Source organism: Haemaphysalis longicornis, unplaced genomic scaffold (genome assembly GCF_048455015.1).
Source record: "Haemaphysalis longicornis isolate Haplotype H1 unplaced genomic scaffold, Haemaphysalis longicornis Haplotype H1 scaffold_10, whole genome shotgun sequence".
NCBI classification, from domain to species: Eukaryota; Metazoa; Arthropoda; class Arachnida; order Ixodida; family Ixodidae; genus Haemaphysalis; species Haemaphysalis longicornis.
The window spans coordinates 15093917-15166005 of NW_027526204.1; the positions used below are offsets into that span (position 1 = coordinate 15093917).

General features: G+C 47.8%; 1 protein-coding gene across 1 annotated transcript; it reads right to left on the minus strand.

Annotated features, from left to right (window-relative positions):
• Positions 1-28265: 28265 nt before the first annotated feature.
• LOC144157620 (regucalcin-like) lies at positions 28266-56267 on the minus strand. Its single transcript, XM_077688447.1, has 5 exons — positions 56102-56267; positions 49208-49396; positions 35589-35801; positions 33067-33210; positions 28266-28602 (listed from the first exon to the last, which is right to left on the minus strand). Exons 1-5 carry the CDS (start codon positions 56265-56267, stop codon positions 28394-28396), a joined length of 921 nt encoding a protein of 306 aa, XP_077544573.1. The 3' UTR covers positions 28266-28393.
• Between the last annotated feature and the right edge of the window lie 15822 nt (positions 56268-72089).

A 72089-nucleotide genomic window follows, 5' to 3' on the forward strand; every position in this document is an offset into this window, starting at 1 on the left:
ACCAAGATCCATATCACATGAGCTATCGTCGGAGGAAAGTGGAACCTGAGGCGCGTACGCGGTGCCAGGAGGCGGGGCGGGGCGATTACTCTCGGTCTACAGAGGCACGGCAGCGTTCAAGGAAGGGCTTGCTTCTGAAGATTCATTTCCTGACGGACGTGAACTTAACGGGAAGTGGCTGTAGGGAGGGGAGTAACTGAATTCACCTACGGGATATCTGAGTTGGGAGAAGCAGGGAGGGGAGAGAAAGCCTGTATAATATCCGAAAGTTTAGCGGTCAATAACTGTATTTTGGTCAAACTCTGAGACAAAGTTAGAACCACCGGTTCCACATGCTTCGCTACTGCCTTCTCCGCAGCCGCGTTCATCATGCCAGTCAGAGTTGTCTCCGCGAGAGGGGTCTGTTTAGAGGCTACGTATGCGTAGCTAGCTGGGCGTTCTTTGACAATCATTGTTGTCATTGTTGCTCATAAACTGATGGCACATACCCATGTGGGCGATAGGCCAAGAAGCGGGGTAGCTTTAGGGCTCCCCTCGTGGAACTGTAAAATCAGCCTGTAGATTAAAAGTGGGGAAACGGACACGGAATGAAATTGCGGAATTGGAGAAGAATTATAGATTGATATTATCGTTTGGAGAAGAGGGGAAAGAGGAAATTTTTCAAAGGATTAAAAGGTAATGCGACTGTTCTCTAAAATATGCACTTTTCGTCAAACGCTTCCAGGCCATGATGAAAGTACACAGGCCGCAAAAATTCAATGTACCAGCTTACGTCTCCAGCAACGCTGAAAGGTCTTTTGCCGGAAAGCTAGAGAAAAACAATTGTTTCTCAATGTCATAAAATAATTTTGTCGCCGCAAAAGGTTAAGGTTGTTTTTTGAATTTTTAGGGGTCCAGATGGCCCAGGTCAGACTTAGAAATCTTTGACAAAGACTGTACGGGCACGCAGTGCGCTGCAGTTTGCACCGACAGTTAAAGTTTCCCCCAATCACTGGAACGACTTCAGGCGAACAGTGGCGAACATTTGAAGTCTCTGGGAAATCCCTATCACCAGCCTTGCGTCACAAAGGGGCTTACAAGATCGGAGGCAACATTGCTGTACCGCCCGAACGGGCTCAGCAAAGACCACAGCATGGCTATTCAAGGTGGGCCTCGTGCGATCGCCTCTGGGTTCGCCATGTGCAGTGAGAGGGGATGTACACCACTGCGTAATCTGTTGCCCAGAGCATGATGTCGAGCGGACTGCAATGCTCTCAGCGTTTGGAAAGCTGGCAGTCCCACACGGCACTCTGGACAACATCGTCTTTCCAAGGGGACAATGGATGCTGCGAAGAGACGTGTCACCGCTCCTCCTAAGCTTCCTTGAGGAGACGGAGCTGGCAAACTTGTGGTAAAAGGACACTACCTTTGGCTAATTAGGAGAGAGCTTGGGCGGAGGAATTGCTGGCATATCGAGCCAGGCTAACGCCGCCTGATCCCACAACAACCACCACCACCACCCCATGTCAATAATTCAATCGCCCCACCCTGACAGAACCCCGTAGATGGGGCTCCGAACGAAAGGAGGACAGACATCGAGTAAACAAGGCCAAGGCGTTGAATTGGCGAGGGTAGTTACCGTTTCCTAAATAAAAGAGAAATCGCTGCAATACAATTCAAATAATCAGTTGTTTCATTTTCACGACAAGCAGCGCAAAGACCGGAGGGGGTGAGACCGGCGCGATGCAAATGAAAGGTAAGGTGGGGTATTCTACATCTGATGCTGGTTAATGCAACCTCACACGGGTGGGATTTACAAAATCGCCAAATCCAAATGTGAGCCACAGGGGATGGTCAGCCAAGGAAGTCAGAGAACATTCTTTCGTTCTGGACGGACATTGGTTTCTCCGGAAGATTTCGCGCACCAAAAGAAATTGAGTAGTGCAGAGATTCGCCGGAGGGCCATCTCAAGATGATCAGGCTAAATAATCGGCACTTTGATTACGCCATAGACCCCAGTGACCTGGTACCCAAATGAGACGAATGTCGTATAAAAAGGGGGCACAGAGAATTGAAGGAACGAATGACTAATGATTTCTTTGCTGATGTTAAACCAAAACAAACCCACAGGGAGTCTCAATAACAGCAAAAAATATTGGGGAGGTAACATCCTTAACCCAGGAACTAATAAAAAAATTGAGCTTCAAATTTAGGTGTAAACTCAGAAAAATGATAAGAAAATGAACAACTAAGTTTCGGGCGGAAAATATTTACGCCCGGCCCTTCTGCACTTTGCGACGCATCCATTGCCACTACCAAATGAGAGTGCAAGTTTCCCATATTATCTTTCAGAAAACCCGTTAGCATCACCGGGGAAAGCAGCCGCCATGTCGGAACACGATGATGACGATGGCAGTGTTCCTTGCTGAAGGACAGGTAGCAGCCAGGGAAATGGCGATTCCTCACCGTCTAAAGAGATGCTTTAAACCAGCTACTGGACTTTGCATGTAATAATTGAAATACGGTGGAAATTTATCCGTCCTAATTCAAAATTTTTCCCTATCAATAGCATCTAATTACGAAACTTTCCACATTACTTTCCGTATTTCGCCCGCCTAGGTCACTGCCAACGACTCTGCCAAAAGTTTATGAGGCCAAGTGGCCACGTGCCGACCGACGATGACAAGAGCTGCTGACTCAGAAAGTTGGCAGATATTCAGCTCTCTAAAAACTGCGTTAAAACGGAGGAACAGGCAGAGGAAGAAAAGGCACAAGAGAGCGCGGACCGTACCCCAAGAACGCACCATGACGGTCACAGGAAATGCCGTTAGAAAAGCGATATTCTCGCAGTACAGCGAGACAGCGGTGGTTGTGAAGTCAGCAAAAGGGGCGTTCGCTTGCAGTTGAAAAAGAGACTTCTGACGATGATGATGAATAACTGAAAGACGTTGTCGCTTCAAGCAAACTTCCAAACAAAAAAGCACAGTGACTGCGCACAAACTCAAAGAGGAAAGTAAATTACCTGGGCTCACTGACTTGAGCTATGTGCGTTAATCTCCTCCTGGTCTTTAAGGAGTACTGACACGAAATTTTCGTGTTATGTTTGTTTCGCTGCTATGGGTACATCCCAGCCAAGTAAATACAGGCTGGCACAACAGATGATCGATCACTGCGTAAATTATTATTTACAGCCCCCTTTATTCCTGTACATATTTGTTTATGACCGAACGATCACCTAGGCGCCTGCAATGACCGGATAGCGCTGATGACATCACTGATCTCGTCGCATCACGGCTGGCCTGGACGCGCGCGCGCATGCGCCCTGACTGGTTGTGGCCGCACGCGACCGGGAAGCATAACTTCAGTCCAAAAATTTGCAGCAGGCGATCCAGCGTGCGCTAACAGCAGCCAGCCCGTTTGCTCGTCATGGTAGCCCTGACATCTGCAATGTGGGGGCGAGGGGCCCATCGCATAATGCTGATGTCGATGCCAAAAGGGTAGCCGTTCTGAGCTTTGCGCTGCGTGTAAAGGTGAAAAAAGTTTAAACTTTGTTCTACTAAACACTCGCGGTTGAAAGTTCCTGATGAATATCTCCACATACAAAGGAAGATTTCAGCAGTTACCGCATGCTTGAAAATTTATGTCAGCACTCCTGCAAGTACTCAGAACCTCTATTATGTGGTAACTCTTGTACTACACTTTCATAGAGGCGCTCATTTAACGGTCAACCAAATTCGCTGTTATACTGCAAAAAGCAATCTCAATAAAAAAGGCTGCAAGCCTTCTAGATCAAAGTTAATGATTGTATTGTTCTGGCATGATAAAGTTAACAGCTCTTGCAGAAGACACATTCACATCATATTAGATAGGATGACCCGTACAAATACACAATATGTCCCAGGCAGAATAAAAAGTGTGCCCGAAAACCGGCCCGCTTATAACCGCTTTGCGGCATGTCCTGCCAGCGTCGATGTTCAGGCAGCCACTAATCACACGTTGAGCAGCCAACATTCGGCCACCAGCACTTCGGTATTTATCCGGTTACCTATGTTCAGACACACAACGGAAGGTATCCAATTGCCAGATATTCAGTTTAGTTTCGGCGACCTATGTTCAGAAAAAGAACGGGCGACGTACGGCCCCAGGGCAACCATTTTTCAGTAGGAAAGCGGTGTTCAGCCGAAGCACACCAAGTGACCGGACACATAATATTCTTTTTCTTGTGGCAGTTGGTGTTCGGAAAGATACCGGCCGAAGTGCGGCGGCCCCCATACATTCGCGTTTCCTACAGTAAGCGGTGTTCAGCGAGAGAATGGCAAGCGCCCGGTCGCAGAATATTCGTGTTCTTTGGGCAACAGGTTTTGTAACGCATAACCACCGGCTTACGGCCCTGGAGCGTAAGTGTTTCATTCGGTGAGCGGTCGTCAGCCGAGTGACGGCAAGCGACCGGGTGCAGAGTTTTTGGCAACGGGTGTTCACAAAGAGATGAGCCTACGTGAGGTCCCAGGTTATCCATTTTTCCATCGGTGAGCAGTGTTCAGGAGAAGATCGGAAGAACCGCGAAGAAGAAGAACGGCGTAGAATAGTAGCTTGTGTTCCTCAGGGTAGCGTGTTAGGTCCCCTTCTCTTTTGCATATATGTGAACGACCTTGTTAATATTGACTGAAATACCAAGTCCACTATTTACGCTGATAATACCACCCTACTTTTTTTATCTGAACACGCTGACAAATCAGTGTCGCTTGCTAATATTGCACTTGCAAAATTGCAGAAGTGGTCCGAGGCAAACGGTCTAAACATTAACGCCAAAAACAAAGGCTATATATATACTGTTTCATCCCATAAACAAGAAATGTCTTTGCAAAGTGATATTAAAATTGGTTGCCAAACAATGAAACTCTTAGATTCAATGAAAACGCTAGGCATATTCTTTGATAAACATGTCCTGGTCTAACCATGTTGCGTTCCTTGTAAGTAAACTTTCGAGAATCATTGATATTATTTATGCTCTGTCTCATATACAGTATCGTATTAAGCTGCTCATTTACAATGCTCTGTTCCCTAGCCTACTGTACCCTGGTGTGGGGTACTACTATGGTCACCCATATCAACCGAATCTATATCCTGCACAAATAGTTCATTCGCGCTCATTTTAGGCTACCCTTCAATGCTCATACTTAACCATTTTTCCTAATTAGTAAGCCTTCAAGATTCATAACCTGCTAAATTGCTGGCTGAAAACTAGTAATAGGAAAGAACAAAGATTTGGGAGTCATTTTGCTAGTTTGTTGGCGAACTTCAAGCCAAAAAGTGTGCATTAGTGCACTAGTATACCTCAGTACTGGAATGTACCGCAGCCTAGAATCAACTATGTCCTGCGGCTGTTACCTTTCTGCTTACCGCGGCTACTTAACAGTCTTGTTTCTGAAAACGTTAATATCAGCCTATTTTCCTCAACAGAATTGTATAGAAACTATTCCTAATTGTGAAAAATAACATTGTGTCATGTTGTTGTGTGTCTTTTTGTTGATATTATGCCTTGTAATCCACTGTATTTATACTTGGGACATATTGCGATTGTAAGTTGTAGTTGTTTGGTCTTTGTAAGTTGTACTTCGTTTTCTTCTGTCTTATTGCTTTTTTTTCTCTCTCCTCTTTCTTTTTGTCTTTTGTTATTCGTGCTTTTGCTCTGCTGCTGCCTGTAAAAATGGATTTTAGGGCTAGTCAAGTTGCCTACCCGCCCCTTTTTTTTCCTAAATATCCTCCGTAAATTGCACGTTTACCGAAATAAAATCATTTCAAGCGTCTGAGCGCCAAAAAACCATGCACTTCTGGCAAATGGTGCTTGGAAGTTTACCTTTGGTTTACTTTTTGTTTATCTTTTGGGCCATCGGAAGGCCGTTTATAACCACAAAAAAACTGCACGCCGAAGGGTGAGCTAAGCTTCGCCATTATATCGCCAGTCCGCGTCACCCACCGGCCTCGTCGATGCACCAGCTCAAGGCTATTCGCACCCTGAAGACATCGATAGCATTCTAGAATAAGAGAACATCCACTCGACAGAGATATCCGACCCTAGACAGGGCGTGGTTCGCCGAAAACAAGTAGCCAATCAGTGAGTCGAGCAAGCAGCCACCATGCAGGAAGTCAACCGATGCAACGTCAAGGACTACTCACCAAAGAAAGGCCAGGTCGCGCGAAAGCTTAGTCTCTGGTATTTATTCTAGCCATTACACTTCGAGAATCATTGCTGCATTTTTTTTCATACTAAACGTAGGCTAAAATCGTGTATTTGCAGACGCAACTTTGTGCCCTGCACTGCGTTTATTCTGCTTTTATGTTTGCGTGTTTATAAACGAGTCCAAATTTTAAACATAAATATTCCAAGTTTGCGATAACAACAGACACTTGTCAATGACAAAGCCATGATGTTAGTTTATTTGTGGTGTTCGAAGGTGAGCTCAGCAACACTTGTGGCCAAGACCTGGTGAAAGTGCCACCTTTAAAGCATACTTCTAGCACATGATAATAGCCGGATGTAAAAAAATTGTTTTCCTCGCGTGTAAATTGCGATTGCAATAAAAGGAGTAACACACATTCGTTTCCGCTGTTGAAAGTGAGAAAATTACGTGCGAGAAATGTCATGTAATCCAAAGCTGGAGGAACATGTGTACATAAGGGCCGAGCCTCCAGATCGCACGGCAAGCGTTGAGATGCCTATGCATTCGAACTCGACAAGTGAAATAATCACTATTTTTATTCGTTGGAGAATGCAACGTTTGCGGTGTGCGTACTACCGTTGCTAGGATTTTGGTTTGAAACAAAATTATTAAGTACTAAGCTTACGCCTTTCCTTGCGTGAACACAAAGTTTGATAGCACTGCAGCCAACAGAAGCAGGATGTCATTGGCAACACGTGTAACATTTGTAACGAAGTACGACATTAGGGGAAAACAAAGTTATTTTTTGGTATTAACTGGTGTTCAGGGAACTTATGAAAAGGACTCACGCATCAATTGAACCTGACCACACTGTTTCGATCTCCCCTAGAATCGGCCCTGTGATAGCTCCACAGAAAAGGTGATCGAGTATAAAGCTTATCTTTCTAGAAACACGGTAACAAAACTGGGCATACTTTTTGGGTGAAGTAAATCATACAGAATGTGTCTGAGTGTTGCGTGGAGTGCCAAAACGCTTGCATAAAAACATGTCTGCCGTTATTATACGCAACGAAACTGGCCATGCAACTTTTTAAATATACTTCGTTTCGTCCGAGCATGCAAGTGCAGGAAGACTGTTCTAAAAGAAATTAGTTAAAAGCTGCATTAGAATCTGTGTGAAATTCAACGCACAAATTTTACCGCCATCCCTTCCCCCTGTTTTTTACAGCTGGGCCGCACATAATATATCGGGACCTGGAAAATACATTATTCCAGCTATAGCGAAGAAATGCACATGCTCTGAACCGATAACACAGCATGCACAGCCTCCACAGGGACTACAAATTGCAAGAAGTATTTTATTAATTAGTTTTTCTATACCCTGAGGCTAATCAATAAGCAGGGTTGCAGCGAAGACTGAACGGCTGGTGGTGTCGTGCGGGCCCACTTCGGTGTGGGTTCCGTGGACCCAAAAGCGGTGGGCTTCGTTCGGCTGCACAGTGCGGCTGAGTCACCTAGTTGCGCTCTAGGGGCCGTCCACTGCCCTCACTACAGTGACTGCCGTATGGCTGAAGATCAGTGCCCGTAGCATTGCCGAACTCCGGTGGCTTTTGTCAGCCACGTTCCCGTAGCTGTAGTCCGGCGGGATACCGAACACCGTATCTCGGCTGAACTCCGTGGCCGTGGGTCAGCCCCACACGGGTGGCTATAGAATGGCCAGCACCATACGGCTGGAGCTGGCTGTATGAATATAAGCCGAAATAATGGCCGACAGAGACTAGCCGTTCAATAGCCACTGGAGTATGGCTGCACACAGCTAAAAGGCCCACGTTTTGACACGGACCTGACCCTTTTGCCGGAAGAACGGAAAGTTGGGCTAGTTGGTAGGTGTTCATCTTGGTGGAAATAGAAGCGCTCAAAAAGCAGGGACGAAGGTAGACGTAGACCGCACGGCATAACAGGAAGGCGTAGACAGCAAAGCGCCGTGCTGTCTACGTCTCCCTTCGTCCCTGTTTTTTGAGCGACTCTGTTTCCACCAAGATGAACACCTTTTGCCGGAAAAAGTCCTGATAGAAAATCACTAGCCAAAATACTTCGGATTCAGTAAGGCTTGAGAGTCTTTCGCTGCCTGAAAAAAAAGACAGTCGATCATAATACAAACATTGAATATACTATGAACTTTTATCAGTCTCTTATAGTCCTTGTAACCCGACCAAGAAGCAGAGCAGTCTTTTGGACACAGGTATCAAAATAGAGTTTATATCTCGCTCTTCTTATTTCTCCATGCTATCTACTTCACCTGGAAACGATTCCGTCAATCTCAATAAATGGCCCACGTAGTATTTCACACTTGGGAACAAAATGCCGTAGAAAGCACACAGTAGGCTTGGACCGATAAAACTGAGGGCTCATCCGTGGTTCTATAGCAAAATATACGCAGGAAGAACGGCATACTCATTGCTCGAGGCGTCTTAAGCGCGTGTTTAAAGGCAGTCTTGGTAAAAAAAAAAACACCGTTGATAAACATAATCCTGACTTGTGGCAACAAAGGTAACTTTTGGTAACTATGGGCCGTATTCTGAGTATCTCCTCCACTCCACTTGTTCTCTCCACTCGTCTGAGGGAAGGATTCTGCAATGCTTATGCATGGGGAAATCTATTTCAAGGATCTCCTCCACTAGAAGCTCGAGTGGAGGGAGGATTCAGAATACCAGGCTATATCTTATGAGGGCTTGGTTGTATACTGCTGCACAGTGGGACACCTTGAGTATCCACTTATAAACACTGTGTCATTGGGGTCAGTAACACAGTTTTAGTAGCTGTCTTAGTGCCGCTAAAAAATTACACATATTCCACCCTGTGCAAAATCTGCTGAAACAGCGGGGCTGTGGTTCTTGGATCGGCTCGAACGTTAGCGGGCGCTCGCCCGTGAAGGGGTGCGTCTTTGCCGCGCAAGTTCTACGCTTCGTACAAAGGAATCGGCAGCAAAATGTCAGCGGCGCAAGCCTCCCTTCCCTTCGTCTCTCCTTTTAGAAAAGAGAGACAGCAGCCCTTCTAGGACGCTGGGTCCTCTATCACTGAGGACGGCAACGTGGTTCCGCGTGGCCACCCGTGGGTCTGGGAACCTGTCTTACACCTGCGTGACGCACGTCATTCAGCAGACTGACGAAAACGCTCGAAAAAGCCCAGCTGTTAATAAATGCAGTGGTAGGTCGTTGGATATCAAAATTTATTATTGCGAACTGCCTGAGCTACTTTAAGTATTATGTGCCTCCCTCTAGGAAGCACATGAAGCAATTGAAGTACACACAAAACACAAGTTAGCCTGAATGGGAGTTTCTTGGCTGGGATACGTCTTTTAAACTCCTCACGACAGGCGGCCTGCTCCCACGTGTGGTAGTATGATGGTGGAAAAACTGCCAGTTTACACCGGGGGCCACAAGCCGTCGTAAATAAGCGCATTTACCACGGTTGTACCTCTTCACAAAACGCAGTATCTGGCTGTGATTACTGCGTTTGTCCTAATGGGAGTATTAAAAACTCCCACGCCACCTCCATTTCCTTCTCCTCCTCCTTCACCCCATCATCCTCTACGCGTCCTTACAAAATGACTGCCAGTTGGTGTCGTGTGTCGTGTGAGCTCCAGCGTCCCCGAACATTTATTGCCACTGTGAACTTGCGGCCGGACGAACGGATGTGAAGTGCTTCCCAACAACCGAAGCTCGTTGCGAACATTGTGGAACCAGCCTGGACTGACGTGCGACGGACTGCAACGTCGCCTCCGAGTCACCGACCTTCGAGCCGACGGAATACGCCAGCGAGCCGACGCGAGGCCTAAATTCAGTGATCGCTGAGAGTGGCTCGTTAAAAACAACGCGGTTGTGCCTCTGCGAGGTGGTTGAAGGTAAGATTTTCACGTTTTTATTGTACGCAACATTTTGGGAGACTTGTGCCCCTTCTAGCGTCAAATAAACTCAACGTGTTTCCCGCGCCACTGCACGGGCGATTCTCCGCCACTGGAGGTGAGCGTTGTGCTTGAAAGACGGCACCATGCCCGGAACGTCATTGGGGAGACAGAACGGTGTGAAAGCAATGCGTATTTGCGCGGGTCTCGAGCAGAACACTCACTCATTCACACTCGCAAGCAGAATGGAAACTGTCCGAACTCTGGACGGCTGTTAGGTGTTTTTGTTAGGCTGTGTCTGTGGCTTACTGGCAAGCGAGGGTGAAGTTGGCCGGTCAAACGTCGCAGGGCGGCCGCTTTTCCTGAGAAGTAGGTGTGGTGCCAGCCGCGCCTGCTACGAGGAGGGTGACTGCCGCGTGCCGCCGGCGATTAATTGCATTCACTGGAAAGGGAGAAGGTCGGGGCCCCGTGGGAGCTCTCCGTACGCTAGGCGCGTGTAACTATAACCAGCAAACGCCATTCGAGGGAGCATTCTGTAGAGTCGACAGACGACTGCTTATTTTATTTATTTATTTATTTATTTTTCAAGGGGGGCACGCGCAGGTGTCACACCGACCGAAATTTTTCCTTAACTTTCGGTGAGGGGAGAGAGGGGCAGTGCGGGGGGTAAAACCTGAAGCTCGTTCCCAGAACACTACACGCAAGGAAAAGAGGGAAAGGAAGCATTTTGAGAAGTTGGTCGCCACAAGGGTCGCGCACCTTTTTGAACAGCAGAACACTTCGTTTTGACGAACTAGTGAGCGCGCAGGTGTCTCGGACAGAAGTGCAATTTTGCGTAGCTTTAAACAAACATTCAGACATACGGAAAGTTGGACACAAGAGTGACAAGTGCAGCGTCTTTACAGTGCCGTTTCTTTTTTTTTTTTTTTTTTCAGGTCAGATGCCCAATATGCCTCTGTATTTGTTACCGCAGATTTAAAGCGTTTTGCTATCCCTCTAATGAATGTGCTGCTGTGGCTTCCAGGGGAATGTGCCAGGGGGTGTGGCAACGTCAGCGTTTGGGAGGCAGGTGCAAGCAAACAGCGCACCGACGACATGCTGACCTCATTGTTTGCAAATGGCTTAAATTTGTTTCGTTGAGGAGTGTTGTAGTAGATAAAGTTCTTTCCAAGATACCTTGTGTTCTCGATGTAGGTGTTTTGTTGATTCTGTGTTTTTATTGTTTTATTAACGTGTTTGCACGTATATCGTATTCATGTAATTTTTATGCAATAAATTGACTGTGCAGAAAACAAACTTTTCACGTTTCTCCATTCAACGTTTGAAGCGGAAAAAGACTAGAAATTACGTGATCCCCAACGAAAAATAAAAATGCGGCCTGTGCCTTTATTAAGAACTCCCAAATGCAGTAATAAATTCCACTGCAGCGCATATATATGAAGCGCACAAAAACACACACAAAAAAACCTCGAATGCAGGTCAACACTGCTCCCAATGCGCCCCCTGAAAACTCCCAGTTGGAGGAAACAATACACTCCCAATGGTACCCCTGGAAACTCCCATTGTAGTGGCAGTAAAACGAAACTCCCATATGCTACTGAAAAAACTGCCGAAATAATGGGAGTAAGGCGAAACTCCCATTGGAAGGAGTTTTGAAAACTCCGAATTGGTACTGAGTTATGACACAAGCCATTTACTCCCATTCCGGTTTATTTGTGTTCTGTGTGTAGGGGCTTGCCTTGTTCAGTATGTTTAGTGCAGTAACTATTCGAAGCACAAATTTTTTCGGAGAGAGACCACCGGTTGTAGAAAAGTTTTATAAATACGGCACCAAGGCACTGAACAGTTATTACGACTCTGAACAAGCGCGAACTAAAGAATTCTTAAAAGTTGCAGGTCAAAATACTTGCGGTAATAATTGTAACAGTACCCGGCGTGATTGCACAGGAACGGTACCGCACATGTACCGCACATTGCAACCATAGGCTAATTGCACGAATTCTTTGACCGCGTACGTGTACAGGCTACTTGGTACAACATGTAAACCACCATTAAGGGCAGCAAAAAACGACATTTTAGGGCGCTTTTTGTCCCGTCCTTTGTCTTTTTTGCTGTTTTTAACGGTGGTACATCATGAAAACTTATGTCTGTATTTTAATCCGTCCAATTTATTCCTGACTGATAGAGAACGTTTCAATATTTGCAGCGGCACACATTTTACATCGGACATTTTTTAAAAATATAGATTGGCATTCGCAGTTTGTTTCCTTCTCTGTGAAATACTGTACTAGAAAAGTGGTATTGGTAAGGTTGAGTGAGCGTGTTTTTCGATATATATCGTGACATGACCAAGTTGTTAACTTATTTCGCCCTCCACTCCATCAATAGTTTTTATAACAAAATGTTAGGGAGAGAGAGAGGAAAAACTTAAACTAAGCTTGTCTTTACCGTGAGGACTTGGTGGTCGTTGATTTCAGCCCAACGACGACCGAGGCGGCCCTTGCGATCAGGGAGTCCTGTACCTCCCTGTCGTGGGATTCCAGTGCTTCTCTCCACTACTCAGCTGTGGTTTTCGGGGATAAGGATTTTTGGGGCAGGCGCACAGAATGTGGAGTAGAGTGGCTGGGGCTGTGCAGAAGGTGGAGTTCGGGGATGGGACTTGTGCTGGGTGGATCAGGTGCGTGTGGTTTGGGTGTGGGTATGTGATTGTTTGTATGAGTCTCTGGTCTTGCTCTTGGGCTGTTGTGAGTCCCTAGTGCGGGTGTGCTAGGTTTAGGCGGCAGAAGCGGTAATGCTCCGTAATATCGGTATAGGTAAGGAGACTGTCTCTGGCTGACCTTGCCCCGTGGTAGGTCGGGCGCCACTCCAGCTCGAAGGGTAAGATTTTGAGCCTGAGAGTGTGCGGTTTCGTTCCCTTCCTGTGCCGCGTGGGCCATTGTCCAAAGTACGTCTACTGTGGTAAGGGGGGATTTTTCTGAAGAATTTCGAGTGCCAGGGATAAAATGGCAAAATTTTGAATAGCGGTTCTTGAATCAGAGATAATTTTGGGGGGCATGGGGCGCTGCGTCAGTGCTACAGCTATTGCTGCCTCTTCCACCTCTGCTGGGTTTTTCGTTCGGATGGTTAGTTCATGCACTGATGGTTCGCCTGTGCCTTTCGTTATAACAATGGCGAATGCTGTTTCATGTCGGTATTCGGCGGAAGCTTACACTCACGCAGAAGACTTGAATGAAGAAGCTGTTGCAGGTAAGCATTGCCGGACGCACAGTTAAGGTTCAGTATCGTTGTTTATTTGCACAGTCGCGGTGGTAGTAACGGTCATCATATGCATCAAAGAGGCCGTCTTCTTCTGTGTAGCAAGTGGTGGCTGTACACTTCCACCAGCTTTTCGGCATCGACTTGAAGCAGCGGTAGCGGGATCTGCGAGTGGCCTCGGGAAGGGCTTGTAGACTCGTAGGCATGTCTCCAACTATTCAAAATGGCTTCTGAAGGATGCGGCGGCCGCGGCGACCACTCGTAAGCAGGGTGTCTTTTCAGTTTTAGCATGAGGGCTGGAGTTTCTTCTTGCATGCGATGCGGCGCTTGATACCGCGCTGGAGTTTTTCTTTTCGATAAAGCCACTGCGTGAGCCGGTGACTCGGCGGTCACCGCGAGGCACGTGCTCACCTCACGAGAGAGAGAGAGAGAGAGAGAGAGAGAGAGAGAGAGAGAGAGAGAGAGAGAGAGAGAGAGAGAGATCAAACTTTACTTAAAGCGGCCCATGTCGGGGCGGCCGCAATTAAGGGTAAGGGTCTGATGGGCCTGCAATACGTACACGCAGGTATTCCACTGGTGTCAGGACTCCGCACGTGGGCAAGGTGCCGGGCGAGGCGACGGCAAAAGGGGGGGGGGGGCGAAGATCAGGCGGAACAGCGGCCTAGCTTTTCTATAAGTATGGAATGTGGGATGGTAAAAGGTGTGGATGACGGAAGTGGGGTGATTGCCTTGAGCGAGGACAGGTCCAGTGAATAGGCTTAAAGCAAGGATAGGCACCATACACCCGAGAGTCGGGCGTGCCGAATCGGGTCATGATATAGTGGAGAATTCGGTAAAAAGGCAGGGAGAGAGCCTTTGCATGGAGAATGTAGGTGCCTTCGCGGCGTGTGAGATCAGAAGTGGGAGGAGGAAGATTGCGGCGGGAATAGCGGAGGTCCTTTCGCTGTTGCCTCCGAGCCCTGTGATGCGCCGTGGCATGCGCTCAGGAGTGCGGGGCATTTTCTTTGTATTTTTTCCTGCAATGACGAACTCACAGCTTGTATAAACCGCGCCGCTTCTTCAAAATAAAGCGTAATGGACTCCATGTGCTGCGGATTGATTGCATGCTGTTCCAATGATGTTCATTTGCCTGCTAAGATTGGAGATGTCACTCACGAGTGGATATCGTGAAAAAAGTAGAAAGAGCTGGAAGAAATTGTGCATTCTTTTTATTATTCCTGTTCATGGCGTATTACTAATTACGTTGCTTCTTTGCGCCTCCATACATTTTAGGGCATAATCTCAATAGGAGAAATAGCCCAGGCCTTGGGTTTATTTTGCATCGCGCCGTGGGCCCGGTGGGGCATTTGCTTCATCGAAATGTTGTGACCACCAACTCTGGAGACCACCTACCCTTTGTGACTCCTACTCGCTTCGTTTTGCTTTGCCACTACAAATGCTCGTACGGCATTCTTTCATCGGTGCCTTTATAATTTGGTGGTGGGTTTTGTTATAGTATTTACTAGTTATTTTCTGAGTCAAACTTTACTCCACGTCAGTGACTCGTGCGACAATTGCGGTTTCATTTTAGTAGGCATGAGCGACCTCTCAGGCACAGAAGAAGAAGTGCTATGACTGCTGCAAACACTAAGGCTACTGATGTAACAGTGCTTGCAAGTGGCAATTAGAGTGCAGCAATGGCGCCAATTAGGCAAAGCTTTACCAAACCACGAAAACTGGAAGCGAACTTTCTACTTCTCAACAGTATTCAAGAAAAAAGAACAGATTAGGCCTATTTGAGGGCAAAAAGTATCACCTAAGCGCTATTTCAGGTGTTGTTTTAAATAAAAGTAAATGAGTGCTCGATTTTTTTCGATAGCAAAAAATACGCGTCTAGCTAAAACATTGTTACGAGCCAGAAATACGAGAAGCCGTCAGGCCCTATCTTACACCTCGAGGCGGAATGTCAAGAAGTTCAACGGTAAGGAAAAGTTCCAGTAGACGGCGCGCGTGCAGTGTGTGGGCACGTGACACACTACGCATCCTGTGTTCCGCGCGTGCGGGTGACTGCATGGTGAACGTGCTGCGGACGCAGGGGGGCGAAGTGTGCGTCAACACATGCGCCGGCACATGCGTGAATGGAGCTGGTGGAGCGAAACATTGGCTCTGGTATGAGCGGACAGGGAAGCGCGCACCGGGGAGCACGCGAGAGCAGCTGCGGCGACGAGAAACCAGCGTCTGCGGCGGACACTCTTCAGCCGACGTCGGCACAAGTGACTGAAGACGTCGTAGTGAGTGCACATCACCATACCAGAACTTTCTGGACAAGCAGTGCTTCAACTCCCGTAATGTTTTCTTTACGCGCTTTATGCGCACGCTTGCTGTACCCTCATAATAGTGTCTCCCTATTTGCCTTCTTTGTTGTTTCCGTCTTGGTTTTCCCGGAAAAAATCGGTGATTGGTTTTCATCAGGATCGGCGTTACTTCGTCGGGCGGGTTCGGGTTCGCGAACCCTTTACGCTCGAAGGGGGTTCCTTCAAGTGGAACAGCGTAAACGTAAATTTACCTGAGAAAGCCTACACTGTATGTATCGTGGGAATATAGCGAGACAAAAAGGGAAGGGCTTGAGGGGTGGATGGGAAGGAGGAGAGGGACATTTACGAGGCAGGAGAGGCGGGAGACCGTCGTGTTTCCACGATTTTAGCAGAGACGCTGTCAACTTTTTTAAAAAATTTTCTTCCTGGCTTAGACACCCCTATACACTGGTGCGAACGAACACGATGTGAAAGTACCCATGCTGTCAGCGCTCAAAGTGTTTTGATGGAGTTTTTTATGCTTGACGTGAATACGCGGCTAAATTGTTGATGCCCACTGGAGGAGAACCCTTACACGCCTCGTATATCCAGTCCCACCCAAAGACCAGACACTACGCGTCCCCCTCAACATACGCCAACCAATTTTTGTAGCTCCTATACCGCCAAATATGCACCCCATTCGAACAAAGTACGGCACAAAGCAGGCAGCGAAACTTATAACGACGCGCTACAGAGACGCCTCACTCTATCGCCGCAAACCGTTACATGCCGTCACGCTGATGGACCACCACGGCACTAAATTCACAGCCGCCACAATATGCAGCATATTTAGAACGCCGCTGAGGAAATTGCCATCACCCTAGAAGCCGCAACAGACCGCGAATACGTCTCAGTCATCACGCACTCCCAACTCGCATGGCGAAACTGCCAGCTCGACCACATCTCCTCGTTGGCCCTCAAGGTCCCTAGAAACATCCCGCAGCTTCCCGAAATCTACATAGTTGGGACTTCTGCACACGATATCCTCGACGAAAATTAGCCGACACACGCCCCTCCCCAAGCCCACACCCTTTGCGCCATTTCTGAAGAAAGCCAGGAACCGTACACGAATATAACACAATCAATGGCAACGCGGACTTCCTCTCGCACTTCAGATCCGAGCGTAAATGGTTCCCTCCACCCCACGCTCATCTTTCCAAAATTCTATCACCATTCTACCCTCCTCCACCATATCCACCACAAACAATGTTACAGCAACCTGCAACTTTTGCCCCCTACCCGGCACCATGTATCGTCGGGTATGCCAGTAACTCCCATCCATGACACCCAATCCCAGCCCAAGTAGGTGGACGGCCTGTCCAGGTCGGACCTCTCGGCGCAGCACATGCTGATAGAGACGGCACGAGCACCCACGAAAGACCAGGAAATTCCCGAATAGACTACGCTGCCCACAGGGCTGGTACTTGCACCATAATGTGGCAATGAGATCGCAATTAACGATGTTTTTTGTCCCCCCCTCGAAAAAAATGGTTTGGGGGTTAGGTAAGGCGAAATTGGTTTTTTCAACGAAGCAGCGGCCAATCTCTTTTACAGAAAACACCGCCTCTCAGTTACCCACAACTATAAACCATACAGTTTCTTAGTAAGTATACTACTACAGAGCAAACTCTGCCTGGTAATTCATTTCGTTGTGGCGGTTTATGGGAAGACCCCCCCCCCCCCCCCCCTTTTGGATTGGACTTGGCATGACAACCGGTTTTTTAGGCGGTTTTGGGGATTTGCTTTCTTCACTATGAAATAATACGTCTACGAGCAAGCGGAAATCCTTACTGTTCTGTGGTCGCCGTTTTCGGCGAAACAGCAGGCAGTGCGTGATCGCACCTGACGATGATTATCCAGCAGTCGAAGGACGTATGACTGAGCGGCTAATATGCCGCCGCGAAATTTGTAGCTGACGAAAAAAAGAAACAAAACGAACTTCAACAAAGACAAGAAACAAGATACGGGCGCATGAATCCGTCCTGTCTGGTCATCGTCACGTCTGTTTAACGCCACGTTTTCTTTTTTCTGGTTAAACTGTAGCTGACAGACGGTGCACCGGTTCACCACGAAGGCGACGTTTTCATAGGCACGCTCAAAAGCTTTCCGAGCTTTTCAAGCGACTTATTATTTGAAATAATGGTAAAAGTAATAAAATAAGAATCTCTAATGAATTTCCCTTCAAGATTAACGTGATTCTCAACTTCCACATAGGCCAGCAAACTAGCAGCCACAAATGTTCCGGCAAAAATTCGCTTTACTTCCTTTTCCCTTAGTTTTTAAAACAAACTGTTTTATTTTCCACTTACATAATTGCACACTATCCTTCGAGGTTTTGTGACAGTTTGTTTAAAGTTGCGGTAAGTAAAACGTTTCAGTCCAAGGCAATGATGAAACTAAGGCGAGCGCATGATGTAGTATCAGCGCATGACGACACAGACGGCGTTGATTTCAGCCGCATAGAAGCTAGCGGCAGGTTCCTCTCAACTGTATATTGTAAGAAACTCTATGCTCTAAACGAGGTTTCCGCGGAAGGAAAGTGTCCCCAATAACACCACAATAAAAATAGACGGGGTAAAATTACCTGTATTGGAGCGATAGAAGAACTGATATTGCTACGGGGCACTGCAGTGTCGCGACGAGGACGGCCGTGAATGGCTCAGCAGAAAGATGTGCGCTCACGTGGAAGGGTAAAATTCAAACAGGGTTTTTGCTGATTGATAGTGGTATCCCCTTTGTAGTGGCGTGATGACGCGGCATCGTACAAAAAAACTACAAAAAAGCTAATATACCTATGTTTTGCACTATTTGTAAATACTAGCGCTGCTCTGAGGGCAGGTACCAAAAGCGCGAAAAACGATAAGGAAGGGTCGTTTGTGGTGATGTCCACGGGAATATTCCAGGAGAAGGCCTTCGCTTCCGTTCTAAAAAACAAACCTTCTAGAGCAAACAAGCAGGTACTGGAGCTTCTCAACCAGGTGAATTTAGGCAAGTTGTGCAGTGCAGTAAAACAGTTAAAAGGCCTAACGCTAGAAGCCTTTTTCACAGTAAAAACGCACAAGCCAGAGGCTCCTTTTTGCACTGTAATCTCAGGAAAAGCTTCATGGTACCTGGCCGTGTCCACTTACGTGCAGGAGAATATGAGCACCCCAACCATGGAAGACCCTTTTGTTCTTCCCAGCTCGTTCACTATTGTGTGTAGTAACTAAGGGGGTGTAGTAAGCTCTTCCGGTTTTAGCATCGACATCAAGGGTCTGTATTACTCGTTGCCGCATTCTGAGGTGATGACTTTCGTGAAAGAGTGTATTTGTGGCAATGATGAGAACAAGTTTGTTGCCAAATGAGGGATTCCAGTAGAGAGTTTTCTGGTGGTTCTTTGGTTTTTCCTGAAAAACACATACGTAGGCTGGGAGGGCAAGACGTACGTTCAAAAATCAGAGGTCTGCATTGGCGCCAAGGTGGCACCCGTGTTAAGTAGCATTTTCCTGGCAAAGGTGGACAGGACGCTAAATGTTGAATTCAACGGTGTCGTGCACAAAGTGTACAGGTATGTTGACGACTATTTGATTTTGGTTTTGTCCACCACACTTGATCAGACGCTTAAAGGTGTGCTCGAGGAGTGTTTTAAAAACGGGCTCCGGCTGTTCTTCACGTGTCAAGTGCCACAAGAAAGCCAGCTGCAGTTTCCCGATTTGCGGTTATATTTCAAACAAAGCACGTATGTTGGATGTACTCTCAAAGAACAACTAAGCCGCTCCTGGATTATCGCTAAGGGCACTCCCGGCTGGTAAAGAATGGTATAGCTTGGGCTTGTTTGCGTGCAGCACTTGAAGGGTCATCCGTTCACTGCATGGGGGGCAGTTTTGATTGGCAGGTTAAGAGGCTAAACAAGGCGGGGTTTCCTAGCAGTGCTATTTCCGCAACCTGCGAAAAAATCAGACGGATCGTTAAACTAGCGGATCAGAATGTTCCGTCTAGGTCAGAGGAAAGGCGGAAAGTAGCAAAAATTCCTAATCGGCATTTGCTGTCGCATTTCATTAAAAGAGTCTGTTCCCGATACGGCATGCACATCGTGTTTTCCACCGAAAGAAAGATTGGCCAGATTTGCTCCACGGCTGAAAATAAGATTAAGAAACCGGAGCAGGACAATGACACAGGCTGCAAGATGAAACATGGGATGCAGTATCTGCCTTGCCCACACTCGGTTGTCTGTCGTCTTCCGCTGGCTTGCGGGAAGGCCTACATCGGGCAGACCGGTCGGTGCCTCATCATCCGATTGCATGAGCAAACAGCTCTTTGAAGGCCAGACATTACACGCACTTTTGAGTGCATTGTAAGGATTGCGAAAAAGATGGGTGCAGGCCTGTCTTTGATAAGACGACGGTCATGTACAAACACAAGGGAAGAACCGAACGAGATATAATCGAAGCGTACCACATCAGCCGGGAGGCCTCCGTGCGCGTTAGCCAGCCTTCACTGAGACTGCAGAATGCAGAATTAGAATGTTTTGAACCGAACGTGAAGTGAACATGTTGCATACCGCGTTGTGTTTATTTTTACAATGTTTTACTGTTTTTCTTTGAATTTCTTTGTTTCTCTGTACTCGTGAGAGAACATTGATGAGTTAGTGTTTTTTCACATTATAAATGTGTTCTTTTGAAATAAAAATCAGTTGCTAATAGCGCGCCGTCCTGTGTTATTTTCTGCGTGTAGTCGTTTTTAGTGCTTTTTTCATAAATATATCACCAACTCGCACAACCTACAATTGTATTATGCGTAAAAAACGTATTAGACACAAAATACTTCTTTTTCTGTTACAGGTGGTAGCTGTACTGGGCAATATTCCGCTCTCTGCCTTTCGTCAACCAGCATTTCAGTCTCCTTGTCGTCGCCTCGAGGGCATGGAAGTCAGCTCTCTCTATCCTAACCCTAAATCCTGGGGCTTCTGGAACCCGAATAGTGCCGTCAAGATTTGAATGGATACCCTCGCTTTATAACACACATGTTCCGCATAGTTTCTGTTCCGTTTCCGCAGATCACCCATACCCCATCATTTCGTGTATACTTCCCCACAAAGCTCTCAGTTCGCAAGCAACCAGCTCTAGCCTAAAAAAATTGCCCCCACCTCCCCGAAGGGAATCGTGAGGAAGTGCGAATGCATTTCTTGCGCCGAGAGTAAACGGCGTAGTAATTGTGCCATCGCCTTGAGAGGCGCAGTACCGGCGAGGGGGAGCTGTCAGGCGAGGGGAGAGGCGCAGCGATTGCTCCTCCGGTGACTGCGCTGCCGATGTCTCCCTGAGTGGCTACGATCGCGTGACCCGGGCCCTCGCCGAGAGAAGGGCTGGTGGAGTGGACGTCTTCCTAAAGCGCTACCGCCCCTTCAGTGAAGAGCTCAGGCGACAGCAGGACCGGACCCAACTCCTGGTCTTACAGCGCGCCGACCTCGCTCCTGATGCATCGCCTCGAACGTGTCCCACTGACGACCCGTGCTCCTTCGCTCGGAGTGGAAGCCGGGGCGAGTACTGCGGCGTGTGCTTGGTTGGACACGTCTACGCCAACGTCCTCTCGCATGCCGTGTGTACTTCGCCGCTCAGAGACGACTCGCCGTACGCCTCCGTCTCCTCTCGGAGACGGAGCGACTCCGTCTATTATACATCGATCTCCGCTCCTCTCCGCTCCTCGCGCCGTTGCTAGGGGAGAGGAGGAGGAGCAATGCGGACGGCGGAAGGTTCGGGGTCGCTTATAAAGTGCATTCGCACTTGCCCCCACCTCCCCGGCGGACGATTCAGGCTCGCTTAAGAAGTGCATTCGCACTTATTCCTGGCCAATCTCCCACGTGGGTATGTGCCATGTCAGCGGCCAGGCAGCGCGCGCCCATCTCCCCCCGTTGCTAAGGAAGACGAAAAGCGCGCGCACCCGCAGCTGTTGCTATGCGGACGGCGGAAGGTTCGGGGTCGCTTATAAAGTGCATTCGCACTTAAAAGCGAAGCACTACCCTTGGAATTTTCGCAGAGATTTTCCTTTCTCATGTCCCATTTCTCAGCCCTCTGCATCTCTAGCGGCGTTATAGCATCCATTTTTGTCCATTAATTTGTTTTTATCTGCCTTGCCCCTTTTTTGGCTACCTTCGCTGTCCTGGATGTTCAACTGTTTTTTCCTTATTTCATCGTTTGCCTTCTAGTCCTAATTACCCCTGCGTGTCCACGCTTTTTATGTATAGGTACCTCCAAACGTTAGTCTCCCACCTACGTTGATCCATTGCTCTCTCTTCTCTCAACCTATATTTTACCCTGCGCTTCTCTAAATTCGAACAACGCCCAGCCCATATCTCCTTGCACTGCATCTAGGTAAACGTTTATAACTTATAAAGCCCCCTGGTGGTAAACCACCTTAGCGCCCAGATTAGAGAAATCTGATACTACATGCTCGCTCCCTTAATAAGAACCCCCGTTTTAGAAAAACGGCCTGATTCATGAAATAATACCTGTAGACAACACGCACATATATAAACAAGATGATGACACATTTAAGCATACAATACATCACATTGACAGATTTAACAATACTAAAGTCAAACCCAAAACCAAATACATGCAGAAGACATTTTAGTTTTACCATTAACCTTTTCACTGGACGTTTGAAGTTCCATAGGGCCCTGACAAAATTTTGGGTAAAGAAATTTAGTGTCGCGAACAGCGACAGCCCCAAACGGCTCAACCGAGAGACGTGCGCTGATGTTGAATGGTGAGTCTAAGAAGAGATTTATTAAAATTGCCGTCAACTTTTATAACTTTGGCGTAGCCCCTTGTTGATATGCCACCGAAACGCCGAGGTCCAAAAACCCCTATATGAGAGGCACCAAAACAGGCCAAGTAGGAAACTTGGTGTACATCGGAGTTTGTTAGGATACACCGGATTTTGAGCAGAGTGAGACGCAGCGAGGGCTGCCGGTGAAAGAGGCGCTGTTGTGTCTACTAGCTGCACCCAAGCCTGTAGAGGGATTGTAGAGGGATCTTCACGGCTTGTAGAGGGATCTTCACGACCCCAGCAATGTTTATCTCCAACGGAAATTAACTAGAAGGCGTGGGTTCGTGCTTAAACTCTTTGCGCGAAAGGCGCGACATACGCTCCATTGGTTCAGCGCCGCAGGTCCAACCATTCATTCGCCAAGTTATTCCCTTCTTCATTGGAAGTGTTCGAATAGAATAGGCGGCCTTCGGAAAGCAGACATCAGGGGCGTGGAGTAGAGGCGGTGCGTTTGTCGTTTTTCGGCTCTAGTAAGGTCATATACTCTCGATGCTGGAGGCTGTGGTACACGGGCAGCCGGCTCTATCGAAAGAGGGGAGTTCTTTGCTTCCGCTATGAAAGTAAGGAATGGGCCTGCTTCCTTGGCAATAGAGCTTGCTGCCGATTTCCCATAGCTGGAACCATTTCTGAAGGGCTTGTTGTCGTACTTTTCCTCCATCAGACCTTGCGAATCAGCTTCACCTCGGGGATGCTGACGGCCAGTGCTACTGCGTAGTTCTTGCATGGTAACATCCAGGGCCACCGTCTGAATAACCCGGAGTAATCCGGGACAGGCGGAGGGTGTCCGAGACTCTCCCAAAGGACGCAGCAGGGCCTCATCGTTGATGCAGGTCTTAACACCGAAGAAAGTCTCATCTTCGCTCGACATGCTGCTTTGTAGGCGTTTGGCTGCATGCTGTTCTTCAGGCGGCATTTTCTCACCAGGTCGGTGTTCGGCGTCAGAGTCACGCTCATACATAAGCAGTCGCCTCCACAGAACGCTCTGTCTCGTGCTCGTGGATGCGTAGTGGTGCTGCTACCAGGGAAACGGCTCATACCCACTCAGGGGATTGGCCAGGAAATGGGCGCCGTACCGAAAGAAATTATGTAATTTTTAAGGGAAAGAAAAATAAATAAATATGAGAATGGATTGGCAGTACATTCCCAAGAGAAATAAAAATAACGAGAAAGAAATAAAGAAATAAAAAAGGTAAAAATAAAAACCATGGAACGAAAAGTGGAAGTAGTATTCACGTAGAGGAGGACGAGGAGAAAAAAATTTCCCGCATTTCCCCGAGGGGAAGAATGTGAAAGTGCGAATGCACGAGTTTAATTTGCGCGGTTCGGTAATGTTCGCGAAAGAGAGACCACACACACACACACAACTACAAAGAAAGAAAGATGCATTTATTCACAGACACCTATTTGTGTTGTCGTTGTACTTGATTGCTAGAGCGCATCTCAGCTTTGAAATTTCGTGTCAGTACTCCTTTAAGCGGGTGAATTAGCCCTTCTCACGTCCGATTCTTGTCCAATCCCCCAAGTGGATATGTGCCATGTCAGCGGCCAGGCAGCGCGCGCCCATCTCCCCCCGTTGCCAAGGCAGACGAGGAGATTCCTGGCCAATCCCCCACGTGGGTATGTGGCATGTCAGCGGCCAGGCAGCGCGCGCCCATCTCCCCCCGTTGCCAAGGAAGACGAGGAGCGCGCGCACCCGCAGCTGTTGCTATGCGGACGGCGGCGGACGCTTCAGGCTCGCTTAAGAAGTGCATTCGCACTTAAAACTTTATTGTGAGCCTGGAGATGTGGGAGTGGCTCCTCGGTCCAGGAGACCATGGGACGACCTTGCTGTCTCAGCCCTGGGCACCAGGAGTTGCTGTGCATCCAAGCCGGCGCTGGTCGTCAGGTTCTCCCACAGCTCAGGGAGGGGAAGGGAAGTGGGTAAAGGTGGGAGGGAATGGTTGTGTGCGCACCCCAAGATCATGTGTATGAGGGTACATGGGTTAGGGCAGAATTTCCACGTGGCAGGGTATTGGGCGGGGTACATCCGATGTAGCCAAGTTGGGTGAGAAAAGGGGTTTGTTTGAAGCCTCCGGAGAATTACTTCTGTTTTAGTAAGCTGCGGGTGAGGTGGGGGAAAATGTTGTCTTGATGTGCGGTAATGTTGGGTGATGTCTTGAAATGTGAGAAAGAACGTGGTACTCAAGAAGCAGTGAGCTAGGCGCACATGTACTTGACAGGGGAATCCAGCCGGGCCAAAGGATATCTAGCACGGCCGACAGCCTGATTCTAGGATGAGTGAGTGTAACGCACGGCAAAGATCCCGACGGCAGAATCACTGTTCTTTTACCCCGACTGACGAAATCAGTGAAGTAGACAGCGGGTTAAGCACAGCGGCTGCATGTGCTAAGTATTTTCGTCTTATGAGAACGGTCGGCAGGAGAAGAAGAAATGGTCGAGGATGCGTCCTCACTCGGCCTTCTCCCTCTTCTTCTCGTTCTGCTCCTTCTCCTCTTTTAATGATTTGTCTTTCGCTTTTTCTCATTATTCTTGTGGTTCTTTTTTTGGCGTAATGACGCGTAACCATTTCGGGAGATCATCGCCTCATCTGTACTCGTTAGTGATGATCGTGGTTGCCAATTCAAAATAAGCATACCCACCTAAGAAATCGGTGAGAATGTGTTAGTCATGTGAACTAATTAGATAATGCGAAAAGAGGTCTTGAAGCTCAGCGGCGTTTTTGGGAAGGTGTGCTTCAAACTATCCTTTTTTTGCTATACACTTGAGCATAGCGGTTGTTTACCTTTGCAACGGCCAGACGTCAGTGGATCCCTCATCAATCAGTAAGCCACCGTGTCACCTGATTCCTTCATAACCGCTGGCATAAAAAAAAAATCGGCAAACGCTGACTCAACATCACTGCAGGCGTGCATGGCCACGTCGTCAGTGGGACACTTGCCTTGGTCTTCCACTCGTTTTCGACTGGCTCCCTAGCCGAACTTTTGCAGGTATGGAGTGCTGCCTGCTCCGGAGGTTACTATCACCCCGCATACCTAAGAAGCTACACTAGGAAGCATCAGCCATGCGAAGGCTCTTAGGGATATAAACGAAAAACCCCTCGCTAGGAAAAAATCTGGCCTCTTGGTGTAGTAGTTGGCAGACAACCCATAGCGCAAACAAATTTAACCCTCTGCTCTCAGTCCCCAGCTGATGTAAAGCACCTGTTCACGGCGGCGGTCAGAACAGCTATATAGCAGAGATAGCTAAGAATATCTGGGTCCCGGTCACGCCACCTTTCAAACTTGACCCTGACGATATTCAATGCACGCAACTTGTGTAGCAAACCTTGTACTACTAGTTGTACTAGTAGTACAAGTTGTAAGAGTTGTAGTAGTACAACTAGTACAACCCGCGCGGGTTATACTAGTACTGCTACGACAGGAGCAGTTGGATTTAAGTGTGCCATTATAGGGTTAATCTCCATTTATCTCATTGCGGTAATTGGTGATTAATGGGAGAGGCCTTCGCCCCGTAGTGGGTGTAGATAGACTGGTCACGATGGTGATGATGGTGACGATAAAGTTAGGTGAAGTTACAAGGACAGAGAAGGCTTCCTTGGCCTCACTAGCGGGCATATTCTGTGCTACAAAGGACCCCAAGAGAAAAGAGAACACGGAGTGAAATTTTTACTACACAGACAAATAGCAGAAAACGTGGGGGACTTTTTCAGCATTCCCGAAAGAGTTTCGGCTGTTGGGGTCAAGCTAACGAGAGATACAGAATAAAGGTACTACAAGCCTATGCGCCAACAACCAGCCACGATGATGAATCAAGACGCTGGCATCTTCTACGAGGACGTCGAATCAGGAAGGAAGAAGGCAACAACACAGCTCACGTTGATGATAGGATTCTTTAACGCAAAGGTCGGTATGAAGCAAATGGGATAACGGCCAGTGGAAAACTACGGAAGAGACAATCGCGAAAGCTGAGAAGATACACTGGCAGGATTTGCAGAGAGACATAACCTGAGGTTGATGAACACATTCTTCTACAAACGAAAAGAGAGGAAATGAACACAAGAAAGTCGTCATGGTACAACAAAAACTTAGAGGCAATCGCAACAATCGAAGAGATACACGGGTGTGAAATGCCGCAAGACATAACGTGATGTTAACGAACACACTGTACTACAAACCAGATATAAAATAGGAACTATCCATGGAAGAGTCCAAATTGTACAACAGAAATCCAAATTGAATATTTTAAGGGACAGTCTAGGCATTGCGAAAAACGTAGAGGTGCTAAGTAAGATTGGGAGCACCGAACATAGGATGTTTAGATGCAGGCTAAGGGTAAATCGCAAAGGAAAAAGAAGGAAACTCATGAAAACTAAGAAACTCCGCGTACAGTGAGTCAGAGCCAGATCGCAGGAGATTCAAAACTCCTCAAAACAACTTTACGCTTTTAAACGTGCAGAACAAGGTCAGTGTAGACAAGAAAAATACTAACCTAATATGGGCACTGAATGAATCAGCAGCAGATGTGGGAGACGAAACATGGAGAGACCAAACTGGACCACTAAGACAACGAAGGAAGTAATGGCCAAATGGAAGGACATGAAAGAGTCAAGTACGGAAGGTCAGATAGAAATAGCCGAGCTGTCAAAACAGAATAACACAAGTAAAAAACAATGAAAGGAGTTCACACTAGTGCCCATGACTTCAAGAAAGCGAACTGTACCAACCTTTACGATCATCCCGATGATTTAAGTCCCCGATTGCCACCGATCTGCTCCTTCTTCGAAGCCGCAACGACGCTTCCTCCATTATTGTTCCTGTAATCGAGAGCTTCTCTCATTTTCATTTTCATTCTCTCATTTTCCTTGGACATTACCTTGGACGGGCGTATGCTATGACCTGCTTTTCTCGTTCGGAGCACGTGTTGCCATGATTACTGCGAACGCTGAGGTTGTTTTTTTCTCAACCTTGGCCACTACAAGCTGAACGTTCGATCTCCTACTAGTGACTAAGGGTAAGTAGAAGAGGCTATCAACGGCGTGAAAATAGGAAACTGTGGAGGTAACAACGGCATAACCGTGGACAATGGAACGAGGGACGGGATATTGTAGTGGAAAAGCTTGCGGTACTATTTTAGGAATGCTTAAAGACTCAAAAAGTGACCATAGCCTGTAAAAACACCAACATTATTATGATCTATAAGTTAGAACCCAAGGTGCAAAAGAATCACAGACCTATCAGTCTCCTCTAAGTTGTTTAAGAGCAATTTACCAAAGATATGGTTAGCGGCATAGGTGACAGCCTGGAGTCCCAGCAACGCAGTGAGCCGTCTGGGTTTAGGAAAATGCAGCGGTCGGAAATTGCGGGGTAGTGAATAATACCGACGGGACCAATAGAGGAAGCCCCTGGCGGCGGCTGGCAAGCGAGACGAGCGTAAGCTATAGCTTGCAAAGGGTAGCATTAGGACCAACTTCATAATGGGCTGTCCAGGAGGCTGATCAAGTGGTGACGACTGCGGCCGCAAAGTCAAAGTTCTATAGAAGCTCTGGAAAAGCTACAAAGAGGCTTTTGCCTTACCATTCGTCGGAGGTTCTCAGCATCTAGCGTTATTTCTATTTTTCCGATTCCACATTCTTGCCGTACATGCGCAAACTTCTTTTCGGCACTGTTGTAAAGAGGATATGAAAGTTTTAAGAATCGGGATATCAGGTGGCATCAAAGCTTCATTCATGCACGCTGTGATGCAGCCAGGAAGAAGCGCGACGTTCAAAAACAATACGTGCAGGAGCTCGCACGCTGACGCGCCGTGGCATTATCTGCGATACTTGAAATTATCATGACGTGCCCCAAACGCAAAACAATTTCCTATTCTGTATTACCCGCGTAAATTTTGGAAGAGCGAGAGGAAGAAGCCACGCTGCTAAGGGTCGCCGTAGAAGTGGACTGGCAGTATCGTGATCACAGGACGAAGGAATTTGGTGGCAGTCCCTTGGTGCCGGGTATGCCCGATATCTTGTACACGGCTCCTGCATCGGGCTGACTTTGTAGCTGGTCTAGGTTGAGCCCAATAAAGGCGGTCGTGACGAATAAGTCCTCATAGTGGGGTCCCCCGAAGCACAACGAAGTCACCAGCTGCGTCGGGACTTTGATCTTCTGTACCAGGGCACCTGGACAAAACAGACGCTACGTGGTTCTTTTAAAAGGTCCTCTAAGTGCACTATCGACAAGAATATATCATCCCTATAACAATGATTGAAATTTTGGTGTAACCTTCAATCGATTATTCTGCATAGTCAGCAAAACGGTTTGGGTAAAGGCAATACAAAAACTGCTTTCCAGCCTACTCTTGCATTCCTGATAGAGCTGATTTGGGGGACCCGTGACGGCCAACCAATGAAACTAGCATGAAACAGTTGTGCGATTGCAGTAGTGCATAAAATTCTGCTCAATTGTGCGCCTTCAATGTTAAAATGGAGTCTGCACCCTGATTACTGCTTTTGGTACTACACCGTCATGTCACTGGCGTTGGCTAACATTTAGAAGGTGTTCCGTATTCATTAACATTGTTTTGTGAGTACAAGCTCATTCATAGCTGGGGAAGAGTTGCAGGAGTACGAAAATATTGTTCTTTCGAGTAAAACACGATTTACGTCATCTCCATTGTGCTTTTGTTTCAAGAGTGTTTCTGTGCTGGGGTAGCTTTGGTAGGCCCCTACGGACGTTACTGTTATATCGTTAAGCGATGGCATCCATGCATATAGTAGGAGTCTATGCTGATAGGAGCACTCTTATGGTGCCATTTTGTTTATATCAGAAAACACCTCAAAATTGAAACCACGCGTTCACGTCTTGCTCAGAGGGGCTCTGACGCCTTTGTCCTGGGCTCCATGCCCGTGAACGCTAAAGCGGATGAAAGAAGAAAATGCTTAATATCAAGAGCATTATTCTGCGTAACCCATATACCTGTTTCTTTTGAAACGATTAAAATTCAATAATGGTTCACGCTTCCACATTCCTTTAGTTACAAACAACGGGAAATATAAAAGAAATAAGCAAAAAAGACAATGTATCTGCTTCTTTCGTTGCAAATGTCGCCGAAAGACGATAGTCGCCTGTCGCGCCTACCTAGTAAAGGCGTCCCTTCTCTTTCCCGGTCACCCCTCATGCGGTATCTCTCCCTTCACGTTCTCCCAATATAACACGCTAGGGGTTTGCTGTAGTCAATTTACATTTAGCGCGATCCGCTGCTCCAAGCCGGGTGTCTCGATTCCAGCGCTGCCGTATGGCGGAGACGCGCGTAAATTGAGGCATACTACTACAACGTTTATAGAACCACGTTGCCATACTCCACGAACGTTCCAAGCGGAACGTGCATCCCATCTCGTGGAATCTGTCATGGCTATTTCCGTTTGATTCCTTAAATGCCGCTAGGAGGGAGCGCTGGCAACCGCAGGCGAGAGGTTTCTGCCATTGATCCAGTGGTTCATTTCCTATCGCGAAAACCAAGCATCCATGAATGTTTTAGTAAAGGAACATTGAAAATTTAACTTATGAATCGATTTGCTACCTGGTATTTGCGTATTGTCTTGTTCTGATTCAACAATTTTGACAAGATTGAACACATTACCCTGGACTCAGACATTTTGATTTGGCTGTGAGTATATAAGACCATTCATTGCGCAGCCTTCGTTTCACTTTGGCTGGGTGGCTGAATGGAGTCATAAACAGTCAGACAGACAGACCAAATTTATGCGTTTAAGTAGCCCAAGAAAGACTATCGACTTTAAAAACTAAGTGAACACAGAGCCACAATGCGTTTAGTACGGTTAAAATAAACTTGTGTTTCTTGAAACTGTATTCCTCCTCAAAACCACAACCGAAAACACGCAATATACAGTACAGAACAGCGCAGTAGCTCAGCCGATTCGTTTTGCGTCCTGCTTTGTCTTTAGGCATGACCGGCACAGAGGCACAGTAACCAAGTTATGAAAGCTCGTGCAATAAAGTTGAAAGAGCGCCCTCAGTAAAGTTTCTGTGGTTTTCCGTACTTTCTGCATCCTACAATCCGACAGCATGATTCGACAGCATGGCTAATGCCAGAGTGAGCTTCCCTGATGACTTGTCCCGCCGCGGTGGCTCAGTGGCTAAGGCGTTGCGCTGCTGAGCACGAGATCGCGGGTTCGATTCCCGGCCGCGGCGGCCGCTTTCCTGATGGAGGCGAAAAGCAAAAACGCCCGTGTGTACGAGATTTCGGCGCACGTTAAAGATCCCCAGGTGGTCAAAATTAATCCGGAGCCCTCCACTACGGCGCGCCTCATCGCCTGCGTTGCGTCGGCGCGTTAAACCCCCACAATCAATCAATCCCTGATGACTGGAGGAAAGAGTAGCTTTATTGTCTTATGGCGTCACGAATTCTGTGGTCGGCTAGACTGGAAACAGGGTAGAAGAGAATCTTGCAAGCTATGCACCTTAGAAGCTTTACGTTATGGCGTTCGCGGAAGGTTGGGGGGTCACAAATAATTTAAGTGGTAAATATCAGTAGTTTACAGGATCTGCAGTAAAACAGCTACACTACAGCACCTTGTATAGACCCCTGATGACAGGTCTGCATAAACACTAACAAAACGCATATTTATTATTGCGCCTTTTAGCCACGGGAGATTCCTCGCCTGAAGGTGACGAAGCCAGTTCCCATTGTCGCAGGTAGCTACCATAAATGCGTAGAAAGTCACATCGAAAGGTAAAAATAAGGGTTCATGTACGACAACAGTACTGCTGGTGTAGGATGTGCGAGCTAGCTCTATGTATCCGCGAAAGAAAAAATCACGGCCGTTCCCCCTTGTGAAGGTCGTTTGCGAGCGAATCACTAAATGGTGGTCATGCGCGGAATCTCAAATATCTGGATTGAGATTGAAAGTTGGGATAGTTATTGTAGATTCAGATTCATCATGAAAAAAACAGCGGAAGAAAGAGAGGAACATAAGAAGGGGGAACAACGCATTCATCGATGTCCGTCGTCTCCACTATTGTTGTCCCTGTGCCTCTTGCGCTGCTTTTTCACCATGAATCTAAATATTTGCAGCGCACACGCCAGAGACCATCTAAATTAATTTCAAGACCACAAACCGTTTCTGCTGAAACAGGACTTGTCGCTTAAGAATCGTGTCGCCCCGTCTATGCTAACGTGTCTGCACAAAGAAAGCCCCCGCGTACTCCAGACGATGGAAAGAACCGATACCGCGATTATGATGATTTTAAGGAGAAGCGGAGGGATCTATTTGGATAACGTGTGGGTCACCAGCTAGCAGATAGCAAGACATCTGATCACGCGCCAAAGTCTCTACCGACTGCTTTGAGTAACCTGCATTCAGGCCATCTTTACCCTGTGATCAATGGTGGTTAAAAAAATGCTGGAGTCCGCAAGCTGGGCCACATGCAAAAACCCGTATGAGGTTTTCGCATGCGTTACAGATTTGGTCTGCTCATTTGAAATCAATATGTCAGACTGTTGACTCAACCATCGAAAATTCCAGCATTGCAAGGACACTGCACAGCTCACCAAATCACCCAGCTGCTTACACGGCGCCGACGACGTAATCCGACTTGTATACACGGAACGTCTCGCCTACATGTCCGGTTGTTGCCTCTTAATTTAGTGGTCTGCGTTGGCAGCAAGTTATCGGCGCCTCTCCGCCTTGTTTTCCCTTTTGAGTCTTGCGTCATCCTACGTGGCCTGCCGCTTACGGTCGGCAGATCTAGCACCATAAACAGAGTTCTTTGTCGCCACACGGCGTCGTTCCTCAAGTAAACACCTCTGTTTTCGCCGCTTCTCCTCGTACGCAGGATGCTCTTTGGGAGTTTTAGCTTCAACTTGACCCCCTGTAACGGCGCATACTCAGCCTTCGTCTCCTGCGTTTTTTCAAGGCCAAACGCATCAGTCTCGATGACCCAACCAAGCTCTTTCCTGATGTTTGCTACCCTGTCCCACTTTCTAGTGTTCCCCGGGCCTTTCTCACGCGATCGGTTACTGTTGGGGTAACGCCTAGTGAAACGCGGCTACGTAGGCGGAACGGGCTCAGCCGCGTTGCTCAGTTTTCTATCGCTGCGACGACCGTCGCTGGGGAGAGCACTCCTATTTTCGCAATCTAAAGAATCGGTTGCTTTAGCAAACAGGCAGAAGTTGCTCTCTAATTGCAGACGGTAGGTTGAACCCGGTTACACTTGGCGCCTTGCGTTACGGCATGTGGACGAAACAGGATTCCCCATTACCCCCCTTGGAAAACAGGCGATGCGTTTGGTCTTCAAAAGATACAGGAGGCGGTGATTGAACACGCAACGGACTAGATTCTTGCGGCACTGTGTAGTAAGTCGCAGAGTCCGTCATCGCGGTGGTGGTGCATATGTGGCAGTTTTCGAAACCTGCTGATCCACGATACGCACCGACCATTGTTTTGCGTAATGCAGTATAAAACTTTATGATGGGTGATAGGCAACCTTAAAGCAATATCGGCTTTCCCGCGCATAGTGTTGGGTGAGATTGAGCACCGACGCGAAACCTCTACAGGTCCCTAGCCAACACCAGCTTTGCTGTAAAAAGAGAGACACATGGTGATGATGCCAGAGTCGCATACCAGTTACTGGGTCGATCTTGATGACACAGCCACCATTGTAGCAGGCGACCCATAGCTTGTCCGTCTGGTCAATGGTGATGCCGTCAGGGTTACCCAAGCCGTCGAATTTAGCATTGCCAAAGTCCACAACGGCTTTCTGATTGCCTGCAGAGAGGAGGTGCCAGATTTGTATGGAAGTACTCAATTTTGGTTGCTTGAGTGTCCAGCGCAATCAAGCACCTTAGTTGTTCGTTGCAGGGCCGTGGTAACAAAAGAAATGCACCTTTCTTTGTCACGCGGACCCTCATGTGACTTATGTGATTCTTGCGGGAATAATATGCCCCCTATAAAAATGTGCAAAAAATGGCTAGATTGTGTAGCTTACAGAAAAGATATTTGCACGTCGATGTAGTTTGTAAAGTTTGGCTTGTTCAGCCGCGTAGTTGATATTCGCGCGAGTCATTATGGTAGTGGAAACTTTACCTAGCTTGTGCCTACTTTATTCCAAACCCTGTGGGTTCTAATCGAGATTTTAAACCACACGGCATGCTTGGGCTCCGTATGTTTACAGATACACATATTGAGTAAAGTGTTACTTTGTTAAACGTGGGCAAGCATATTATTTTCACAAATGAGAATGACTTATGTACACATGCGCTGATGTCTTGGTAACAAATTACAAAGAAATCGGGCAATATTCTGGGGCCAGCGATGCACATACTTAACAATGCACAACTGTATGCAAACGAACAGAATGCCCGAAATTGGTAAACACCTCATTTGAATACAGCTACACGTCTCCATAGGTACACTTAAAGGGACACTGAAGTTTGAATGAAATTTTGCTTGAACTGAAAGATCAAACGTTTCTAATCTCGCTACGCTTTTCTCCGACGAGGAACGATGGCTTATTTGTGACGAAATAAACAAACACAGCTGGCATATTTCTCTCACCCACTTCCTTTTCATTTCTCCGTGACTTAAAGGAGCCATGAAGACAAAATACAAGTTGGGTTTATTAGAAAGACTGCTTAGTCCCTATAGCAATGATACCAATATCATTGCAATCTTCGAACAAATAACGGAGATATTGAAGAAAACGCGTGAAGCAGTCGCGACCCCCTAGCCAATTTCCCGCAACTTTTCTATGACGTCACGGAACCTTGTTTGTGCGATTGGCGGCCGCCTAACTGACCTGTCGCGACGACATATGACTGGACGTATGTAATGGGGCCTCTAGTTCCATTTGACCGCATTACTTGAATGCTAACGTACAGTTAACGCACTGAAAATTATGTTTTATTTTTGGCCCGAATGACGTCATTCTTGCTCATAACACGTCACTGTGGCGCAAAATTTGAAGGTTTTTAAATACTCCTTGCTTTTTTTTCGTTAAAAAAACAACTTTTGTGGCAGTATTGGAGCTGAGTGAGATACTGAATTCTAGTTCTTTCAAATAAAACAAAGTTGTATTTTCTCTTCATGGCTCCTTTAAGCGATTGCGCCAGAAACTGGGAGCGAAACACCGGCAGCACTGGTGAGGTCTGGAGCGTAAATGCGACAACGCTAGCTTTTACGTCTCCGAGCCATCACGGATTACGGCTCGTTTCTCTCGCCGAGGATTCGAGGTTAATTTTTCACTGCGGAATTTTCAGTGAAGGCAATGTAGGCAGTGCGGGTGCACTCAAGACTTTGGCAACGCTAGCATATTAGGCCGGGCGGTACAAAAACCCATAGGGAAGTTCTGGAGACTTTCAACAAACAAATACTGTAACATCTGATAAAACAACGTAAAGGCCTGATAAAACCGGCTAAGTTCCTGTACCAGGCAAGGTCATCGCGCCTACAAGTTTACTCTTCTCCCTAAATACTAATGGTGCAGAATGTATCAATAGGTCCAGCTATGACCGCTGGGATAGGTTGTGTTCAAAAAGTAATGCCAGACTTCAAAATCGTCCTGCCTGTACTTTAGTACACGGTTATAGAAAATATAATGCTGCAATGAGGGCTAGATAGCATTGCTTGTACCAGACAGACCATTCATTACTGCAGTTGCCTGTAGCCAGTTGGGATCCAACCCACATTGTTTTAATCTACTAAAAAGGACGTGACAAATACATGGTAAGACTAATGAAAGCCAAACGTGGTTTACGTCTCGTGGCGATGGGCGAAGCATCAGATCACCAAGAGAACCAAATGCCTGGCATCTTCCCACAAAGCGTAAATTCTGTTCGATTGGTACCCTACCCTAGATCATACCAGTCTCAGCAACCCCCGAAGCCCTTGCGACACCAGTGGACTTGTCGACACCTTTGTGGATGTTAACAAGAAAGCCGGATTCATACAATGACTGAAAGCAACAGGTCCAATGATCTTTTTCGATATTTCCTTTTTTCCTAATGCAACAGCACTTGGCGAATAAATTGAATATGATGGTTCCGTATAGCCAACATCGTCAAGGGGCTTCGAACGATCAAAACCATTGTAAATAGGTCTTCAAGCATAAACTTGTGCAACGAGGAAACAGGGCAGGCTCAACTCACTAATCTCTCCCCTAGCGAGGTCGAAGTCGTAGGCGTACAACTTCCCGGGAACTGAGTCTACGAAGAACATTTTTTTGTTGTCGGCCATCCAGGCGATGCCATTGGGCAGGGTGATGCGCTCGATGTGCTTCCGGATGTGCTTCTTCTCGACGCTGTACACGGACCCCTTCTCTGGTTCGCAGTTCATCGGCGTCTTGTCTATGGCCATGGTTCCTGCGATTACGGTATGTGCACATACTTTTAAGCAGCTGAATATAGTTCCATGAGAGAAACTGGCGAGAAAGACTAAAACATGACAGCGTATTTCACTGTCAGTATTGGGCTTGTGTAGTTGTGCTGGCCGTGTTTACAGGCAGTAGCACCTGGTAAAAGTCCGTATTTCCAGAAGACGGGTAATTTGATGGAGGGATGAGTTACGAAGAATTGCTTGCAAACTATGTGGCCGTACAACGTCGGATGGAATTTACAAATGTACTATGACAGATGTCTTCCTGTGCACCAGGCATAACAAAATGTGCAGCTGTTGCCACTAAATATGAATACCTCCACTATGGACCGAAAGCAGGAAGCTGTAGGTTGTTTGTAAAGGCGATAATCTTTCTTGGACAACCTACATCAGAAATTTGCTGCGTTTATCTATCACTGAAATACAACTCACATCCAAAAACTATGTTAAGCAATGATAGACCACAAAGTATGTATCCAGTAGATCATTTAATAGTAACGTCTAGGATAACTGATAATTGTAAGCAATATCCGGCCCAAACAAAACCTCCGGAATATTTGAAGTAAAATATAACAACATAACCGGGAGTACTACCATTCTTTCAATTAGGATTACAGTTTTAATTAAATTTGACGATAGGAAATTACGAAAAAAACGGTTAGAAGATGCTTGTCAGTGAGAGGAGCTAAATTAGAACGCGAAGACGAAACTCAAGCTGCTCGAATTCAGATCCTTTACAAAAGGTCGCAGCAGACGGTGATTGAGCATTGCGAATGGCGGAAACAGATTTCAGGCAGCCAACCTCGGCTTTATTCATCATGAAGGGAGTGAGATGGGAGGGAAAGCGAGTGCGAAGCGGAAGAGGTTCACTAGAGGCTGGGTTGCATGAACGACGCCGCAGAAGAACGTCCTGTTTCTACATCATTCGCTGTGCATCTAACAGATCGGCGGCCATTTTGGTAGCGTGAGCTACACTGGTCGAGGTTGAGCAGTTTCGCATGGCTCCCGGAGAGCCGTGCTTCGCCTGCGCGAGGAGCAGCGACGTCGCACGGCGCACAGAAAGGTGATTGCTGTCCGATGTCTCTCACACATCCCACGCCCCCAGCGTCTTCGCCCAGCTCCGATAAGCACGTGCCGGCCCGGTCCACTTGGTCATCGTGCGAGGAGTGGCCGGGTGTGCAATCGATGGTTCGTGCGTCGCAGCAACACTGGCGTGCGCCTGTGGAACCAGCTTAGCTGGGGGGACTGGTGACGCTGCACCGGAGCCGCTTGGTAAATGTATGATGATAGTTGGGTTTTATTGGCGTGGTAAATATACATGTGTCACATAATGCGTATACAGTATGTGTGTCATTGAAGCAGCGGTAAGCATGATAATCAGCCTAATCCTGGACAACCAGGAAAGCTGAGGATAACCAGCTGAACCTTAGCTCACGCTTCGTATATCCTGGCATAGCCCAGCTAAGCCAATGCTAATTTTTTTTCTGTGGTGCTTACTTGTTAGATTTTGACATGCATTCAGGCCTAGCTTGAAGCAAACTGCACGCTTTCTGATTTTGGAGCTGGCTCGGTCACCATTTTGTTGTGCCTGCATGCGGCACAAACAAACAAGAGGATCGTCGCCTGTGCTGTTCCATGAGGGAGATTGTAAATTTGGGAGTTCGCGTTTGTTAGGCTGAAGAAAATACTGAAAACTAGTAGCGTTGTGCCTACTCTTGGCGCAAACATTCTCAGGAGAGGCCCTGACGTCACTCATACTTCAGTGGGAAACGCCAATTTCAGTGGTTTCTTTGCCGGCATTTTGCCGCCCCCAACGAGTTCCTCCACCTTGGCTGATTGCAGTGTCGTATAGAACGTCTCCGTTTGCCAAACACTGTATATTGGCTGCACCGGCTTTCGCAGCTGTTCCCACGACATGTTCGCCCGTGACCTATTGAGAGCGGGACAATCCATGTAACATCCTCGCAACTTCTCCCACTGCTAGTTAGGCTAACGTGATTTCTTCTAGCCTCTCTTTCCCCATGGTACCACGTGTTTCAGAAGGCCCGGCAGGATGAGATTGAGAAAGGCATCATTGGTCAAAGTTGAAGTTTTCCCGCCCCATTACAACATGTTTCGCAAAGAGAGGGCCACGTGAGGGAGGGGGCATGGGGCTGTCCTAGTAAAGCCTACATTAGAGGCTAAGGTTCTAGTCAATATAAGCAATCTTGAATGTTTATGCCTACAGAGAACGTGTTGGGGCCATAGCTTTGTTTTGTGCGCGTGCTACAGGTCTCCGGTTTAGGCTCCAGATAATCTAATCACGTTGCAAGAATATAAGTCCCTGTATCTTAATAAAACGAGTTTTATAGGTGATCGCAATTTGCCAACCATCGTCTGGGAACGGTTACAAACTTATGCACAGCCTAGCAAAAATGTGGAGTAGTATTTTTACCGTCATGATCCCACACGACCTAATTCAACTAGTTAAATAACCTACTCGTGTACAAAAACATTCCAGCTCTATTGGAGACTTGTTTTTTGTGAATATCGACTTTCCTGAGCTACTGTATTGTTAGAAGGGTTATCTGATCATAGCCTTGTCAGCGTTTCTATTTCGCTTCTGAAATTCGTGTGCTATAAAAAACCGTCCGTTCAAACTTTAATGATTATTCTAGAGCAAACGATGCTTGCGTGATTGAGCATATGAATGCGGCCTTAGTAGATTTCAGCGATGATGTTAATGACGCATGCACCCTTTGGGATCGTTTTCTAGAGGTACGCCACTACAGCTTCACCAAGGTTTTACCGAAGAAACGTAAAAATTTCTCCAACCTCCCATCGCTGGAACCCCTGTGTAGATGCGACGCATAGGGGGTTCCGTTGTTGTTTCCGTTAGGTTGATTCTCGCATCGCGTGAAACGTGCCGTGAACCCCCGCCGCGGCTATGACGCAACACAATCCAACACAATCCACTTTAATCCAATCCAATCCAATCCAAGCCAAGCCAATCCAATCGAATCCAATCCAATGCCCCTCGCGTACGGGTTTTCGCTATCGGAGAGGAGAGGGGTGAGCGGCGGAGAGCGCAGCTCGCGAGGCGAGGAGAAGAGGGAAGGGAACAACGCCGTATGGAGGGACAAGGCGAGTGAATGAGATGCAGTCGCATCTAAAAAACGAACAAACGCACACCTTGGATGACGCGCAGTATCGTCCAAGTAAAGCGGAAAAATGAGGCAGGCCCAGCGAAAAGCTACAAAGCAGCATGGCAAGTGAAGTGCAACAATCCAATAAGTATTGCTTTAAAATCTTACCACCAAACTATAATTAAAGTGACCCAACAGTGTTCTGGAGTTATCTATCCGATCACAAAAAACCAGTGATGTCAATTTCTGTCAAAGGGAGCGTGGTTACCAATCGCAGGGACATCGCAAACACTTCAACATTATCACAGCGTGTGAGCGAATTCAGCAATATGTCAGCCTGAAACGTTTTTGTTTGAACCATGCGAAGCAATTGTAATTTCTTATTCTGGTTAGGTCTCAATGCTTTTAAATTTGAAAGCATAAAAAGAATTCTGCGGTCCAGATGTCCTTCGAATGCCGAATGCATTCCAATTTTTTGGTTGTCATATTCCAAGCGTCTTTGTTAAATATACTACCACGTGACTGGAGTATAGCTAGAGCCATCCCAATCTTTAAGAAATTAGCCCCATCTTCCCGAAGGGAACGCTGAGTAGATGCGGAGCATCTCGGGGTTCCGTTGTCTTTCCGTTGTGTTCGTAGAACTTCATCTGAAGAACGGAGTGAAGTGGACCAACCGCAGCAAGCGCTGAGCTGAACGCGTGCTGCGCGCCACCCGATTTACGTTCAATGTTGAAGGAGAGGAGACGAGAGGAGGAGAGATGCGCAAGCGCCGAGTATTCGCGCCGACGAAGCTCAGGGTCCGCAGCTCGCTTCAAGCGTTTGCGCTCAGCGTCGCCTGCCCTTCACTGCGCAGCTTTGTCTTGAGTGGACGTAGCGTTGCTGTTAGTTTGTGGGGTGGTGCTGACGCTTGCTTGCGCCAACCCACTAACTGACTGGACTGTTGCTTCCATCACACTTCATCGGAAGAACGGAGTGAAGTGGAGTCAACCGCAGCAAGCGCTGAACTGAACGCGCGGAGCGCGCTACCCGATTTACATTCAAGGTTGAAGGAGAGGAGACGAGGGGAGGAGAGATGCGCAAGCGCCGAGCATATGGCGGGAAAGCAGAAGCGAGAACGCGGGAGAAGCGCATGCGAAGTGCATGCAGCTGGTACGAGAGAAGAAGTGGCGGGAGTATCGTGCGGCTGTGGGAGAGATGGAAGTAGGAGAGTTGCTTTGATTGATTGTAAGGTTTAACGCGCCGACGCAACGCAGGCGATGAGGCGCGCCGTAGTGGAGGGCTCCGGATTAATTTTGACCACCTGGGGATCTTTAACGTGCGCCGAAATCTCATACACACGGGCGTTTTTGCTTTTCGCCTCCATCAGAAAAGCTACCGCCGCGGCCGGGAATCGTAGGAGAGTTGCGCATGCGCAGTGTGAGTGCGGACGCCGACACGGGACATGCCCAGACTATAAGATGCTCCGCATCTAAAAAGGGATCAGTAATTCCAGGTACCTACAATCCTATATCTTTAACTTCAACATGCTGCATATAATTGAACCTATCATAGCCAACCGTTGTATTGAACTCCTTGAAAGGCACTTGATTCTAACAAGCTTCCAACATGGTTTTAGAAAGGCTATTCGACTGTGACTCAACTGGTCACCATCACACACGAGTTTACGAAGGCCCTTGATAATAATATTCAGGTAGACACAATTTTTCCGGTCTTAGCAAAGCATTTAAAATCGTTGCTCATGACAAATAGTTCTAAAATAAAAATAGAAATCTTCCAGACAGTTTAGTAGCATGGGTGTCAAGGTATTGTATGAATAGAGAGCAGTATGTTTTTATTGATGCTCATGCCTCGAGCTGTCGTCCCGTCACATCTGGAGTGCCCCAGGATAGTGTTCTGGAGCCGTTTCTTTTTTTCATACATCAATGATATCGTCGTTGTAGTTTGTGGGGAGCGCCTTGGTACACCTTCTGGTCTAGGGGGTGTCGTCCGGAGCCCCTCGCCATGGGCTCCCTTCCCTCGCCCTCCTCGCCTTCCGTGCGGCCACCGGGCCGCAAGACGTGGAGACGTCGGCACCCGAGGGATGGCGCTGGCGGACTTGGAGCAGAAGCAGCGATGGGGAGGAGCGGGCGGTGGTGAAGGAGAACCGCGCGTGGGGACTAGGACTCGGGAGGGACAGAGTGTTCTTGGCGTGTGTGTGTGGGTATACCCGGACGGGCGACAGCGCGTTGGAAGATGTAAGTAAAGAGTTCTTTCACGCAACCGCAGTGTGCCTCATTCCTGGGCATGCCGTGGAGAGCAGGCCCACAAGTTATACCAACCAGTCACATCCGTCGGTTTGCAAGTGACTGTATTTTATTCCGTCAAATCTCAAGCGTGCAAGGTCAAATAGAACTTGACACAAACCTGTACAATATATACCGTTAGTGCAAACAATGGGGCATCGTTTTCAACGCATGGAAACCTGTTTTCCTCCGCATAGCGCGTAAAAAATCTCCATTCCAATTTTAGTAACCACTGTGATGGTGTGCTGTGAACGAAGTCAACAGCTTCAAATATTGAGGCGTAATATTTACTATTAATCTTTGTCTGGAACTTGCACATCGACAACGTCTGCTTCTCTGCTTTTCGAAAACTGTGTTTTGTGAGACACTAACTTTTTAATTCGCGTCAAAGTGTTAAACTTCTTTGCTGCCATTCGTATGTTAAACAAAAACTTGGGTATGCTGGAGTAGTATGGGACCCGTACACCAAAAATAACAGTGATAAACTGGAAAAGATTCAGTGGAATGCTGTTAGGTTCAGTTTTTTTTTCAATGTTTCGTCGCATGGATTCCCCCTCTGAATTCAAGTGCTCGTCCTGCCGGGACCACAACTGTGGCCTACAGTAATAAATAAATAAATAAATAAATAAATACATAAATAAATAAATAAATAAATAAATAAATAAATAAATAAATAAATAAATAAATAAATAAATAAATAAATAAATAAATAAATAAATAAATAAAAAAATAAATAAAAAATAGATAAATAAATAAATAAGTGTAGTTCATGGCGGTTGCTTTGTCATGAGCGTGCAGAACCCCATTTCCTACAACCCCAGCGTTCTTGGTACACCAGTGCTTTAGGAACAAAATAACGAGCGCTTTTTCGAAATTCTTCCACTTGACTCCATACACTACACAATTACAACGCAGTTCACTGTGCTTTCGCATCGGCGGCGACGAACACGACTTTGTGTTCGTCGTGGTGCTTTTTAAGGCGTGCTAGTTGCTGCTACAAAAGCAGCTGCCGGCGACCGCTTCCCCGCAACCAAGCTAGAAACTTGGTTTTGACCCGTCTTAACAGCTTATGACTGTTTATTTAAATCCTGCACCTTTTCATCTAACGACAGCGATGGTTGAAAGCGACGCGTTCTTGTGAGGAGAACTTTGGTTGTCGTGCAAGTTTGGACTTTGCCTCGCAGTCAGCTTGGACTTTGACTTGTTGAGCTTAGTCGACACTCGACACTCAGTCGACACTCAGACCCTCACTGAGTGTCGAATTTTATCGCAATGGCTTTGACTGCAACCATTCACCATCTGATTTCTCACTGTGAAAGCTCTGCGTTAAACTATCGTCATCGTACGGTGTAGGGGTGCATAATTTCGCTGCACAATTTTGCAGTCCATTCCCCCTTCTCAAATCTCAACTGCTTCATCGTCCTGTATTTTCGTCTGGATTTCGGGTTGTCCGGACAACTTCCTCCCTGGACGCTTAAGAATTAGCTATTGCGCTACTCACAAGCCGCCTGCTGCAGGCTCTTGCCGTGACGGGTGGCCCCCGCCACATGCCGACTTTTGAATGAACATCCGCCTGTCCATCGGGTGGACATTGTGTGGAATTCGGCCACTCTGCACTGACGGGCAACGATTTTTCTGATCAAAAGGCTCGAGAACTTACTCACGGAGGCACTGAGACCGGGGATGTTTCTGCACCTCTTTTCACCTACCAAGAAATCACCCAATACTACCGAAGCACGAGACAGACCTTCCCCAGTTTTCACAAATCTTTGACCAAAAGCCAAGAATTCATACTCAGACAAATTCAAGGAGGTACTTTTCCCAACCCCATCCGTATGCATTTACTCTTCCCTACACAGTACTCTCATAAGTGTGAATTCGGCCACGAACCAGAAACCCTGACACAATATTATTCGACTGTACAAAAAACTCGAACGTTCCTCCCCTGAACCCGTCCCCTTTCCCTGAGCAGTGGGAGATCCTGTTGTCCAGCGTCGACCTGAGGACCAGCTCCTACTTGTGACCAGGGTCATGGCAGCCTAGACAGCACCTGGGCTTCTGGACTGAGGAACCACCCTTGCATTAGTGCGTAATAAAGTTGTCTCTCTCTCTATCATCGTCCTGGACGGCCATACCACCAGGCCTTCCCATAACATCAAGATTTCGGGATTGTTCTTCCAGACGGACAGCAGAAATACAGTTCTTATCAGCCGGTCCAAGCGCAGTGCCGAACAGGTCACACATGCTCCATAGAATAACGACAACATTTAGGCATGAGAGAGGCAGACACACTTCGGCTGGTTGAGGCCTTCGTGGTATCCTGACCGGCTTACACCCTTTCATATGCCGTACTCAATAAAACTGAAACAGCTATATAGGATGCATTAATCAGAAAGGCAAATATGCAGGCTCTTGGGCTCCCAGAAAGCACCTCGAATAAAAAACTTTTAAAACGTCTTCACAACGCAGTGGCTGAAATCATCGACGCTTATCTATCAAACAAGCGACAAAGATTGGGCTCAACTATCACTGGGAGAAGCCTCTTAGACAAACTAGGAATGACGTCCCATGTAGATTTACAGTATCGGTATCTACAAAATTGAACTGCGAAAGAACATTGCAGGAGCACCCATACCGCGCAACATGCATCCAGAACACCATGCAGGCAGGAGGGAGGCAAAAGCTCCTGGAATCAGGAACGCCAACAACAACAGGTACCGCACGGTCCATACTCATGGGGTAGACTACGCCAGAAGCCGAAAACGATCGATGAGTGCATTTGTGACAACAGCAACTTCGCATATTACCAGCATCACCCTACCCTGCACCACCATTGACACAGAAGGTGAGTCAGCCTGTGCCCTGTCCATCTCTCAGACGACCGAGAGTTGTAACAGATTGGCAAGAGACATGCCGAATTCGCCTCCATGGAAAAAAACCAAATCTGCCTTAAACCTCCTCCACAGTCCACTTCACCGACGGGTCAAAATACTATGGAATCCAGCCCATGCGTTTTTCTAGGGCAATAACATTACCCATGATATTGCCTGAGAGATAAGCCACAGGGCACCACGAGTGATAGAGGCTGTGAGCCCTGGAGGGCGGTAAACCCTCAACGGCAGGGTTTACCGCCCCCCCCCCCTCGCCCCGCCCACAAATACCTAAAATAACCCAAGGGAAATTACATAGGCCGCTTCGGACGAATACGTTTCCCCACTTGAGGAAATTGCGGCTTATGATTCTGGAATAAAATCGGTTGGCATGGCGCCAAAGACAAGGATCAGCAGCAGCGACAGATTAAAAAACGACCAGAAGAAGACGAGAAAGGCCAAGATAGAAATAAAGATGAAGAATATGGCGCATAGCGCATAGGAACAAACTGCTGAAGACGATGAGAGAACCACTGCAGAACGATTGGAAGAAGATGATGATTACTGGTCGGAGGTCTAAAGCTGAGAGAAAGAAGACATCGGTGGTCGGAATTCCGCTCCCCGTAGGAAGCCCGCTTCGAGGGACAGGAACACTGGAACAGCCGACTGCACTGCCAATGCAAAAGGGCCACGCCACTGCCAGTCATCAAGTCCAGACCGCGCAAATGAAACATCGACGCAGCCCTGCGTGTCTGCCCGTCACGTTCGGCTGCAGCGCCGTCGCTGTTGCTGCCGGCTGATGTTCCGCAGCAGGTGCTCTGCCTGTTCTCGGTCGCCGCTTCCGTCACCCGGCAAGGCTGTGCCCTTCCGCAAGGAACATCGAGACTTTTTTCTTTTCCTACCCCTTCCTTGAGTTTGCTGTGAGATAAACCGTTTGACGCATTTTTCCCGTGTTGCGTCTCACTTGAAGGTCTTGAACACCCCGAAGGTCCACAGATACTACCGACAACATCAGAGTAGTCGACCCAGTACTCCGCACTGTGTCAGTTTTGTAGCAAATCTGGCACGCTCTACCATGTGGGGGGGGGGGGGGGGGTGTCAGGCAAAGTCCAAGTTAGACAAAATTCTTCAAAGAAAGGAAACGTGACGCAATCCAGACGTGGATGAAGTAGACAAGGTAACACATGCAGGCGCCAAGTTAATTATGTACCAACTAGCTCGGCGACAAGCTTTGTTAAAAATAATTCCTCGTCGGTCTTATAAGCAATGGCCGAGCGTGCTCTCCAGTTTCTCGTCCGGATGACCAGCTTCAGATTGTCGAAAGGGCCGTCGCAGCTGGCAGCACGAATGGTCCCGAAATGTGGACACCACTCCACAATGTTTTTGCTGATAAAGAAGTTCATTTTCCCTCTCTCTCTCTCTCTCCATCTCTCTCTCTCTCTCTCTCGACCGTGCTCGAGTGGTGCAGTCGGGTAGATGTCGGCCTCATAACGCGAAGGACCCAGGTTCCATTTCAACCACTTGAATATTTTTTTTTTCTTTCACATCATCCGAGACTATCAACGTCATGAAAGAAAGTTGGCTTCCCTGCAGTGCGCTTTGAACTGCATATACCCCGTCACTGAGACATGAAACGCTTCGATTCACTGTTTCTTACGGTTGACCACCGTCGATGCGATAGAGAAACAAATTTGCTGACATTGTTTCCGAAAATTCGATTTCGGTTCATTATGATGTTTAATGCGCCGACGCTTAACAGGCGATGAAGCGCGCAGTAGTGGAGGGCTTCAGTTTAATTTAAGGCCACCTGGGAATCTTTATTGTGCGCCGAAATCTCCAACACAAACGCGCATTTGCTTTTCGCCTCCACCAGAAAGCGCCCGCCGCGGCCGGGAATCGAACCGGCGTCCTCGAGCTCAGTAGCGCAACGCCCTAGCCACTGAGCCATCGCGGCTGGTCGAGAATTCTTTCACCCCATACAGCCGCCACGACGCGGTGGCTTAGTGTTCATGGCGTCGGGCTGCTGAGCCCAAGGATGCGGGTTCGATTTCCGGCCCTGGCAACCGCTTTTCGCATTGCGGCGAAGAGCAAATACGCCCGTGTGTTAGAGATTTCGGCGCACGTTAGATACCGAGGTGGTCAATATTAAGCCGAAGCCCTCCGCTACGGCGTGCCTCATCGCCTGTTTAGCGCCGGCGCGCTTAACCGCTCATTCAATCAATCTTGACCCCTATAGGGCACCCGCCGTGGTGGCTCAGTAGCTAAGGCGTTGCGCTGCTGAGCACGAGGTCGCGGGTTCGATTCCCGGCCGCGGCGGCCGCTTTTCTGATGGAGGCGAAAAGCAAAAACGCCCGTGCGCTCGAGATTTCGGCGCACGTTAAAGATCCCCAGGTGGTCAAAATTAATCCGGAGCCCTCCACTACGGCGCGCCTCATCGCCTGCGTTGCGTCGGCGCGTTAAACCCTACAATCAATCAATCAATCAAATCCATCAATCAGACCCCTATAGGGTGTGCTGAACAGCAGCTATGCACATCCACTTTCAATGAATAGAACTGCTCATAATTTTTGTGGTACTTGTCCGAAAGGTAGGCCTATTGTTATGACATGCAGAGCAAGGAGCGAAAGAATTTTGAATAATGGTAGGGTAATAACAAATATAAACAATGCAAGCACATCTCTCCCCTAGATCGCATATTGAATAATCGCTGCTTGCTTACTCACTCGCACTGAGAACGGCGAAACTTGACACCTTCCGGAAGTCCTAAGCAAAGGATGGGTATGCCTAGCAGTTTCTTTTTGGACATGTTTATACCATTCTTGCTTTGTAATGCCAACACTACCACGAGCGTGCACAAAAATATTGAACGCATAAATAACCTCGACTACTACGAATACGAGCGTGAAAAGAATTTTTTTTCAACGGCGCATCGTAGCGGGTCGTGCGGAAAAACGATGAAGAAAGCGCACAAAAGCCACGCGAAGGAGGCGGTAGTACGTTCTCTCTATAACTATTCCTTGTCCTGAATTTTCTTGTTTGAAGGGTATAGTAAAGTTGTTCAGGTAAATTTAGAAAAGGCAAAATAACGCATTTTATGCTCCTTGGTCTACAGAATGAAATATTGAGGGACGATAGAAGGCGTGACTAGTGTATTCGGACACTCGGACGAAGGAAGAACCCAAGTGGTGATGATGATTATGTGTAGGCAACGATAGTGCCAAGGCCGTGGGAGGTAGGACTGATGATTTTGTCCTGATTACGAGGAAGTGTCCGTAACGTATTGAAGAGAACAGGACGTGTGGTCAGAGTGTCTCACATAATTACTCCTCCGTGGCCGGGAGCGGCCGACTGGCCGCGAGTCATTCGGAGGTGCTTCGGTTGAAGGCTTGAGACGAAGTGAGTGTACGATTTCCGTACAACGGCGGCCCCGATCTGATGGCAATTCTACTGACGTCACACGATAATTAACTGGTGAAGTCTGTTCTATGATCTTTTTTGCACTGTCAAAGCGAGCTGCGGATGTCCCAAAAATCTAGCGGATTTCGATTACGAAGGTCGTGCAATCGGGTATGGCTTCCTGGTGATTCAGGTACGACGTCTTCGCTACCTCCATAATGAAAAATCCGACAGTCAGCCGATTTAGCTTGTGGTACCACTTGTTCTAAACGCTCACTCTCTTGTAGTGGTCCAACCACTCCTCTACATCAACCCCACGAATGCGAGCGAAGTCACGAGGATCTCGCTGGTGGCTGGTGACAAAGCACTGTTTGCGAGGGCGAGGCGTACCATGGCGCTGGCTGGATCGAGCGTCATGGGCATGGTCTCGTGAGTCAGACGGCGACCAGAGCTGAGCTCCAAGAGCGGCGGTGCAGTGTTAGACTACGGGACAGAGACGCACTTTACACCGCTTGAGAGACGATGGAAAGCGTGACCGGTTGTTTGGGACACTTCGACTAAGGAAGCCTCCAAGTGATGATAATGGTTATGTACAGTAGATGATGATGCCGAGGCCATGGGAGCTATCACTGATGATAGTGTGCTGGCTATGACAAACTAACCGTAACGTATTGAAGAGCACAGGGAGCACTGTCAGAGTGTCTCACAATATACAAAATGTTCCGAGAAGTGCTAGTGGGCTTTGGGGACCCATCACCGACAACGAGAAAAGAGTGGATGGCGCGAAATCGTGGCTCGAGCGATCACAGCCACTTGTAAATAGATCGCATCGCTCTGCGGCACCATCGTGTACGTATATCGCTCACATCTTTCATGCTTCGTCTAATTCGCTTTGCTGACACCTAACAATATTGCAAGTTAAGAAAATCGTGGAACACCACGCTGTATTGCTGCAAACTCAGGCCAGGGGGCGGGCCCACCCTCTGCCTCATTAAATAAATTTTAGGATGTACAAAATAGGTTACTTTGTTTTTTCTGCTCTGCTGAATATTATTACTTCGCGTCTCTCCCTGCGCCACATGAACAGACGTGCAGCCTCAAAGGCAAGTGAAATAAGAGCATTGCGGAAGTTCCATTCATCGCATTCTCACGCTCGCGCGACAGGGACAATTTTACAAATATGAACCGAGGCACTATTGAGCATGAGTTGCTAAAGCATTCCTAAGGATATAACAACATATCTGTCAGTACGTTTGAACAGGGGAGCTACTTCCGCGCTGGCCATGATGACAAAACTGCTGGTATCGTGTTACGCTCTATATGGAGCAGGTGCCTTCGCCACTCAAAAGCGCAATTATCCCGAAGTAAATTATACGACAATTAGCAGCTGATACGACTGTTTGATAACGCTGACTCTCATTTGCTTGTCATCAGAGAAGTTAAGAACGGTACAGAATTAGTGTCTGCCTCAAGCAGATGGTCATCCACTGAGAGAGTAAGGTTGCAGAAAACGGCGGCAAGAGTTGCGTTAACAAAAAAACAATTTATATGACAATTACCCTCTAATACGGATCTAACAATTTTGAAACGAACTGAAGCTAAACGGAGACTCATAAAGACAACGCACAGCTCCGCTGTTTCAGCCGTTTCCACAGTGAGTGTAACTGGGTTTACATTTCTGAATTGAATTCGCGCCGCCCTTATGGGAATACTCACGCACCGGTCCAGAGCCTTCCGGCGGCGTCACACTTGGCGTCGTTGAGGCGCGTGCCGGCGTTCTCCGTCTCCACCACGGCGACCAGGTCTTCGCGCTTCTTCTTCATGTCGGTCACCTTGACGTAGTGGTTGTGGCCAAGTACGACCTTGTTGGTCTGGTTTGCCACAGGAATTGCGAACGAAACGCGACCCTCTGTGCAGCCGAGGAAGCAAAAGAAGAGTTACAACCTCTATATTCAAACCCCAGTCAGCTGCAGTGAAGATATCCCCATAGGGGATTGATAATTGTTACAGAAAGAGAATTTAAGGGTTCAACGCAGACAAAACACAAGTTTGGCTCATTCCCAATTGCCTTGTTAGAATCATACTAACACCACTGTTAACATAAACTTCGCTTAAATAAGCAACATATTTAGGAATAAATAGAATGGCCATGCGACCCGCTATCGCATTTCTCGCAACAGAACGTATGGTGTCATTTTGGCCATCTCTGCGATTGGCGGAGGCCGGACAGTAAACGTAAATTACTAAGAGTTGAGACTGGCCTTCCCACCGCTGTCATAACTGTTGGGAATCAGCTACCCCGGCGCTATCACCACTCTTGGGACTGGGTTCTCTAAACCGAAGCCACCACGGTTGTGAATGGCTATCCAAGCGTGGTCACCGGTATAGCGACGTTGCCTTGCTCCGTCCGCTATCGGCGCGGCGCAGAGCATAGCGATGAAGTTCCCAATCCGACGAAAAGTAGTAGCAACATTCATATACAGTATTGACAAGGCTATCAAGCCGTTACATGGCTCGCACAAAGGCGACAGCACCTCTCCAGTCGGTGCCGCGGAAAAGTGCCGCCGGGCGGGTTTTCATACCCCCGGGAGTCCGTTGGAGCCCGGAGAAGTTTGAATCGCTCTAATCAGGACTCTCGCTTGCCGAAGTCTGAAATCTAACGAATAAAGGCAAAGCGGGTGTGTCAGCCGAGCCCCCCCCCCCCCCGACGGAGAAAAGAAAGGCGACACCGGCGCCGTCTCAGCGAAGGCATCTAACGGCATGTTGGTGGCAGGTCGTTCGCCCGATGCATGATTCGGCCGAGCCGCCACGACGGGAAAAGGAGAGGCGACTCTGCGGCGTCACCCCGTCCAACGAATTTGGGCCGGGCACTATGGCACAGTAGCACGGCTTATCAGCTTGCCGAGCGAGCTATTTGCGCTTACATTTAGGTTAAATACTTTTATAGCCGTAAGAATGCGGGGTAGACAGTGGATGTTACGAAATCACACGTGAACACAGAAGTACCGATGCGTACTGGTTTCGCTACTGCGTGCACAGGGCTTGCTTTAGCTGCACAGCACCTCGGGCCTTTGGGTTTGTCGCCGATCGCACAGGCGGATTGACGTAAGCAATCATGTACTACGTCACCATATTTGCGGAGCAAACACCATGTCTCACGGAAATATTATTTTCTACCTTAGAAAAAGTAAGCAAGGTACAAATACTGTCAAAAACAAAACAAAGGCAGAAAACAGCCCGCCGCGGTCATCATCATCATCATCATCATCATCACCCTATCTACGCCCACTGCAGGGCAAAGGCCTCTCCCATTATTCTCCAATTACCTCGGTCCTGTGCCAACTTTGACCAATTTATCCCCGCAAACTTCTTGATCTCATCTGCCCATCTAACTTTCTGCCGCCCCCTGCAACGCTTGCCTTCTCTGCGGATCCACTCTGTTACCCTTAACGACATGTTGTTGGGCTAGTTGGTGCAGCATCATGAAAGTAGAAAAAACTGCGGGTAAAAGACAGGACCTGTCTACTTGTCACGGTCCTGTCTTTTACGCGCAGTTTTTTCTACTTTCATGACCAGCGGTTATCTTGCCTTCGCTTTACATGCCTGCCCACGTCCATTTCTTCTTCTTAATTTCTACTAATATGTCTTTAACACCAGTTTGCTCCCTGACCCACTCCGCTCTCTTCTTGTCCGTTAATGTTACACCTATCATTTTCCGCTCCATTGCCCGCTGAGTCGTTCTCAATTTAACTTGAACCCTCTTAGTGAGCCTCCAAGTTTCTGCCCCGTAGGTGAGTACTGGTAAGATGCAGCTGTCATACACTTTCTTTTTCAGCGACAATGGTAGGCTGCTATCCATTATCTGAGAATGTCTGCCATATGCACCCTACCCCATTCTGATCCTTCTAATTATCTCTGTCTCATGGTTGGGATCTGAGGTCACAACTTGGCCTAAGTAGATATATTCGCTTACCACTTCCACTGCCTCGCCACCTAACCCAAACTCCTGTGCTGTCCCAAGGTTATTGATCATTACTTTAGTTTTCTGCATATTAATTTCCAAGCCCACAGTTCTACTCTGTTCGCCCAGTGCGGAAAGCATGCTTTGCAATTCGTCCCCCGAATTACTTAGCAAGGCAACGTCATCAGCAAATCTGAGATTACTGAGGTATTCTCCATTAACCCTTACTCCCACCTGTTCCCAATCCAACGTTCTGAATACTTCTTGTAAGCATGCTGTGAATAACATTGGAGAGATTGTGTCTCCTTGTCTGACACCCTTCCTTATAGGTATTTTACTGCTCTCCCTATGGAGGATGATGGTAGCTGTAGACCCATTGTAGATATCCTCTAGTATTCTTACATAATGCTCATCTACCCCCTGGTTCCGTAATGCCTGAATGACTGCTAGGGTTTCGAACGAGTCAAATGCTTTCTCATAATCTATGAAGGCTATATATAGGGGTTCAGTATACTCAGCGCACTTCTCTATCACCTGATTGATCGTGTGAATATGGTCCATTGTTGAATAACCTTTACGGAACCCTGCTTGTTCTTTAGGTTGACTGAAATCTAAGGTTGCAGATTTCGGTTAGCGATTACTTTGGTAAATACCTTGTAGACGACTGACAGTAAGCTGATCGGCCTGTAATTTTTCAAGTGCTTCATGTCGCTTTTTTTATGGATTAGGATGATATTCGCGTTCTTCCAAGATTCCGGTACCATTGCGGTCATTAGGCATTGCGTATACATGTTTGCCAGTTTTTCAAGTACAATTTCTCCGCCATCCTTCAAGAGGTCTGCTGTTATCTGATACTCACCAGGTGCTTTGCCCCCTTTCATCACTTTCAAGGCCTTCCTTACTTCTTCGGTCGTTACTGGTGGGATGTCTATCTCCTCTGAACTACTGTCTCGTTCGGCATTATCCTGTACGTCCCGGCTACTGTACAGATCCCTATAGAACTCCTCGGCCACTGTGACTATTTTATCCCTATTTGTGATGACATTGCATTGCTTATCCTTAAGTGCATACATCTCATTTTTCCCCACGCCAAGACGTCTCTTCACTGCTTTCAGGCTACCTCCGTTCTTTACAGCGTATTCGATCCTCTCCAAATTATACTTCCGTATGTCAGCTGTCTTGCGCTTATTGATATTCGAGAGCTCGGCTAGTTCTATTCTGTCAGCTGCGTTAGAGATTCTCATGGTTTGCCGTTTCCTGATTAGATCTTTCGTCTCCTGTGAAAGTTTCGTCCCGCCGCGGTATGGTGGCGCAATCCCGGTTGACTAACGGTAAACGAGCGCTCCGCATCACACTAGTTTTACCTTGAAGACCTGCTGTTTTAATTTCATTACAGAGTTCATCGAAACACATGATTTGGTGGGAGAATCAAATTTTTAACTTAAATTGGCTAACTTTGCATTGCATTCGGCATCGCTTGCTTCTGAAAAAGCGCGGAGGGCTCTACAAGAACCGAAATCTTTTGAATAAAACAAACGCCAGCACCTTGAAGTCGGCAGGAGTATGCAAAGAATAGCAGTGGATCAGATATGCAACGTCAAGTCATATAAGCAAACAGCGTACCTTCGAAATTGGGAGAAGATACGCTAATGCCTGCAGCTGGACCAGAAAGCAATGTCTTTCTATCACGCGCCGACTCACACAAGGTCATCACACATCCAAACAAAACGCCCTTGCTGAGAGGGCTGACTTCAAGGACAGCGCCATCTTATAGGGCGCTGCCTCAACCCCGATATGTTTCGTGGTAAAGGGGGCGGGGGGAGCTAGCACGTGCTGTTTCAAAGGACAATAGCGGGACGCACAGGCGCATCAATATCGCCAGAGCAACCACTGAAGTCACTTTAACAGCAGGCCATCGTCTATGCACTAGCGAAGTTAACGGAATGTGCATGAAGCCCACTTTCTGTGCTAGGCGAACGCTTCGAAGATTTGAACGTCATTTTGGGGGCACTAAAGTATTTTATGGGACAACTAGAGCCAGAACTTTGGCACATAACATAAAAGTAGCCTGCGCCACCCTTCGCGACCTGTACGGCGTGGTGGCGCGGGTGGACGGCGTCCCGGGGCATGCGGGAGACATTGTAACAGCGCCGCTCACGACGCACTGAGTGAGCTGGTACGTTTCCGGTCGTCCCCCACAGACGTAGACAATCAGGGTCCGTTCTCTTTGACCCGTACGAGAAACGTGAGCGGTTAAATTTACAAGTGAAACGAGATTCTGGGTACATTTTACTAGCGAAAGGATGGAACTTGAGGGAAAAAAAACACAGGACTTTCGTCTAGCGTTCGTCCTGTGGTTTTGGTCCTTTTTTATGTCGTTCTTGCGCTGTTACAATATACCCCGTATATTCAAACCGACTAGCCCAACTTTGCGTCCTTAATACTAAACTATCGCTGAGGACGAAGGTGCCTCACAATCGTCACCAGCTTCCTGAAGTGGTTCCGCGCTTCGCTGTAATGCTAATATACAAGCCCAGGAGGCGTGTTTTCTTACTGAAGATGTAGCGGTCAAGTGGCGAGTACACACCACATATAAGATAACTCGTGGCGCTGACGTTAGAGCAAGCGCGGACAACACCGATCAAGACAAGTAGGGCGACAACGCAGCCACTCTGACGTGCTGCGGGTCTGATACGGGCGCATTTAGAACGGTACGGCCCCTACTGCGGGATTTTACCTGCGTTGAACAGCCGCAGAACAAGCACAAGGGGCACGACGTTACCTTAATGCAGGAATGGGCAATTATACCCCCTCGCCTGGATTCAGCAAGTACGACAATTTGATGACCATCCTACTCCCCTTTAGGGTTTTCCATCACCCCGTGTAGGCCAAAAATGCCACTAAATCACTAATAAAATTTTATTCCTTCCATTTCACGGCCTTTAAACATGTCATAGCCTTTCAACACGTCTAGTCAGCAAGAGTAATTTCGAGGTTGAATACACACAGGCAAGGAAAACCTGATGAGGTTATGACGACTTTAGGCACGTTGGAAGCCCAAATTCCCGAATTGGATGAGGACATCATGCGCAAAGCTATAACGCGCGAATCTGAATTCGGCAAGCAATATGAAGTAATCAGGACACAACCTATGTGACTGATTTGTTTCTAACTGGTTGGAAAAGACAGTTAGTTTTTGCAGTGTATTGCAATGCTATAGGTTGCCCTGTTTTGAAAGCGCCTTAATACGTACCACTTCGCACACCTAACCAAAATAGCACATTACAACTAAAAAATATAACAAAAGTCCCATTTATTTCGAAAAATCTGATCATGGCAAAAAAGAAACAAAAGTGTAGGAGAGTTAGGATTCGACCGCAAAGCCGCTGCACACAAGTCAGAAGCGCTACCTTAACACAACACAAGGGAAACGGACACTTCGGCATTGTGAGCGAGCACAAAACTCTTGCGTATAGTCAATTTCAGCCGAAGGCAGGAAGTCATGCCTGTAGCTTTAGTCCTGGAGATACTGCCCAACCTATAATACTTCTTACCTAAGTAAACAAATTCTACTACACAAAACTTCCGGAAATCCCTAGTCGCCGAATTGGAGTTGTTGGTAAACTGGAAAGGAAGAGGGGACCGCATTTGCTTTGCATGCAATTCTATTTAAATATGACATATATCTGTAAGTTGAACCTCGGGAATGTCCATTGTCTAGAAGTTATATTTAAATATCGAGCTTCCAGGAGAGCGGAACATCGATAAACCTGCTAGCTATAGAATGCAAAAACAACTTCATGTGCCGCAATAGCAATATTGCCGCAACAGCTGTTGAACACAGTGTCACAACTGAACTCGTGAACGGCACACGAGGGGTAAGCAGCAGTTTAGCTCCTTCGCCTGTACTTGTTATGCAGCGCTTTATGCGACGCTGGGAGGAGCATCTATTGCCGGCGGCCCTGTACTGCGTCCGTCGTCGTCGTTGTCCGCGTCCGCACAGCTGCGTGTCTCCTCCGCTCACCCCCTCTGCTCTCGCCGTGATAGCGCGCCCTCTCCCCCAACATCTGTGGCGTGCGCAGCGCGGCGCGCTCTCTCACTCCGCTGGTGGGCGGCGCTGTGCGCATGTGCAGCGCCCTCTCTCTCCGTGGTCTCCTCCTTCGGGCGCGCTGCGCATATAAGCGGAGTGCCGCGCTCCGGCCGGTCTCTCAGTAGACGGTCGTCCACGCTAGGCTTGCTCTCTCTCTCTCGCTCGCATTACCCGACGATTGCTCACGCAATTCGAGTAATCGACCCAACGGACATGCACAATGCAACCCCCTTCAGCGTCGCATCACACCAGGGTTCCCGCGAGGGGAGGTGGGCGTAATTTTTTGCTGAAGAGAACAACAACGAAAAATCACTTTCCGCATGAAGATTGATTCTGGAAGCAGAGACAGAAAGAGCAATTGTTGTTTTATAAGCGGTGAGCTTTCAAACTAATAAAACTTCTGTGAAATAATTTAAAGTTTTCAATGAGGAAGTTTAGGCGGTCCACGTGAGCTTGGTATAAATGGAAATCGGCTATACCAGCACCGCTGCTGAATATCCTGCCACTGCTCTAGAAGAACTGTCAGCAACACTACAGCTGCTGATTACTCAACTACTACTCACCGAAGTGGATGTGGTCGATGTCGTCGTGGGTATCCGGGTCCAGACGGCTCACGTTTCCCGCGTAGGCGTCGACGTACAACAGCGCTTTCGATTTCTCGTCCCAGTGAGGCGCCTCGCCCACCTGGCAGCGCCGTTTGGACGTTACGCGGACCCGTATTCCAGACATCGCCGCTGTGTCCAACTACACCTGACGACAGGGACGGCCTGCCAGTGTGGACGCACTCGGCTTTCACAAATCGCGGCGCGTTTGCGGCATTCAACGGCGCTGGTTTTTGGGGCTGTAGCGGGGATGCGTGGTCATAGTAAAGCTGATGTCGATGTTGCTGGCGTTTCTTTTGTTTTAGAAGAAAATTGTTTTAGAAGAATCTGTGTTTTAGAAGAAAATGGCACGAAATAAAAACGTGCAGCGAAATATGAGAACAGGTAGAAGAAAAGGTCGCACATGTGACAGTTGTAATATAAGGCAAATCTTTCTTTCCGCAATAACCAACTCTGGAACAACGGCTAACCCACTGGGCGCCTGGTCTCAGAAACGTCATCGGGGACAGGTAACACATTTCTAGGAGTGAATACAACGATGTGGCACCAAGCGAAGGTAAGACTGCCAGTGAAAGGGTAGCTGACCAGAGGGCGAACGTGTCCTGGCTCGTAAACACAAAGGGGGCGGGACCAGTGCTAAATCATTTACTGCACTGCGATTGAACATTGAAGGAACAAATGTTTTCTCTAAAAAAGGCCGGTAAAATGAAGGTCCACTGTAACAAATACCCGTATTACCCAATAGTTACAAATTGTTTGGCAGTTGATTAATTGTGGTGTTTAACGCGCCAACGCCTCAAGGGTGATGAGGAGCGCCGTAGTGGAGGGCTCCGTATGACCACTTGCGGATCTTTAACGGGCTACGAAATCTCGAACACACGCGTGTTTTTGCTTCTCGCCTCCGTCAGAAAACCGGCCGCCGTGCCCGGGAATCGCACCAGCGTCCTGGTGCTCAGCAGCAGAACGCCCTACCTACTGTGCCACTATTGCGTGTAATTCCTTAGCCACTAAGGGATCACGACGACGATGACGGAAGGTGCAGACGTGTCTTCGTTGACTCCGAATTTAATGCGAGTTTGCCAGGCGATAATAGGGTTATCAAAAATGTTTTGTTACCACTGCTTCCGGAAGGTGATCGCGCACACGCTTATACCAGGGTTTTCAAAAAGGCACATTTTTTAACTTTGTTGGGATTTTTCTATGCCGACATCCTGTTCCAAGCTAAAGCTACCTGACTCGAAACGAAATACGTGGCGGCGATAGGCCGCAGGCGTACTGCTAGGCCTAATGCTCGCTGAAGCAGAGATCGTGCCGTGCGAACCCGCGGCGTCAGGAGTCCTCACGACTGACGACACGGGCCGGATGTGCGTGGAAGTAACTGGTGTTGAAGAGGAAATGACGTCAACAGCACCAGAACAGTAGGATGGCTGGACGACAGTCGAACAGAATAAGAAGCCGAGAGGAGAGCCGGCGCAGCGGTCCCAAACCACAGCGACTACAGCACCAAGACATTCGCGAGACGAGCGCCAGCGGCGGCAACCATGGCGGCGAGGTTTATCACGAACCTACCTAGGTAGGACGGCAAGGTGATCGTGAGACAGCGCGTACCCTAGTACCCGGAATCGAGGCAGCCATAACGAGGGCCGCAGGCATACATACCACTGAGCGAAGGGACAAACGACGCGTTCGTGGCCAACAAACAGCAAAACATCACCGTGATCAGCACGCCCGACGCGACCCGGGAGTGCGGGTACTCGAAGATCAAGGACATAAAGATCAACGGCAGGAAACTTGAAGTGGACGCTTACGCGACGGTGCCGTGCAGGAGAGAACGGCAAAGGGCATGATTCGCTACACGCCGGTGGAACACACGCACGAAGCGATCATGGCCAAGCTAATTACGCCCCGGAACCCGACGGTGATCAGTGCGCGGAGGATCGGTAACACCCCCACCATCATCGTGGTGTTCGAAGGAAACACGGTCCCCAGGCAAGTGTTCTACGGTTCTAGCATCCTAGAGTGCAGCCTGTAGATGAAGCACTTCGACGTTTGCAAGACGAGCGGAGGCGTCGGCCACAGAAGAGACACGTACCCACGCCCAACGTGTGCGAATGCGCAGACTGTGGTCAGAATATTCTTAAGGAAGGGAACGCCGAGTCCTGCAATCCTTGATGGAAGCTCTGCAACAGTCCCTACCCCACCGGGGCCAACGGTTGCAGGAACAAATATAAGAGCCCGTGCGAGGTGACCAAGTGAAGGTGGGCCAGGATAGAAGCGGAAGAGGACGGGGGCAGGGTGCACCGGGATAACCTCGCACCCGACAGCTTCCTGGAGTTAGAGCACGCACGATTGGATCGCATCAGGGAAGACGAGCGCACTCCGTGAACAGGCGGCGACCCAGCCGCAGTGAGAGCAACAGGAGAGACCAGAACACAAGCAGATCGAAATCTAAAGACAGTTAGTTGGTAACGGATTATACAAGACATCGCGGGAAGGAAGGAGCCCGTAACGAGCACCCCCGCGGCGAGCAACAACAAGGCGAGCCACGAAAAGGAATTTCAGAGCCAGATGGAAGCCCTTCGCAGGGAGAACGCGCAGCTGCGGAAAACGATAGAGAGCACGGCCGATCAAATGAAGGCAGTGTGCCAACAGCTGTAAGCGCGGGAAGCACAGCAGACAAGCCGCCAAACGACACAGACAACGCCGGTACACCAGGTGCAACAGCAGCAGCAGCTGCAGCCACCGAGAGACGAGCAACAACTGGAGCCGATGGGAAAGGAAAAAAGCACAAACGAAGCCCAGCCGGTCAGCCGCAGCTTGCGGCCACCTTCAAAACGTCGCTCAAGAGGAGGGCCATCGAGAATCTGAAAGAGCGTAAGCTCGCCGACAGGGTAGACAGACTAGAAGACGCGTTCAACAGTTTGAAGGGTGAGATCCATAGGGACATGGCAACCATCATTCAACAGAGCGTGGGGGCATCCGTACAGCAGACCCTCATGCCAGCCATACAACAGGAAATCACACCCGTAAAGCAGAGTATATGGCAGGAACTATTTTTTGCCGTACAAGTTGAGACAAGAGTTCACGGCGGGACCACATCGGACGGATCCATGAACCCTCTACTCTTATTCGTATAGGTCACGCTGCTGACTGTCGTCAATCGGGAACCACCCTGGAAAGCTTCAAACGCAACAATCCTGCCGGAATCTGCGCATCAAGTCATGATCAACCTTTTTCCACGTGGCATGGTGACACAGTCGGCCCGGAGTGCGATAGCGACGCTACCGTCGCTCGAGCATAAAGCCGGCTACATCGAAGAAAGGCTCAGAGGGCACGGCGGGACCACATCGGACGGATCCATGAACCCTCTATACTCTTATTCTTACAGGTTCGTGCAAGATATGCAACGCCTTGTTTCCGTAGCGATGATAGATGTATTGTTGTCCTGCCGTGCCCTGCGGTGTGTTTTTCATTACTGGAGTTCTTGAATGTTGTTCGGAGCACAGCGTCGTACCTCAGTAGCCTTTTATTACTTGATGGTGACGTCGAGGAAAACCCTGGACCAACGACGAAACCCCAAGAAGAAAAATTAAACTTCGTATTTGACGTAGTCAAACGTCTAGAAAACAATGCTACACTCCTCGAATCCATGAATAAGATCTTACTCCAACATATTACCATTCAAAACGATGTGGAACAGCTTAAAACTCGGGTGCAGGCTATTGCAACTAAGATGCAAACTGATGCTACTGGCGCAACCCCAACAGACCATGAACATTTTTCCACCTTACAAGATAAAATAGACGACCTAGAGAATCGATCTAGGCGTTCTAATGTTCTTTTCTTTGGGTTTGACGATAAGGAACCATCTGAAGCATGGGATACAACCGAACGTCTTGTTAAAGACTTTTGCTCGTCAAAGTTAGGCGTAACAGTTGATTCAGTGGCCCGAGCTCACAGACTTGGTCGTTTTGCACAAGACAAAAAGAGACCTATCATAGCCAATATCTTTAATGATAGGGAAATCGAAACGCTTCTAAACAAAGGACCCAAGCTCTCGCGTGAATATTCCCTGCCCGTTCGCGATAAACGACGCAAGCTTGCCCAATTCAAGAAATCTGTAGCTAAAGAGGGAGACCGCTGCCGCCTGGTTTTTACTAAGCTCTTCATAAATAATGATGTTTACGTGTGGGACACTGGTAATGAATGTGCTGTTAGAATAAATGCTAGTGATAATGCACCCGTGATGGATTCCCCCGTAAGGGACACAACGGAATGACGTCGTTCCCTCCCTGCAGTTACTAAGTGTTCTTTACCACGTGTAACACGTTCCATTGCCGATCATATTCCATTCTTGTTCACAAACATTCGAAGTGCTCTTTCCAAAACCGTCCCCCTTTCTTCACTTATCGATTCTTCATCAGCAGCATTTGTAATATTAACTGAAACTTGGCTCAATGACACTGTCAGTGATAAAAATATTTTTGTTTGCGCATCAGAATTCAACTTCTTTCGCTGTGATCGGTGCCACCGAAAGGGCGGTGGCGTACTCATTGCCGTCAAAAGCGATCTTGTTGTGACCCTTATCGCAATATGCACTTTTCTTGAATGCGTGTTTGTTTCCTTCAAGTCTCCTGGTAATAATGTTATTATTGCCGTCTTTTACCGTCCTCCTGATATGGGCTCCTTGTTTGCGACCGAATTTTCCCGTGTTATAAGCGATATTTATACCCGTTTTCCTAATGTTACACTTCTTATTTTTGGTGATTTCAATTTTCCTGCTATAAACTGGAGTGATCTAACCGTTTCAAACAATAATACTGAGGCACACACATTTTCGCAGACTTGTCTAGACTTTTCTCTAACACAACTTATCAGCTTCCCTACACGCTGCTAGGCAACATCTTCTAATATTCTTGATTTATTTTAACGAACGATCCCGATGCTTGCTCAAAAATAAAATCTTCTGATGGTCTTTAAGACCATGCCATTATTACTGGAAACTTGAATCCCCCAGTGGTAGAAAGAATGTCAACTAACAAAATTATCAGGTGCTATAACCGAGGCAACTTTGATGGTATGAACTTGGCATTATCTTCCTTCTATGAGCAATTCATTGATGGGCATCTCCACCGTACAATTGAAGAAAACTGGCTGCTCTTCAAAAGTAAACTTCTTGGTCTAATTGACAAATTTATACCCGTACTAACGATGAGAACTCGAAGCACGGTTCCTTGGTTCACGCAGCAGCTCCGACGTTTGAACAATAAAAAAAAGCGTTTATATAAGCAGGCCGTCAAAAATGATAATTTACACTCTTGGAATAAATACAAAATATGTGATAAAGCATATCAATCATTGCTAAAATCTACCCGCCGTCATTTTTTTAGCCATGATTTATCATCGATCGTTGCAAATAACCCCCGCAGGTTCTGGCGAGCTGTAAACCCTAAAAGTAATCCAGACATTATCTTAAACGATAACAACGGCGTTTCAGTCCCCGATTCTGAATGCGCAGAGCAGCTAAATCAGGCTTTTTCAAGTGTTTTTAAAAGAGAGGATGTTTCATCCGCTCCCATTTTAAATAGTTCATACGCTACAACAATATCGGAGATTACTATCAGTGAAGCCGGTATTTTGTGCCTTCTGCAGAAACTGAAAATCTCTACAACAGCCGACAATATTGGCTTCAATAATAAAATCCTTAAAGCCATATAATTGAGCATCAGTCCCTTCTTAAGCGCTCTGTTTTCACAATCGTTATCTACCGGAACTGTACCTCAAGACTGGCTTACAGCTAATGTTGTCCCTTTCTTCAAATCTGGTGACTGCTCTTCCCCGCTGAATTACAGGCCCATTTCCCTAACTAATACCATATGTAAACTCATGGAGCATGTCATACACAGTCAAGTCATAAACTATTTGGAAAAACATAGCGTCATTTCTAATTGTCAGCACGGTTTTCGTAAGGGTTATTCCTGCGACACCCAACTTGCCGGTTTTGTTCACGATCTTCACAAATCCATGGATGCCGGATGCCAGGTCGACGCGGTTTTTTTGGATTTCGCTAAAGCTTTCGATCGCGTTATTCACCACAGATTAATGCTGAAACTAGCACAACTTAACCTTCACCCGGATGTTCTTAGATGGATTCAAGCTTTCCTATCCTCCAGGTCCCAATTCACCCTTGCTATGAATGCAAATTCTTCCACTGTTCTGGTAACTTCTGGCGTCCCCCCGGGCAGCGTCCTTGGCCCTCTCCTTTTCCTTGTCTATGTTAATGATCTTCCCAACTCTGTATCTTCTCAAGTTAGACTGTTTGCAGATGACTGCGTAATATATCGTACCATTTCCTCTGATTCCGACCGTTCAACCTTGCAATCTGATCTGCACAAAATTAACCTCTGGTGTTCAACCTGGCTTATGTCACTAAACGTATCTAAAACGAAGTTTATGTCCTTTACTAACGCTACTAACCGTATTCCCACTTATTACTTCTTGAATAATGCGCCACTTGAGTTCACATCTTCTTACAAGTACCTTGGCCTTCACTTTCAGCAGGATCTAACATGGCAGCATCACGTCGAACTTACTCTTGCAACCACTAACCGTTCGCTTGGGTTGCTAAAACGTAATTTAAAACAGGCTCCATCACAGTTAAAAAAGATTGCTTTCACCACTTTAATTCGCCCTAAATTGGAGTATGCTAGCGCCATTTGGGACCCTCATCAAGCCTACATCGTATCAAATATTGAATCCGTGCAAAACCGTGCTGCTCGGTTTATTTACTCTGATTATTCTTCCTTTTCCAGCGTCACTAACTTGAAAAACCGTGCTGAACTAGTTGATTTGGCCGTGCGCCGGAAACATGCGCGCTTATCACTTTTTCACAAGCTTTATAACCACCCGTCACTGCGTGAAAGTTTTTTTGAAAGCCCCTCTGCTCTCTTTCCACGACGCGATCACCCCAATAAAATTAAACGCCCCACAATGTCATTCACTTCGTTTCGCACAACCATTCATACCGCGCACCATTGTTGAGTGGAATGACTTGCCAGCACATATTGCCACCGAAAAAGATTCTAATAAATTTTTGCACCTCTTACACACTACGGCCAATAACTAGAAATTTTTTTTGTAGTTTTTACCTCTAGCATAAATTGTGGCAGTAGCTTGCATACGTTGTTCTTGCTCTTGCTGCAGGCTATTTCTGCATACGCTGCCACTTGTTATGTTCTCTGTTCTTTGTTTTTGCGTTATATTGTTTTCTTTTTCAGCCAATATTATGGGCGCAATAGTGTCAAGCACATTTTTGAGGTCTTGCGAGCCATGTTCCAAATTTATCTTATTGTTTAACGATTGTACAACGCGGTATGGCTGTAGGTTGTATTTATTGTCTCTTCCCTTCATTGCGACTAATTACTGGTTATAATGCGTTTTGTATTTTTGTTAGTAATTTTGTATAATGTTGTCTTGCCCCCCTCCCCCCTATGTAATACCCTCGCCAGAGGGCCTTTAGGGGTATACTGAATGAATGAATGAAAAGAGTTCAGTGGCCTCCCACCGCAATTGACGGGACCGCAGCAGGCGCAGTAAACGACAAGTCCCTTATCATCTGCCAATGGAACTGTCGGGGCTACGACAGCAAAAACGCCATACTCCAAGGTATCGCTGACAAGCCAACTAGGAAGCCGGATGTCATCGTCCTATAGAAACGGTGAGTGAGAACGCTCGTTCGCCGGATTTGAAAGCTTACACCAGCACCCCGAGCAAAGCACCGAACGGCCCCAGCAGGGGATCCGCACCTTCATCAGGAAGGGAATATGTCACGAGGAGAGTGAAGGCCTTAATAAGCAAATTGCCGAGCACACCATCACCGAACTAGTGATAGACACGTAAAAGAAGCAAAGCATTAACGTAGCCAACATCTACAGAAGCCTGAGCTACCCGAGGCAGCATTTTAAGATGCTCATGCGCCAAGACGGCAGGTGACAACGTGAGTCTAGTGGCGGGCGGCGATTTCAACGCTCATCACAAGAGGGAGGGGGTACACCGAGTCTGGTCGAGGGAAAGGACCTCCTGGACACCATCTAGGAAGAGAATCTGCCCCTGATCACGAACCCCTCGCACTCCACGCGCACGGCCGCAAGAACCCAAGAACCACCGAGATACCACTCCAGACCTAACGTTCGTCAGAACACACGGGATGCCCCTGACGCGGACCAACCCGGGTGTAACTTGGGCAGCGACCACTACATCATAGAAATTTGGGTCCTCGGATAGGAGAAGCCGTTCGAGAAACGAGTCCACAAGCTCACGGACTAGGAATTATATCGCAGCCTATTACCGGAGGACGAGGTGGACACCCAAGCCGTAGAGACGTGGACTACAAAGATCGCGGAATGCGCGGGAGCAGTCACCAAAGAGATACATCCTGAACCCGCGATCGTAACAATAGACGCCAGATTGGCTCACATGCTCCAGGCGAAGCCTGCCCTCCACAAGAGATGGAAGCAGCAGGGGCACAACAGGAAGCTACGGAAACAGGCCGCAGATCTGAATCGGGCCATCCAAAAACACTGCCATGCGCTCTGCCGCCAGCACTGGGCGGTGGTTTGCAGCGCGGTGGACGGTGAACTCCACGTGGGGAGGACGTGGTCGTTACTATGCCACCTGGTTGATGAGACCAAGACCAAGTCCCCCAGTGTGATAACCTGAGTAAGATCCTGAACAAGTCGATCAGAGAGCTCGGCCAGGAAGAGACGTTCAAACGAACCGGTGACAAGTACCTACCCGACATTCCAGAGGAGAGCCAACCCGTCTACGAGGTTCCGGCCAACTAGGAGGTGGGCAGAGACACCGAGCACTGGGAGGTTCGTGCCGCGGTCCAGGAGCTGAACTGCCGGTTGGCAGCGGGCAAGGATCGCGTGACGAACAAGGTACTCAAGCATCTGAACGAACCGTCGCCCGTGAGCCTGACGGCCCTGTTCAACGGGTGCTGGAGTGAGGGCAAGCTTCGCAAGTGCTGGAATTCGGCGGAGACAATCTTGATACCCAAGCCGGCGCGTCCCCGGGTCTTGAGGATCTGCGCCGGATCTCTCTGACGTCCTGCGTAGGAAAAGTGCTTGAACACGTCTTCAGGAACAGGTGGCAGGCGCACCTTGAGAAGCACGATCTATATCCCCGTCTATGATCGGCTCCCAGAGAAAGCTGAGCTCCCCAGACGCCATGGTACAGATTAAGACGGAGGTATAGACAAGGCGATGAAGCACAAATAGGCGATAGTGAGAGTGGACGTGCAGAGTGCTTTTGACAAGGTGAGCCACTCGGCCATCCTGTACGAAATTGCTCTGTGGATGGGGGAGCGCACGTACTACGTGCTCGACTTTCTCTCGGGACACACAGCCAAGATTCAAGCGGGCGACCACTCTCTCGATGAGCGGAAGAAAGGAAGCGTGGGCATGCTCCAGGGCTCGGTGATATCACCGCTGCTATTCAACGTAGTCATGATCGCAGTCGCGAGACGCTTGGAAGCCATACCCGAGTTCCGTCACACCATGCACGCGGACGACATCATGCTGTGGGTGCCGGGCGGATGCTACGGCCACGTTGAGTCTTCCCTGCGACAGGCGGTGGACTCCATAGAAGACCAGTTGAGGGCCGCGGGCCTGATCTGTTCCCCGAACAAGTCGGAGTTACTGATAATCCCGCCGAAATCCAGTCCCAAGTAGGAGACAGACATTAGCCTGCGAAGGAGCAACAGGCAGATGATCCCGAAGGCAGCCTAGATCAGAGTGCTGGGGTTGTAGATCGAGCGGAACAGCCAGAACAACGACACGGTCATCCGTCTGGTAGGCAAGTTGGGCCATGACGCTGCTGATCAAGCGGGTGGTGAACGGAAGATCCTGGATGAGGGAGGACAGGCTGCACAAACTGATTCAGTGCTTCGCGATAAGTCACGTCGTATACGCGGCGTCCTTCCAGAACTGGTTGCTTCAGGAGCGCGACCGCCTGAATGCGGCCATGAGGAAGGCGCGCAAGGCCGCCATAGGCGTGCTCGACATCGCGAGCATGGAGAAGCTCTTCGAGCTGGGAACACATAACACATTGGAGGAGATGACGGAAGCCCTGCGGGTCGGCTGGAGAGAAATGCTCAAGGGTTCGAGAAAGGGGAGGGCCATTCTCGCCCGGCTTGGAATGGAGACGGTGTCCGAGTCTCAGAGCCTCGGCAAGCAGGAAGAGCACGACGTCTTGGCGGCAGTCCGAAACGCCTTCAGAGTGGACCCGTTACCCAAGAATGTGGATCCAACCCCCAACGTGAACAGGAGAGCGGCCTGAGCGAAGGCTGTGTTGGAACAGCACGTGACGTTCCGGGCACCATATTCGTGGACGCTGCGGATAACGGCGACCGCCGGTACTTCGCGGCGGTTGTGATAGACAGGAAGACAGGAGTCACGGTGAGCGCTACGAGCATCGTCACGAGAGAAGGGCAGCGAGCGGAAGAGCTCGCCATCGCCCTGGCCATCGCGGACCCAGACACGATGACGGAGCTTAGCTACTCAAAAAGTGGGGGGCACCGAATTTCGCCAAGGGTAGGTTGTGCTGAATAGCAGTGCGGGAGCTCCAGCGGGTGATCATCGACGGACGCAAAGGGACAATAAAGTGGTTCACCGAGGTTTCGGAACTCGCCACCAACCACAACAACACGGCGAACTGAGTCGCGCGAGGATTAGGTGGCCGCGCGGATCAGTGGACCAGTCTGAAGCATGGTGGACCGGCACGAAGGACAGGTACGACACCTTTGAGGGTATCACAAGACCGCCGCACGCCGAGCTAACCAGGGAGGAAGCGTGCACGTTCAGACAACTGCAGACGAATTCACTAATGGCCCCGCTCACCATGAAAGACATACAGCCAGAACTCTACACAGACGACACGTGCGTGTTGTTGACAATGCTGGGGCCACGAACGCCCACTTGCTGTGGGACTGTAAGGTGTGACCGAACGAGGCGGCCAGCAGGACAGACCCACCGCCGTGGACCAAAGAAGGAGTGCGCAGTTACAGCAAGGACACTAAACTATGAGCAGTCCAGCAGGTCCTGGCGGCCCTCGTATAGCAGCACCGGAGCGAAAGCTGCGGGGCGACGCCCTCCCTTACGGGGCAGCGGCGTCCAACCTTGTAGCAAGTAGGGAAGGGGTGTTCCGAGTAGGGGTGACGCCGGGATCGACGAGTGGCTACGTCTGGGCGCAGTGAGCGCAATGTGTCTGTTGCAAGCATTTATTAGTCTTTATTCACCCGCCGTGGTGGCTGAGTGGCTAAGGCGTTGCACTGCTGAGCATGAGTTCGTGGGTTCGATTCCCGGCCGCAATGGCCGCTTTTCTGATGGAGGCGAAAATAAAAACGCCCTTGTGTGCGAGATTTCGGCGCACGTTAAAGATCCCCAGGTGGTCAAAATTAACCCGGAGCCGTCCCCTACGGCGCGCCTCATCGCCTGCGTTGCATCGACGTGGTAAACCCTATCAATCAATCAATCAATCAATCAATCAATCAATCAATCAATCAATCAATCAATCAATCAATCAATCAATCAATCAATCAATCAATCAATCAATCAATCAATCACACTCTTTATTCGGTTAGCCATTCAAGCGCCCCGTAGCAGTAAGCTAAGCTTGAATAGAATAACAGATACAGAATACTCCCGCTAAGAACTGGAAAGGACCGTGAAATTTGTTCGTGTTATCATGAAGTCGTCTACGGCGGACATTGTTTCGCAATCTGCATATTACAAGAGAGCGGAGAGCATATTCGTCCTAATCATGAGGTTTTATATAACAGAGTTCATCTTCACAATGATCTACTCCCCTGTAACTAACCAAAATTTATTGCTCACAAGATAACGGGAATGCAAAGGATGAGACCCACACGCTGAATCGGCTCCATCAAAAGCGCCTGTCTAACTGCCTAGAATCGCTACAGAAGCACTACACGTAGGTCATGAATAAGTACACGTAGGTCATGAGCGGAAAGCCCTGAGCCGAAGAAATGGCATTTCCGCCCGGGAATATTCCCGCGAACAACAAAGTGGAACATTCCACCAAAACTTTCAATGCATATAGTCTTTGAGTGTAACAGAGTGTAACATATAGCTGGATGAACAGAGTCTACATGCCGAACGCTTTTTAATCTTGGGGATGCAAAAAGAGACAGGATTGGGACGCGAAATCAAATGTCAGGATCCACCGCGAGATAAGCTGGTGAGTAGGCCATCTCCTCACCCGTCTTAGCACTATGGCTAGGGACCCACGCCACACGCACCTCTATCCCGTGTCCTGAAAGGAGAAGGACTCAACTTCATAGACCCCAATGGTCTCACTTCTTTGTGCTCGGCCTAGGGAGGAATGGTAGAAAGGTAACCAGTAAAACTTCTCGCACCCCCCTCCCCAAAAATGTCCCTGCAAACACCTGTCATTCTTAACTTTTCTTTTAAGAGCGAAGATGTTTAGCAAATCACCATTTTCCGCGACCGTGGTAAATAACCACGAAATTTCCGAGCGCCGTTATGTGAGCGCGGGCCAAGCGATGACCCCTTGGCAGCTAAGGAAACCAAGAAAATCCCGAGCGCTCGTGTGTGCGTGCTCGCGATGTCCGCTCAGCATCCCGTGCGCACATTTGTCAAGCTAGACATACCCACAGGGGAGATTGGCCAATCTTAGACAAAAGAACTACAGCGTTCACCTTAGTCATGACAACACTTGCTCAGAATGAGGAAAATACTCCATAGCATGCACCCGTCAAAGGTGATGTGAAAAAGCGAAGGATACTAACACCTATAGCAACAATGATAGTGTAAAGGTCGTTACGGCAGCGAAAAAGAAGCAAATTGGTTGGAATCGTACGCAACAGTCGTGATCGTCGTGAAGGTTGTGTACAGCTTCGCTACATTGAGGTCTTACGCGTTAGTGTGAGCTTTCTTCATTTTTTGTGCACATTATCTGTTTTTTTTTCATTCATGACGCATGTGCACACGTCTGGTGTCTCGTGCACCAGACTTAGAAGCGTATGCAGTGATGACAGGGACTACATAAAGCTTCTAGACGAACTCCAGTCCACCCTTATAGACATGAAGCACCCCGAAAGCTCGCTCGATCAGGCATACAAATGTGCACCTAAATCTCAAAAGGGGTGACGTACTCAACAAATAGCGACAAAACGAAAGCGCCAGGCCGCCTTCTCTAATACTAAATTTTCAGACGCCCTCCCAAATGTAAACAATATCCTGCGGAAATACGACCCCATTTTAGCCAGTAACGACCGACTTAAAAAACGTTCCCGGAAGCACAAAGGGTTACCTACCGGAGAAATAGGAATCTAAAAGATATTTTAGTGCATGCTTAAACAGGGCCTTCAAAGGAACCAGTCATAGCCAGCTGCTTCCATTCGAGATGGAAAACTTGCAGGCACCTGCAGAGAGACTGCACTGTTAAAAGTGCAACCAGCAATTATGTTCACAAGATCAATTCAAGTTTTACGTTCACTTCATCCAACATTGTGTATGTGTTGGAATGCTCAATGTGCCACAAACAGTATATAGGTGAAACGAGTCACCCTATGACCCGACGTCTTAACGGTCACCGGACAGATACTCTTAGGAAATCCACCATAGCTGTAGCTGAGCATTTAACCAACCAGGCAAAAATTTTAATGAACTAAAGTTGTAGATACTTCTGTCAAGCTTTAAGTGTCCTAGGGACAGAAAGTACAGAGAATCCTATTTACTTCACAAATTCAACTCCATGGAACCTGCTCGAAATAATGCATATAGGGTATGGAGTCCTTGCGATAGAAACAGGAAATACAGCATTAGGCATTGTCTTGCTTGTAACTAATTCAAACAATATAACGCCCTCCCTCTGCCCCTTATGTGGTCACGTACTTCGTTTTGTATTATTTCCTTAGCTTTCAGTTTAGTATCCGCAAGCATCGCTCCAGCCTTTGCTCCGGAATTCTACTTTATTTTCGTTTTTGTTTTTCTGTCTTTTCTCGTTTGTCTTCACCACGGTAAGTCCTTCTAAATTTATCTTTTCGTTTTTGAGTTCCAGAAAAGGCCTCTCTAGGAATATTGCCGTCGGCGATACGCGCGTTTTCAGTTGTGTTTCTATATTTCTTTATTCTTTATTCAGAGATTACCCCGCATTGCCCGAAGGCGCTACAGCAGGGGGGTTACAGCATGGACATAAACAAATCTTCATTTTTACAGCACACTTGCGCTTCAGACAAGCTATTCCACTCTTTAATGGTTTTTACAAAAAATGACTTGGCGAGTAGGTCCGTCCTGGTGCGCCATTCCCTTATTTTAAAACCATGTTCAGTTCTATGTGAACGGTAATGAGGTTCTTTGAAGTAGTTTTCTTTGTTAATTCCTGTTTTATTGTGAAATATTTGAAAAAAGAACTTTAACCGCAATTTTCGTCGTCGCGAGGAAAGCAGCTCCCACCCAAGTTCATTTTTCATCTGAGTACAACTATCTCCCCTCTTGTACCGTCCCAAGACGAACCTAGCCGCTCGGTTTTGTATTTTCTCAAGTCCATCAGACAGGGTTACTTGGGAGGGATCCCATACGGCGCAGGCATAATCTAGTTTAGGTCGTATACATGTCAAATAAGCCGTATTCTTTAGGTTTTGCTCTGACGTTTTAAGGTTGCATTGCATGAAATTCAGCGCCCTGGCAGCTTTACTTACTACGTCACTTACATGTGCATTACATGAGCAATCGGATGAAAGCACTACACCTAGATATTTATAAGTAGCAGTTTTTTTTACAGGATCATTGTTTAAAAGGTACCCAGTCTCAATTGGCTTCCGTGTCCTTGTAAACGAAACGTGAACCCACTTTCTATTATTTAAATTCATTTTCCACGTAGAGCACCAATCCTGAACATGTTCCAAGTCAATTTCCAGTTGGGTAGAGTCACTCTCACTTCTGATTTGTTTGTACACGACGCAATCGTCTGCAAACAGTCTGATACTTGAATGCATACCTACTGAAATATCATTAATATAAACTAAAAACAAAAGTGCTCCCAATACAGAGCCATGCGGTACTCCCGATGTCACATCAACGTACTCAGATCTTTTGCCGTTTAAAATGACACATTGTCGACGTTGACACAAATAATTTTCAATCCACTTAAGCACAACGGGATCTGTGTTTAGTAATTTAAATTTGTTACAAAGAAACTAATGCGTTACCGTATCAAATGCTTTACGAAAATCTAAGAAAATACAGTCGGTTTGTCCCCCTGAATCAAGGTCAGATGCTAGATCATGGTAAAATTCAACAAGTTTCGTTGTGCATGAGAACCCCTTGCGGAACCCGTGTTGGTAGTTTGTCAGAATGTTGTTTTCAATCAAGTGTTTCATTATTCCGGAATAGAGAATATGTTCCATTACTTTGCACACTATTGAGGTTAAAGAAATTGGTCTGTAATTTTCAACATCCTTTTTCGATCCCCCCTTATGGACTGGAACGACATAAGCAATTTTCCAGTCATCAGGTAAAACGCCTGTCAACAAAGATTGTTCGTGAATTATTGTTCGTACAGCGAGATCGTACAGCGTACAGCGTACAGATCGTACAGTTCGTACAGCGAGATTGTTCGTACAGCGAGATCGGTTCAGCACAGCGCTTCAAAATACGCGGAGAAATCTCATCAGGGCCAATTGCTTTTGTTTCATCTATTTGCTTTAATAGCTTTTCAATGCAACTTACGCTAATCTCAATCGGGTTCATTGGGGATACGTTACTAGCGTAGGATGGAGAAGTGAAATCCTGTATTGGTGAAAAGATATATTTGAAATAATTGTTTAAGCAGTTCGCCTTGGCTGTGTCATCAACAATAGTTAGGTTGTTGTATACGATATCGTTTATACCCAGACTGTCAGACC

Coding starts and splice junctions, on each gene's coding strand:
- LOC144157620 (XM_077688447.1), bottom strand. CDS start 56,267: ATGTCTGGAATACGGGTCCGCGTAACGTCCAAACGGCGCTGCCAGGTG. Junction 49,397..56,101: donor CATCGACCACATCCACTTCG/GTGAGTAGTAGT, acceptor TCGGCTGCACAG/AGGGTCGCGTTTCGTTCGCA. Junction 33,211..35,588: donor CCTCGCTAGGGGAGAGATTA/GTGAGTTGAGCC, acceptor TCCTCTCTGCAG/GCAATCAGAAAGCCGTTGTG.